Below are 69622 nucleotides of genomic sequence, written 5' to 3'. Positions count from 1 at the left end.
ATCATTAGGGTGTTGGGACCTCCAAACGTCCACAAGCTGGGTCAGGTGGAGAGCACGTCTGACCTTTTTAATGTGTTTGAACGGGATATGGGAAAATTGAGCGGAAGAATCTCTGGAAGGGTCTAGCATCATATTAAGATCTCCGAAGATGGAGAGACCTTCCTGAAAATCTCCAAATTTCGATAAAATGCGACTCAAGAATGTTGGTTGATTGTGATTTGGCGAGTAAACATTAGCAAGCATGACCTTCTGATTGCCAATATATCCCTTTAAAAAAATGGCTCTGCCCTCCGTATCTCTCCACACATATAGAAGTTGGAAGGAAAGGTGTTTGTGTAGGACAATAGCAACCCCCTTAGTTTATGAGTCAGGTGAACTTGATAGGAACACTTGGGAGAAACGACGGTCAGTAAGTTTAAATTCCTTAGAGGATTTAAAATGGGTCTCTCGTAAAAATGCAATGTGGGATCTAAATGTATGTAATGTGTGCAATAGCTTGGATCTTTGCTGCGGTTTGTTTAGGCCCCTCACATTAAGTGAGGTAATTTTAATACAATCAGGCATCGACATCGTTAAGGAAACGAGGCCAAGTGGGGCCAAAAGCATGCTGGCAGTGAGAGAACCAAAAAGAAAAACAGACTAAACCATAAGTAACGGAACAGAAACAGGTAGAGTCAAATGTGTGCCTGTGTACAGCAATCAAAGACTCTGGATGCCTAGGCATCAAATAGTGAGCCCAAGGACCTAGCGATAGGTCATGAACCAACACTTCACTTCCATAGGGAAGAGAAGCGGGTCGGCTCCGGGGAGCAAACGTGTGAATCAAAGAACCTAACAAAAAGTATCGATGAAGCGAGCCAGACAATGCACCCGGTCCAAGAAGCATGGGCCACAACGAGGGCCCACAAAACAATAGTGATGTGCATGGGCCACGCGGCCAGAGTGCCGTGAGAACAAGCGTACGAATAACATAAAAATAAAGAAAACAGTGAAATAATAACAGTGACAATACCCCCCCCTCAAGGATCGAACGGAGCGTAAGGCCACCTGCGCTAGGCGGGAGCCCGTGAGACAAAGCAGAGGCTCGGGGGGATTAGCGTACACTAGTGGGGAAAAGCAGGTATCCGACGTGGCGTAGCACCCACGGTTAGTGAGGCGATTATTACCCATTAGAGAAGGAGGCAACAAGGGAACAACCCCCAATAAGCTGCACAACGTTCAACACCCGAACCTCACCCAACCCAACCAAAACCTGCTAGAAGGATGTCAGAGTTCGGTACCCGAAATCCGCATGGAGTAGTGGAAGTCCAGAGTGCGAAGGGTATTTCAAGGCGCCGCTCTCAGAGGCGGGTCACGGGGAGTCTCGGTGAAGGCAAGGAGACAGCCGACGCTGAGATGCTGTGGGAATCCCAGGTAAAAGTAGGCCGATTACGGAAAGCCCGGACAATGTCCTCCTTAAGTGGATAGTCCTAGATACAGCATATGACATCTCTCGGTGGCTGAGATCCAGACAGTTTTTGACGTAGGGCTCTATGAACCCTATCGAAGCGAATTGGAGTTTCTGCATCCCTATTCAGGACCGTATTAAAGATGGATATGAGCATAGTAGGTAAGTCTTCGTGCGGGATCGATTCCGGGAGGCCCCGGATCCTGAGATTGTTACGTCTGCTCCTGTTGTCGAGGTCCTCAAGTGTCTTCGATAATTGTTGTATGACGAACGATTGCTCATGTAATTGCGACTTTAAGGAGTCGACCGTTTCGAAAAAACTTGAGGTTGTTCCTCTTCTAGTACCTCCACGCGTTCTACCACGTGGCGTATGTCTGCCTGGATGGCGGTAAGGCTGGAGCGGATCCCGAGTTGCCCGGTCCACAATATCCACAATATTCTTTTTAGTAGGCAACGACTTGATCCTTTCACGCCAGGAATCGTCCTTTGGGACGGGAGAAGTCTGTCTGGTGTCCAAGGTGGCCTCGTCGGCGACATCACTCTCTATACTTGCCGCGGAAGATGGCGGCCTAGTGAAGGACTCACGAGAATCCTGGTCGGCTGGGAGTTGGAAGAATGTGCGCATCGAGGTAAGTGACCCCTTTTCTTTTGACTCCGAAGGTTTCGCGGTGCCCGTAGCCTTGCCGTGTTTGCCCATGGTGGTCTTGTACGCTTGACTGAAGCTGAGTTTGGCCCGGGTGCGTCGGAGCTCCATGTTGGTTGCCGGTCGGTCATGCCCCCTTATTTTTCATTTTTTTAAAAATCTTCAATTGATTGATGAATAATGAATATTGATGACAAATTTGGATGAAATAAACCTATTTTTTTTTATTTTTTACCGGCTCGTATAAAACATTTGGAAATGTTTTTGAGAAATAGTGATTCTACTTTTCGTGGGTTTGGCTGAGCTGGCAGCAGGCGTGTAAAAAAAGTAGTAGTCAGGTGATCCCTCGGTATACTAGTCTCAAGTCAGGAGTTGAAATACGAGTTGCATGCAGCACCCGCAGCAATACCAAACATCCTTAATTTACTAATAGTGCTAAAATCTTGTCCATCTTACCTACCAAAGTAAGGCATGATTTAAGTTACAACCACTCACTGGACTCACTGAGAGGTCATGTGATGGTGACTGGGGATCCAGAGCCAAGATAGCTAGCAAGCTATTTTATGGTGAAGTGTGGAATAAAAACACCACTACCAGTATAACCACTATCACCCCTGGTGCTACCGCTACTGTAAGCACTGGCAGCAATTTCCAGAACAAAGATGGGCAGGCAGTGGCACTGTCAGATGATAGCAGCAGTTCTATTTTTGTTACAGAATAGGGAAGGTCTACTGTTGCAGCATGTTCTGCTTTTGTAGCAGGTGCCGCCTTCTGCTCTGATGGAAAAGGATATGGTCATCTTGACAATGTTGATGACAATTCAGATTATGAGTCAGATTTTGATGACAAATAACTTGTTCGTTCAATGTGTTACTCCTTCCACTCTGCAGAAGCAGCAGCGTACTTATGCCAGGGTTTCCCCTACATGAACTGGCAGCTGTTGGAGAAAAAAAACCGCAAAAAACACTATTACCACTGCTACCTCGTCTGGTAAGCAATGTCATAGTAAAGTGTGGGAACATTTTGAGACTGTGTGAGCACTGCGAGACGCAAGTTATGTCGTAAGGAAGGGTAAAGGACATTTCACTAATTTTGGAAAGAATCATCACATACGTCAACGTCACAGTTCAGCTTTGCTTCAGTGGGAAATGGAAGGCATTGGTGATGACAGCAAGCAGCTTCCAAAGCAAAGGCCTCAGCCTTCTCAAGGAGTGTGACTGATTCTCAGTTAGGGCACAGACAGCCGCTGCACTGTTGGTGGTGGTCAAGAGTGGTTAAAGAGAGGAGCTCACACCCCACAGATATGTTCCCTATGCACAATAATTTAACTATGTGTGGCTGTGATTTTATTGTGGCGTTATTAATCAGTTGGGTAATACAGAACAAGTAGCAATCCCATATATCTGAGGCATAGGCCATTTTCAATCGAAGTACCAGTTTCTTAAGTGCCAATAAATAGTAGTTTTCCAAAGGGAGTTCGCCAAGGAATTTGACAAGGTTACAAGGAAAGACAATACCCCGCTGATCATTCATCAACCGCTGCAATATAGTTTTTTAGTATTTGTTCCATTCCCTTTACACTACTATTTCTCTTCCATTACTATAATTCTTCAAGCACCTTGTCCGCAATCCTCTTGTTGCTATTTTGTTTCCTCTATTAATATAAATAGTATATCTCGTACCAGCCACCAGTACCACCATACTATATTTTTAATAACCCCCTCATTACTTTCTGCTCCCTTCTCTCATCCTAGACACCTTTCACCAGCTCTCTTCCCCACCTTCCTACATTCTCAGCAAGCAAGTCCAATTATAATCTCCCCTCAGTCTCTCATTTTGCTTTTAGGAGCTGGAAATATTGCCCCAAAACTAATTTGTGCCCCATGGCTTAAAAATTCCTTTTCATTGCCTCCTCCTTTGAACTCTCACAACATACTAACTATATGTTATAATACTCCCTAAGGTGTCTGACCTAGTCTGCATGCTACCTCCACACTAACAACGTTACTTACAATGATCGTCACACCCTGGACCTTATTTTTGCAAGCATGTGCAGAAGAAGCACTACTTGCTCTTCATAATGCTCACATTTCTAACCCTGGCACACAACACTAACTGGACACCTTCAACACTGCTGAGCTTAGCTGGAGGACGTCTTCTTCTGTGTCTGATTTCCTGCACTACAAATTCATGCTGCGTTCCTACTACTATCCTCTTACCTTTGCTAAGGAAACCTTCTCCACCTCATGTAGCCCTTCCCTGTCTCATAATCCTAAAGCCACCTTAGTACCGTATTTGCTCGATTATAAGACGACCCCCCCAAATCTGAATATTAATTTAGGAAAAAAAGAAAAAGCCTGAATATAAGACGACCCTATAGGAAAAAAGTTTTACCAGTAAATGTTAATTCATGTAAACTATTTTTTTAATAAAAGCTATGATTGAGAAAAATAATTTGGTTTTATTTCCTTCTATTTTCCAACCTGCCCCCCCCCCGTTATGCACATCTGCCCCAGAAATGCCTTATACCCCCTATATGCCACTGTGCCCCATGATATGCCTTTTAACCCTATATGCCACTGTGCCCCATGATATGCCTTTTGACCCCCTATGTGCCACTCTGCCTCCAGAAATGCCTTATACCCCTATATGCCACTCTGGCATTAAGGGGGTTAAAAGGCATATTATGGGGCAAAGTTTACTGATACGCAGCAGCCCATAACTTAGCAGTGGTTCTATTTTCCACAATACAGAACAATAGTGATAAAAGTTCAGAATTATTAGAGACAGTAGCTTGCCTCCAGAAATGCCTTATGCCCCCCATTTAACACTCCCCCGCCCCCCCAAACTTACCGGTGCTTCTGACTCCCCTGTCATGTAGCCGGGGCAGCGTGTAGATGTCTGCGCGATTCGCGTAGACAACTTATGCTGCAGCCGTAAGGAGGTGTGGCTAGCAGCGGGGGTTGTCTGCGTCCGCACCGGTGTCGGGAACTCTGATCTCTGACAGCCGGGGAAGGTCTGCGCGATGGATGCAGACAACCCCCGCTGCTACCCACACCTCCTTCCGGCTGCAGCGTAAGTTGTCTACGCGAATCGCGTAGACATCTACACGCTGCCCCGGATACACACCGGGGACTCAGAAGCACTGGTAAGTGGGGCGGAAGGGGGGGAGACAGGAGGATCCAGGTCCCCTGCAGCTGCGTATCTGGATTTTAGTCATCTCGTAGTCAGACCTATTTGAGGTCTGATTAGAAGACGACCCCGATTATAAGATGAGGGGTATTTTTCAGAGCATTTGCTCTGAAAAAAACCTTGTCTTATAATCGAGCAGATACGGTACTTTCAATTACATTTTTCGCTCTAACACAACAACACTGTCCACTACCTTACTGCCATTTTGCCCCTTGCTTCAATAATTAAATTGAGACAACTAAATATAAAATATCTGCACAGTCCACATCCTACCATTGCCCTCTTACTCTGTACCCTCCCATACACTGGACTCTCCTTCTGTTTCTACGTTAAACCAATTCTCCCTTGTCACTGAAGATAAGATGTGTGCTTTTCTTCTTTCCTCTTGTCCAACCACAGGCTCCCTCAATACCATCTCGTCTTATGCAGTCTCTCTCATCTACTCTTCTCACTACACTAGCTGGCATTTTCAATCTTTTTCTCTGTACTGGACACGTCCCAGCCTCCTTCAAGCATTCTACCATATCAAAAGCCCACACTGAGCCTGATCCACCTATCAAACTACTGTCCTCTCTCTCTCTACTTCCTCTCACACCCAAGCTTCTTAAATAAATTGTATACATCCAACTCTGTTTCTTAACTCCAACTCTTTACTTGACCCTCTTAAAGCTGGATTCTGCTCTCGACATTCTAGTGAGACCACCCTTACTAAAGTTACTAATTACCTACTGGCTGCTAAATCCAATGGCACTTACTCTATGCTAAGCCTCCTGGACCTTTCTGCTGCTTGACACTATGGACCACCCTCTTCTCCTTCACTACTCCTGGTTCACATCCTAATTTTCTGATTGAACCTTCAGCATCCCCCTTTCCAGTAACACTTCCCCTCTCGGTGTACCCCAAGGCTCAGTTCTAGAACCCTTTCTGTTCTTACTTTACACTACCTCACTTGGCAAACTAATCTCAACATTTGGCTTTCATAATTACCTGTATGCTGACACACAGCTACATTATTCTCGCCTGATCTCTCTCCCTCCCTTTTGTTTCATGTAACTGCCTTGCCTCTGTTTCTAACTGAAACAAAACTAGTCTCTGTAAAACCAAACTTCTTATCTTCCCTTTTTCTAATGCTAACATTCCTTTAACAGTTTCCATCAATGGTGTAATAATCTCTCCGTCCCCTCATGCTCACTGCCTTGTTGTCAATCCAACAGATGTATGTAGTGGTTCCCCTACTTACATCTCCTCACTCGTCTCCAAATACACTCCTACTCGTTCTCCCTAGATATCCAATTATGTCATGTGCTCTGTTTTCTAATTCTCATGCACGCTTGCAAGATTTCTCTAGAGCTATCCTCTGGAGTACCCTTTCCCTAAGCACAGGCTTTCAGAGATCTATACTGATGCACAGTCCTCCGATGGTCCTGCTGGCGACATCAAAGGGGGCGTGGCTAGGGAGGGCAGGAGGCAGAATAAGGTTGACCAACCTAACCTGCAGGGACATCATCTGAGGGGGCGGAGCTTTCGAGAGGCGCTGGATTAAAAAATCCGGAAGTGCCCTCTCTAGTTACTCCGTTGGTTGGTCTTCGTGTATCAGTATTGCTGAGTTTGTTCCTGAGATTTATGACCCTTTGCTTGTCTGACTCCTCTTCTGCCTAGCGATTTTGTACCTCTGATATTGATCCCTGGCTTGTAGGACTACCTGTTTTGTGTATCGACCTGGCTATCCTGATTGTGTTAACCCTGGAATTGCTTAGCTTGTCTGTGAATTCTGTTCGACGCTGACTTCTACACCTTGCAATCTCAACTCATATCTACTCTATCTGCTACACCTGGCCTCCTCACTGTTGGGATCATCTAAGTCCTGGTTGCTGCTCACAAGGGTCTCCTTTGGGAGCGGTTTTCCAAGTGGAAAAACTTCTGCGGCGAGTGCCGTGGTGCCAGCGGTCTTGACAGTGTGTGTGTGTTTTTTTAGCTTGGATAACCCCTCTCTCTCCAGTGCAAGAGTAACTTATGCAAGAGAGAGGGATCATCAAGTGGCTGCCATAAAGGTCAGATCACTTCTAGTGGTAAGGAGTGATCTGATTGTCATTAAGCCACTTTTAATTGGCTCTGCAGAGGTTTGAACGGCAGCAGAGCGTTAACTGATGGCAACCGACCTGGAATCACCTTTGATTTACATGCAAGTGCTGGATTTTTTTACTTAGTTACTCTTTCAATGCTGCTAGAAAAAGAAAACCTTCTTCTGTGTTCCCGTTACATCTGTGGCTGGAGGTAAGTATGGTGTGTGAATATCGGCAAGAAATCTGACGACACCAGTTCAATGAGTTGAGTAAGCAAGAGCTTCTTTAGTCAAGTGCGCACAGGGGAGAGTCCAGTTCGCAGACTTCTCTCCCCCTCCTTAATTTTCTAACAATATATAGGCAAAGAAGCGCAAACAGTTATTAGCATATTGCCTAGCCATCTGTTGGTATGTTTACTTTGATTTGCTGACACATACGGTTTAAAGAGGTCAAGAAAAAAAATAGCCGCATACCCCCCCCCCGACATGTGAAATCTTTATTTACAGAAGGTCAAGAAAGGAACAACTTGTCCTTTGTCGTGGCAGACTGATTCTTTTGCAACAAGGCACTTAGAGCAAAGAAAACACATGAAAACATACAATATGTTCACAAGATATAAGTAAACTAAGAAATGAGGTAGACAGGTGATTGTAGTGTTATCTTATCTGCTATCAGCAGAATAAGCAATGAGGTAAAGAGATCATTGTACTGACATCCAGAATCAGCAAAATTCTTCAACTTCCACACTCCCCCCTTTTTATTCTTACGGACTCACTGTAAGAATCAGTCCAGTGGAGTTATAAGTTGGCCAATTCCATGAGCCTTGCTCCTTCTCATATTGATCTTCAAACATGTCACTGTACAAAGTCTCTAGGGGAAACTCATCAAGCGGGAAGTCATCATCATATTTCTCCTCCTGTATCTGTGGCATTGCTCTTGTTGGTCCGAGACATTTTTGAATTAGTGTTTTGCAACAAACAACAATTACATAGATACATACAAAAACATACCGGTTTGCTCGAAGTGAACCGAATAGTCCGCCCAGACCGAAAGGATCCCAAGTAGTCTCCCTAGATCTAAGTCTTTCCTGAAGTTCGCTCACCTTTTCTATATCATGTTCTATGGATACACTGTTGTCTTCTATGTAAACACAACATTTATCTTTTAGAAGCGCACAAACCCCTCCCTTTGAAGCTAATATATAATCTAATACCATTCTATTCTGCAAGGCAAGCATTCTTATTTGTCTTTGTTCATCATTTAGTTTCCTTATCGCAGCAGTAGTATGATTAAGCATATCATCAAGTACATCAGCTAAAGCATTAACTTTATTATATAATAGACCCACACCCACCATAGGGAACGGAGCCGGCCTTAGGTGTTCTGGCGCCCTGTGCGGACTACTCCTCTGGCGCCCCCCCATCCCAAAAAAAGAAAGGAATAAAAACTTGTAACAAAACCCCAATCACTATATACTACGCCAAACATTGATGTGGTGTAGGCCTACCACTTCATTGTCTGGCTTAGTAGTAGGGATGCACCGAAACGAATTCTGGACTGAAACCGAAAGTGCAGCATTTACCTGGCCAAAACCTGGCCCCCACACAATAAAAAAATCTAACACTTTTATTTAAAGTAAGTAACACACCAAAATAGGACAAAACAATTAAATAACAATATTATATATATATATATATATATATACACGATTAACAGCAATCACATTCCTATCATGCCCAGGCATACCCAGATTCCAGGATGTACTCGCAGACTTGGCATGATAGGAGTATGATTGCCCTATCTACCCCTTCTCACTCCCTTCTACCCTATCTACCCCTTCTCACTCCCTTCTCCCTATCTACCCCCTTTCCCCTGTCTCACTCCCTTCTCCCTATCTACCCCCATCTAACTATCTACCCTTTCCCTCTTTGAAGTTCACTTACCTTTCAGGAGTCCTGCAGTGGGGGTGCAAGGCATCTGCCTCCCAGCTCTGCCACTGTATGGAACAGTATAGAGTGATGGGAGTTATGATGTAGTTTTAGAGCATAATTAGATCATGAAAAAGATATTGGAAATGGTACAGCATAACACCCATCACTCTCACACACTTACCAATCCACACATATACCAATCCACACGCATACCAATCCACACATATATACCAATCCACACACATACCAATCCACACGTATACACTAATCCACACATATATACCAATCCACACATATATACCAATCCACACGCATACCAATCCACACATATATACCAATCCACACACATACCAATCCACACGTATACACTAATCCACACATATATACCAATCCACACATATATACCAATCCACACACATACCAATCCACACACATACACCAATCCACACATAGACCAATCCACACATAGACCAATCCACACATACACCAATCCACACATGCACCAATCCACTCTCACGGAATGCTTTCCTACCTTTCCTCTATTCTCCTTGCAGCTCCTTTTCCTTCTCTTCGCTCCTCTTCTTCAGTTCTTCTGTCTTCTTCCGGGTCAGAGGGCACGGACAGCGGTGGGCACGGCTTCAGTGTTGTGCGCCGGGATCTGACAACAAACCCCGGCGCACAGCAGCTGTTGCCGCGTGGATCACAAGGGAGCGGCATCGGAGGTCTTTAACAGACCTCCGGCTCCCTTGAGTGATTTTAAGCCGGGTTCAAGGGAGATCCTTGAACTGGCCTGGAGTGTGGCGCCCTGTGCGGTCGCACACCCCAAAGGCCGGCCCTGATAGGGAATAAGGATCCCCAAAATTGTTCTTCCCAAAGTCCTGACTTAACATGCATCTTGGATACAGAGGAAACATCCCGATAATTTCTAACTCTACCTGCCGGTAAAGTATTATGCATTGTAACTGCGGGTACTATTCTTCCAAATAAACAACATCCTACCCAACCTAATGGCAATACTCTATAGGCCCATTTTCCACACAACCAATAAATCCCTACTTGCAGATTGTTTCCAAATGTTTGTAATGAGATGTGAGTTTTCTCACTAGATACCATCAGATTAGCAGTATAGGCGGCGGCGACCCAATCACTGGTATTTCCGTACTCTACTGATTCCCAGATATTATATCCTGTCATATTTAACAATCTGGATAGGCAACTTACTTCTTTACGGGGAGCCCCTCTAGACTCATTCCACCTCATCCATAGGGTCCCACCCGCTGGTCCTACATCCATTAATGGTATTCTCTCGGAACTAATAGGGGCACTAGTTCTACTTGTGCGGATAGTGTAGCTCCTATTAAAATTTATTCCAAAATCATCTCCTGTAAAAGGTATTCCTATCCAAGGGCTCTGCTGAGTATGCGGAATATATCCACAAACCCAACAAGGCTCCGAGACAATAGAAGCATTATACACCTTTCTCAACATTTCTACAAAGGTATTATCTTTTTCCCAAGGAGAAGCGTGCAGATCATGTTTTATTCGTGAATGTATCTTATTCTCTGCTATATTTTTTGTAGGTTCTGATCTGAACACCTGGAAAGGACTGAAAGGAAAAAAGAAAAAATAGCAAATACATTTAGTATGAAACAAGTAACGATAATATACTCAAACATTTTTGCATCTCCTGATGACCTCATTCTTCGTATATCTTCATGAGGGGCTCTTGCTAATCTCGTTTTAGGTTGGTTACCAGCTGGGATTATTGTGCCCGATGGAATGGTTAATTTAGGAGCGTGGATTGGGTTTTGGCACCAATTTAAGATGAGTGCCTTTACAGCTGTTTTAGTGATCAGTAGTACTTGGTATGGACCTTTCCACCTGGGCTGAAGAGTCTTTTTCCGTTGGAAATGCTTTACCAGCACGTAATCACCTGGTTGGATGTGATGAATTGGTTTTTCGTCCTCGGTGTTCGTGCGCACAGCAGCAACCTGGGATTTAAATTGCTCAAGAGATTTTATGAGTTTTTTACAATACATTTTAGGGCTGCAACTAACGATTATTTTCATAATCGATTAGTTGGCCGATTATTTTTTCGATTAATCGGATAAAAAAAATGAATGTAAATTTTTCATTTATTTAAAATAATTTAATAAACAAATTATATTAAATACAAACAGCATAATAAAAAAAACTTTGATAAAATGCATTTCTTGTCTTTATTTCCCAACCAGCCCCCCCAATTTATGCACGTTTGAGCCCAGGCTTGCCACGCTGCCTCCCACATATGCCACTCCACGCTGCCTCCTACATATGCCACTCCACGCTGCCTCCCACACGTCACTCCACTCTACCCCCACATATGCCACTGTGCCTGATACACCTTATACCCCGATACACCACTCCATCCTCCCCAGACATGCCACACTGCCTCCCAGACATGCCACGCTGCCCTCCCCACATATGCCACTCCACTCTACCCCCAGATATGCCACTGTGGCCCCAGATCTGCCTTATACACCACTCCGTCCTCCCCAGACATGCCACACTGCCCTCCCCACATATGCCTTATATACTGTATATGTCTTATACCCCCAGACAGGGCCGGCCCGACAATGGAGCCAACAATTTTCTTGGTTATTTGATCATAGAATTTTTCTAGTGCCAATGAAATATCTATTAGGTTGTCGGTCTGTCTCAGAGGATATGATCCCATTTAGTACTCCAGTTTAACCTTTACTGGTGGCTCATTCCAAATAAGTCCCACAGATGCACCTGGGACTGCCCATAGTCCATCTGGCACCTCATCACTGTAGCCCAAAAATCTGGAGTTACCTGTACTCTTCACAAAGGGAGAAATGTTTTGTCCTAAGGAAATAATTACTGTAATTTGGTCCCCACAAGCATGTGGGGACTGAAGACACAAACATTAACCTAAAAAATGCCCTAATTACATTAGTCGCCATTGAGCCATTAAAGAAGCTACCCTGTCAGGGTACCAGTGAATCAGGACAGAGGCAAAAAGGTACCGTTCAAAATGTTTATTAAAATAAAATAATAAGAATCCAAAGCGTAAGACAAGCTGGTGGTTGTGGATCAAGCCAAGGTCAGGAGCCAGAACGGGTAGTCACACAAGCCAAGGTAAGGAGTCCAGAAATCCACATAGTCCAAAATAAAGTAGGAGTCAGCACCAGAATAGGAGTCAGGCAGGCCGGGTCACACACAAGAATCAAACACTGGAAGTACACACTCACGAGTCTGGAACCAGCAACTGAACTAGCTGGTTAATATAGTCGCAACCTGCAGGAAGAGGAGGGGTTAACTTGCACACAAAAGTGGTAAGAGGAAGGGGGTGAGGCCTAACAAACAGAGAGCCATGAGGAGGAAATCCAGTACAGGTAGGCTGAAACCCTGACAGTCCCATAGAAGAGCAAAGTTTCAGGGGGCTCTGTCTCACTGTTGCTGGTCTGCCGAGACAGCAGCATCACTGACTGCTATAATTGCGGCAACGTGGGAACATTTTTTACCCATGTACGTCACTGGTCCACTAGGGACATTTATTCATCATAAAGTGTTTGTTTTTTACTTTCTACTGGTAGGGACAAAAAATGTATGTACCGTATTTGCTCGATTATAAGATGACCCTGATTATAAGACAACCCCCAAAATTTCAATATTAATTTAGGAAAAAAGAAAAACCCTGAATATAAGAAAAAAGTTTTACTAGTAAATATTAATCCACATGTAAACTATTTTCCATATTTAATAAAAACTATGAGTGAGAAAATGCATTTTTTGTTTTTATTCGCCAACCTGCCCCCAGATATGCCTTATATCCCCCATTATATGCCACTCTGCCCCCCAGAAATGCCTTATACCCCCCTATATGCCACTCTGCCACGAGATATGCCTTATACCCCCTATATGCCACTCTCCCTCCCGCTGCTCCTGCTGGCACTTCTATGGTGTAGCACCAGAAGGTCATATGCCCCAGAGGAAGTGCTCGCAGCAGCGGAGGTTGTCTACGTGCCTCGCACAGACCTCCACTGGCTGCCAGAGAGGAGGATCGAGGTCCCCTGCAGCGCTGCGAGGCATCTGGATCTTAGTCTTGTAGTCAGACCTCTATTTGCGGTCTGATTAGAAGACGACCTCGAGTATATGACGATGGTTACCTTGTCTTATAATTGAGCAAATATTGTATGTATGTATATATACACACTTACTGGCCACGTTATTAGATACACTTGTTCAATTGCTTGATAACACAAATAGCTAATCAACCAATCACATGGCAGCAACTTAATGCAAATGAACTTGCTGAAGTTCAAACCAAACATCAGAATGGGGAACAAAAACCAATAGTTACGCCAGCCCACACAAGGATATCCATGAATGTATAAAAATTAATTTATTGAATGTCCGTGGACAATAAAATCAAAAGGGACAACAGAACGAAAACATGAATAAAAAGGCTAAACCGCTTGACGTGTTTCGCACACACTGTGCTTAGTCATAAGGTGCCTAACAGAATGGTACACTGTGTTGAATATATAGGGTGCGTACAGATTAAAACAATTAGAAAACAGCTGTACAAATGTGGGAAGAGACTCAGGGCTGGGGATACACCCCCCTCCTAGACCCAGCATGTCAAATCACCACAGGTGCCACAGATATATTACCACATGCCTAGAATGAGAGGACATCAATATAAAACAGAAAAAATTTGCTCGATTATAAGACGACCCCCCAAAATCTGAATATTAATTTATGAAAAAAAGACGACCCCATAGGAAAAAATTTTTACTAGTAAATGTTAATTCATGTAAACTATGTGAACATTTTTTAATAAAAGCTATGATTGAGAAAAATATTTTGTTTTCATTTCCTTTTTTTTTTTTCAACCTGCCCCCCAGTTTTGCACATCTGCCCCCTGGCTTGCCACTCTGCCTCCAGAATTGCCTTATACCCCTATATGCCACTCTGGAATTTAGGGGGTTAAAAGGCATATTATGGGGCAGAGTGGCATATAGGGAGGTATAAGGTATTTCAGGAGGCAGAGTGGCGTATAGAGGGTTAAAAGGCATTTCTGGAGGCAGAGTGGCATTAAGGGGGTTAAAAGGCATTTCACAGAGCACTCTGCCTCCAGAAATGCCTTATGCCCCCCATTTAACACTCCCTCCTCCAAACTTACCGGAGCTTCTGAGTCCCCGGTGTGTAGTCTGGGCAGCGTGTAGAGCTCTACGCGATTCGCGTACACAACTTCCGCTGCAGCCGGGAGGAGGTGCGGCTAGCAGCAGGGGTTGTCTGTGTCCATCGTGCAGACCTTCCCCGGCTGTCAGAGATCACGGGGAACTCTGATCACTGACACACTACTATATTGGACACTGTTCAGATACTGGCTTCTAAGCCGGCAGCAACTGTGAAAGTTTGGGAGGCACTATTTGCACTTTTTGCCTGTATACTGATTGACTGTGGAATCGATGCGAACACCCTGCGAATACCATCACTAAGTTGGTCTGTGTTTGCGATTTTGGCCGGAACGTCCTACATACAACTGTATGTAGGACGTTCCGGCCAAAATCGCAAACACAGACCAACTTAGTGATGGTATTCGCTGGGTGTTCGCATCCAACTAACGCTGGGTGTTCGCAGACAACTAACGGATATCATCTATTACGTCAGACGCCGGTGATTGCCAGTGCGCTTGCCTGTGTGAGGGGCTACCTTCCATCCAGAGCCATATCTCCCAGTTGGAGCGTTGTACTGGAAAAGATCTGCTACCGACAAAAATCCAGTCTAACATCAGATGGTGAGCGGTACAGTGTACCATCTTTTTATGATCCGTTAAGAAAAAGAGCATCTGTTTTACTAAATAAGGCACCGGCCAGTGATTCTATAAAGACATAGTGCTTACTGCCTACCTCAAGGGATCCATACTATATTGAATACTTGAGGACATCTTTCTACAGATATTTTACCATCAGCACGATGTTTTGAAGTATTCAGTGCTGAAACATTGTTGATACATATTTATTGCAGGACAATTGTTAAAGTTTTTTTAGTTGGATACAATTTTTTTATAGGTTTTTCTTATATGGGACTTTATACTTATTAAGCCTGAACCGTGTACCAATATTGATCAGGAGTGTTATATTATTATATGTTTTATTATATATTTTTTGGTATTTCTTTTTTTCTGTTTAATTAAGCAACTGAGTCTAGCCACAAGGGCCCTGTGGTTTTTTAGACTGACAGTTGTGATTTTATTAAAAGTGGTTTTTATACGGTCACATATTTCTAGATTTTTTTTATTTCCCTAAACTGCCATTTCCAAATGTCTTTGTGGTTTACTGAGGACTGATACAATTGTTTTAATATTTTTCCATATGTTGATTCCATTTGAGGCATAGGTGGTGTTTCAGTTAACCTCGTTATCATGATCGTGAGCTGCACGGTATTGTGTTTTTTTTCAAGAGGTATAATGGTATTAATAAGACAGAAAATGGTCAGTTTTGCGAACAGAAGTTTATATCAGTATAAAGGACCTTATTGTAAAAGGTTTTTATCCCAGTTTCTAGGCTTCCTTGGATGTCAGCAATTTAAACCTTGAGCAAATAATTGAGCATTTTCTTCTTGAAAATTGAAAGCATTATTATTTGGGTTTTATTTTCAGCCTTATTAAACACACACACACATATACACACAAACACGCTAAATCAGGTTTTTTCTGGAAACTGCTTTAAATATGCTGAGGAAAATGTGTAATAAAAGGTTTGTGTTTAAAACGTAGGCCTGTGTTTTCATGTTCATAACCATTTTCCTGATATTCTTGTACAGAACATCCAACCATATCAAAGCCACTAGTGTATAAATTGTCTTTGTGTCAGTCTGTCACAGACTCCTTGGGAACATCACCATTTTCTGATAATTTTCTTTTGTTCTCATCAACGTTTTGCTTGAAAATAGTCTCCTTATAAAATTTCAGCTCATTTATGCTCTCTTTAATATCATCCAGTGCCCTGTAAAAAAACAAAAAAAGTGAGTGAAGGAAGGAAGGAAGGAGGGAAAGGGCAAGGGAGCTGTCACGTAACCAGTGTGGCTCCCCTCTGATGAGTGACACCCTGTGTGGACCACCCCTCGCCCCTCCTAAGTACACCACTGTGGAAAATTAGATTTAGGGATGAGTAAATACAAATTAAAAAATTTGTTTTGTTTACAGTATATTACTGTTAACAGTTGTTATTGCAGTTTCTGGTTTGATCTTTGTTGAAGTTTTTTTTTCTTCTTGTTTTGGTGGAAATGTTCAGCTACACTAGGCATGTGTAATTCATAAAAATAAAAAAAAGAATAAAAAAAAAGGTGGAACCGATCAGTTTTGACATTTTCCATTGCTATATAGTTCACACTAAATGATTTGTGAAATATATAAATATGGCGCCAAATAAAAATTCATTGTTAAAAGAACATTCCACTTCAATGCACATGATACCCGAGTGATCCCTTTACATTTTCATGGTGTTCCTTTTGTAAATGTATGGGGGGGGGGGGGATTCTGTAGAGTCCCCTCATTTGTATTGCCTCTCTCTCAACTTCGTTACATATAGACCAAAACAACAATCCAAATTCCACGTGTGAAGGTGTAAAACAATATATATATATAATAGTAATAATATTAATGAATACTCCCCAAGATAGCAGCCTCCAATGACACTCTTCCTCAAGATGCTCAGAAATACAATACGACAACCATGGAGCGCATATACATAGGGAGAAACAAAAAACAACACCAATAGTGTAATATGATTATAAAAATGAAAATAAAAAAGGGGTGTAAGATCCACTCACAAACTAGTTGAACAAATCAAGCTCATCAGGGTTCAGTAGGGTGGTTTGCAGAATTTTAATATCTTCTAAAATCTATAAAAACAGAAAAGACCACAAATGGTGCAGTATCTTCACAGATCTGAGGTAAGGGAAGTCTGGATACACTTACAGTTGTGTCGGGCACAGCTATATATAATAGTTTGCGAAAGCGCAAGGTGTAACAAAAGTCCCAAGTCCACTGTTAAGGATACTCTCTCAAGGTAATGTTCATTCTCAACGCGTTTCGCCAGTTATGCACTGGCTTCTTCAGGAGAAAAAAATCTATTTTTACATGTATTTGCAGTCAAACAAAATAAAAGTGTTTTATAGACTTACACTATTGGTGTTGTTTTTTGTTTCTCCCTATGGTATATGCGCTCCATGGTTGTCGTATTCAACTTCGTTACATGCAGGAGATGTGTTAAATCTCGGCTAAATACATCTCCCTGGACATGATATACTAATCTCAAATCAGTTCTAGTGCTGGCTGGCCGAACATCTGCAACAAGACTACACAAACGCTAGGCAACTGGACACTTTCAGGCATTACCAACCATAGAGTAACAGATAGCATACCTATGGGATCCTGTTTTCTTTGGTGCCAGCACATATTCTTCAGAATACCAACGCCTAAAATAAAAAGGTATTTCATAAGACAAATAAACAAAAAAGTTTTATATGATCTACAGCTGGCCTTAAAAGACAAATCTCCCCAAAGAGATAATTTAAAACCTGTGACAAAACCACCAACACTGCCCCACTGCCGTGTTAATCCATCAATGCCGCAATTGGAGCATTTTAGAGGTTAACGCATGTCTTTCGCTAAATATGGCTGGTGCGGTCTGCCTAGAGGTCTGTTAAAAAAGAAAAAATGGTTCAGCACTCAACTCCCAGACTAGAGCTTGACAAAGGCCCTGGCTGAAACGTTGCTTTTTTGTTTTGCTTTTTCTGAATAAAGTAACCTAATGATTGGAAGCTGTTTGGAGTGCTGGGATTCTTTTCTGTGTTTGTTTGCCTAGAGGTCTGGGCAGACCAGCAACAGTGAGGAAGAGCCCCAATGAGCCTTTGACCGCTCCACAGAAGTGTTCATGCAAGGTAACTCACAGGCAACATCAGGGAAGGATAGCAACCATGTAAAAAAACACAAACTTCTTAAATTTGTGTGTTTTTCCCCTACATCGAGGTATTTCAGCAGCACCTATTAAAGTGAGCTAACTTCTTTTAAACAGGCTCCAAAGCCATATTTAATATGGCACATGTTGAAGCTCCTTGGAGCAATCAGATGGGCCCCTGCTGCAGATTTCGGTGTTGCTAAATGCCTTGATTGTTTGGGAGACTCTCACAGATTGCTTTCTACACCCATTTAAAGTTATGACGTGCCAGGCATATCAATTGTCGCCAACAGGATGTTCTTCTGTGACATGCCGGTCACGTCATCTGTTGCCAAGGGGTTAATTTAGTTTTAAGTTATGCAGCTCTAATAAACCAGAATTTCCCCTCAGAAATGTACTATAATACACTGCTATTGTCCAGGAGCATGATATAAAGCTCTGTGGGATATGTCCCCGGTAGCGGTGCATATTTTTTGGCTATAGGCTTGCCTTATTCTTTTGCTTTAAGATTCAAGCTAGTAGTCTACCTCACTTATTGATATGTTCACTTAAAAAATATTTTTTGGGGGGCGTGGCCTGGCAACGGAGCTACATGGACGCGTGAGTGTGTAGCTCTGCCAACACGCGAGCATAAAACCGGCTAAAACAGCTTGAACACCGGGTTTTTACCTGCCAGCTTTCTATCTCGGCACTCCTGAGACAGGTGGGATGTCTGCCAGACACCATAAGAAGACCCCACACAAGCTACCCCATTACTTCACCAAGGATGCCCGGCACAGTGATAGGCCCCAAGATGGCGGAGAGCCTTCTTTCACGCCTCAGGCAAACGCTCCAGATGAGGACGAATTGGGCCTCGACCCTGCGGCGCCAGTGACTTCAGTGATCCTACGCAGCATGTTGGACTCCATGCAATCCTCAATGACGGATGCCATAAAGGGCATGCTCACCGATCTCAAGCAAGACCTGGCCCAGCTAGGCACGCGCACGGAGCACATGGAACACAAATTTGAAGACTTTACTTCAACCTTTAATGAACTGGTCGACCGTCACAACATGCTGGAAGACAAATATGACACATTGCTCTCCAAGCTGGCCGACTTGGAGGATCGCTCCCGTCGGAACAATCTGCAGCTTCGTGGCGTTTTGGAGGATGTACCGGATGGTGAATTAGCGGATTACGCCCGTGAGTTCTTCCTTACTCTCTTACCTGATACCCCGGTTCCAGAGCTTCGTATAGACAGGATCCATAAGATTCCAAAACTGAAATCTCTCCCGTCGACTGTGTCCAGGGATGTGATTCTGCGACTTCACTATTACTCCACCAAAGAAGCTATTATGCACCAAGCCCGCCGGCTCTCACCGTTTCCTGCACCGTACACCCAAGTTCAACTCTTTGCCGATTTATCCTCCGAGACTCTGACTCGGCGACGCTCCTTTGCTCCAATCACTTTGGCGCTCGGGTCCAACCATATTCCCTACAGATGGGGCTTCCCCACCAAGCTGCTGATTTCCCGGAATGGTGTCCTGCATGTAGCCAAGCTGCCTTTGGAGGGCCTACACCTCCTCCAGCGCTGGAATCTAGGCCAGGACGACGAGGACGTCTTGAGCCATCGAGACCCTGCTTCCGTCCCTCCTAGACCCCCTACGGCGGATGAACCTCCTAAACCCAGCCGGCAGAGGACGACGCGACAACACTACTCACGCACACACACTAAGGATCCAGAGAGGCCCTCTGCGTTGCCTTCGGCGACCCCACCGGTGTCTTCCTGAAGCCCAGCAGCGATTCCAGCGATCCTGTTTCACTCCCTCACCGTTTCGGGGAGTTTTGTCTGTGGACGCTATGCGGGTAGCCTCTCCTGACTAAGGACGGGGCGCGTCTTCCTTCTGGCGACCCGATGCCGTCCTGTTTCAGTTGCAGGGTTGGTGAGCCTGGATGGGCCGTTGCCCTCCTCATTTACTTTTATTTTTGGGGAGTTCACAGTATTTTATTTTATTTTTTTTTTTCTCATCACGGATCCTTTTGCTGCTCGTTCGTTGCAGCTTTCGCATGGTTTGATTACACACACGCACACACTTTTTCTGTTTTTCCCATACATTTTGCTCGTCGTATTTCTACCTTCCCTCACTGACCGGTAACTCGGCCTTGTGCCGGGTATTATGGTACTGCTTGTTTCGTTCCTATTTTATATGTGCGCTCCACCTCTGACAAGGGTCTTCACTGTATTTTACACTACATTGTACTTCTGTGCTGTTACGTGTTAGTGCTATGGGTTTTGCCTCGGTGTTCTGACGTCATTATGTTATAATGCGAGCGTGTCAGCAGTTCCTGGGAATTGCTGTTTTCTTGTTTTCTCCCCCTCATGGTAACACTCTCTGGTGGGTGTTCTGTTTTATGCTTTCTCTCATTGTGCGATTACTTAATACCTACAGTAATTGGTTTTCTCATATAGTCTCTGGCTGCTCATTTCTTTCTTTCCTGCCTGTCTTTCTTCCTTTTTTTTTTTTTGTCGTACGTCGGCTGTCCACATGCCGTTCAGGGTCCTCTCTCTCAATGTTAGGGGCTTAAATACGCCACAAGCGTCATATGCTATTTCATGAACTCAAATCACAGCGGGCAGACGTGGTGATGATTCAGGAAACTCACCTGTCCAAATCCAATCATCGCCTGTTAGCGTATAAATTGTATCCTTTGGAATTTCATGCTAGGGCTCCGGGCAAGACAAGGAGGGTAGCTATCCTTCTTAGTAGCAAGGTGAATTTTCAGTTACACTCTCAGACCTGTGACCCTCAGGGCCGTTTTCTGATCCTGCAAGGTTGTATTGATGGCGTCCCTTACACACTGCTGAACCTTTACGCCCCTAACACAGGGCAATTACCGTTTTTGGATAAAGTTCTTGCTAAGTTACATGATGTGCGGCATGGCAGAGTGATTGTGGGGGGAGATTTCAATTTAATTTCAGCCCCTAGTCAAGATTCCTCGGATCGTTTATCCTCCAAGTATCTGAAATCGCTGATTGCCCAAGGGTCCAAGTTTGAGCAATTGCTTCACCAACATTCCCTTTTCGATTCCTGGCGTATCCTCCACCCTATGGATAGGGATTATTCATTCTATTCCACAGTCCACTCCAGCTACTCCAGGATTGACATGCTCCTTGTTGACAAGCTTACCTTGCAGGATGTACAAGCGGCTGACATTGGACATATTACGTGGTCTGACCATGCCCCTGTGTCGATTTCCATCACCAAGGGCTTTGGAGCGGCTCCGTCAGCCAGATGGCACCTCAATGAAAGTTTACTGCACCAGGCTGATGTTCGTGCGGAGATCGCTACTGCACTCACACAGTACTTTCAGGACAATGATACCCCTGATATTTCCCCGTCCACACTATGGCTTGCTCACAAAGCAGTCATCAGAGGTCACTTAATTAAAATTGCTGCTAGATTGAAGAGACAACGTTTGCGTACCCTGACTGACCTCACTACTCGTCTTACCGCTCTGGAGCTTTCCAACAAGGCGTCATGGTCTGCTGATACGTATGCACAGCTCCGGGACGTTAAGTCGGAACTACACAAGCTCCAACTCCAGCGTACAGAATTTGCCCTCCGTCGGCTACATCTCACCTATTATATGAAGGGCAACAAGGCCGATTCCCTTCTCGCACGTCGCCTCCGGATTCAGGAATCTCAGAGTTCTCCCCATCATTTGGTTGACTCACACGGACACAAGATTTTCAATCCTAAAGAGATTGCGGATAAATTTGCGGACTATTCTGCATCGCTCTACAACCTTCCTCTACAATCTGACCTTCCTCACCCTCGCTCCGTCGACATATCTGCGTTTTTCGACTCGCTACCTATCCCTAAGCCTCCTGCCTCCCCAGTGGGATACTCTGGTTAAACCGCCTTCTACTGAGGAAATTGAAAGCACCATTGCCGGCCTCAGGGCCCATAAAGCCCCGGGACCAGATGGTTTCTCGAATACTTATTATCGGACTTTCAAAGATATTGTTGCTCCCCGCCTCGGTGCTCTCTTTTCCAATTTCATGAGTACCCAGCATTTTCCGCAGGAGATGTCTGAGGCTTCCGTGGTTACTATCCCTAAGCCTGGAAAATCCCCAACAATGTGTGCGAACTATCGGCTGATTTCTTTATTGAATACGGATACTAAATTGTATGCAAAATTGCTGGCTAACCGTTTGAATATGTTGCTCCCTTCCCTGATCAAAAACGACCAGGTCGGCTTTATTTTGGGTCGTCAACCTTCGGATAACACGAGGAGGATCATCAATATCACGCACCTAGTTAAGTCGATGGGCAAACCTTGTATCCTCTTGTCCTTGGACGCTGAAAAGGCCTTCGACCGCCTACATTGGGGGTATTTACGTCTGACGTTACAGGCCTTCTGTTTACCGGAGCCCTTTATTAATGCTGTTCATATCCTGTATGGTGTGCCCTCTGCAAGGGTTTCTTCTTCCGGATTCCTATCCAAGCTGTTCCCGATCCGCAATGGTACGAGGCAGGGTTGCCCCCTCTCTCCCCTCCTCTTCGCTCTGGAACCTCTGGCGATTGCCATTTGGCATAACCCTAACGTCAGGGGCTTCGACGTGCGGTCTACAGAAACTAAAATGTGCCTTTATGCGGACGACATCCTTCCGACGCTCACTGAACCGATGGTCTCCCTCCCAAACCTGCACGCTCTCCTGGAAGCCTTTGGTCGTCTTTCGTACTATAAAGTTAACTGGGACAAGACGCAGGCCCTCAATATTGGATACCCTGACCACTTGATTGACGTCCTCTCTAGCAATTTTGCCTACTCGTGGTGTTCCAATTTTATCACCTATTTGGGGGTCCGCATTACCAAAACCGCCGCCTCTTTATTTCGGTCGAATTACTTACCTCTGTGGTCCAAAATATGTCAAGATCTCCAACGGTGGTCAAAGCTGGAACTCTCTTGGATTGGCCGGGTTGTCTCATTCAAAATGAACTCACTCCCAAAGCTGCTGTACCTTTTTCGCACCCTTCCCATCGCAGTGCCTACCATTTTTTTTCGGACTGTCCAGATGCGTTTGTCCAAATTCATCTGGTTGAATAAACGTCCACGGCTTTCCCTTACACTTTTACAACGGCCTAAACTGCTTGGAGGTCTCTGTGTCCCTAATGTCAAGAATTACTATGTTGCTGCCCACCTAGCGCAGACAATTCTCCTTTTTTCCGACAAGTCGTCGGTGGCATGAGTGGATCAGGAATCTACACTGGCAACTCCGTACACGGTGAGAGACTTATTGTGGCTTCCTAAGGCCGGCCGACCTCCACTTCATGATTTGTTGCCTACTACTACATTGTCTCTGGCGCTGTGGGATAAACATCGTGCTACGCTCCGTTTCCCGATGGAACTACACAGCGCTGCTCCGCTATCGGCCTTGAAACCTCTTCTCCCTCATGTGGCCCTTGATTGCTGGATAGACCAGGGAATCGTTTCCATATTTCAGCTCTTCTCTCACGGACACATACAGTCATTTTTGTCTCTCCAGACTCTTTTCGCTCCATAGTCGTGATTTTTTCAAATACCTGCAAATTCGTGATGCCTTGCGTAAACACCTCAGGCACCCTTCTGCTACGTCTCCCATGACACAGATTGTTGCACTATGCCTAAAAGCGCCTCATGTCTCTCACACTATTTCCCTATGTTACTCGGCTCTGATGGGTCACAGGTCTGAGATCAAGCTCCCGTACATGCTGCAATGGGAGAAGGAGATTGGGTCCACGTATGACGTTCAGGTGTGGTATCACGCTCTCTCTGCCTTTCAGGGAGTTTCTAAGAACGTCGCGCACTTTGAAACTAATCGCAAGGTTCTGTTCCGCTGGTATTTTGTGCCCTCCAAGCTAGCTACCATGTTTCCTTCAGCCTCCTCTCTATGCTGGAGAGGTTGTGGTGAGGTTGGTACGATGTTGCACGTCTGGTGGAGCTGCCCGGTGCTCTGTCCCTTCTGGGCTGACGTCTTTACTCTTATTACTACCTTGCTTGCCATCCCCGTGGAGCAGGTGGTTGAGGTAGCTCTTTTAGACATGTTTCCCCGATCTTTACGACATACACATAGAAAACTCCTAGCACACGTGTTGAATGCAGCTAAGATCTGTATAGCCCGCAAATGGAAGGAGACTTCTCCCCCTACTATTCAAGACGTTCTGTATTCCATCACAACGACTCGCACCTATGAGTACATGGCTCACTCAGCCACCAATACCACACACATCTTCCAATCCACCTGGGAAAGTTGGGATGCATATTACACACACACACATTCTGCCCCACCCCACAGGGTCATGTCTTGGGGACTATGCGTACTCCTTGGCTTGTGAGGGCGACTACTGCCGACTAAGATTCTCCTCTTTTTTTTTTTTTTTCTCTTTCTTCTTTCCTTCACTCTCTCTCTCCCTTCTTCAGCTCTCTCTCCTTTCTTTCTCTACCCTGCCAGAGTATGTCTTATTTAGTTTGTTCATTACATTCTAAAAGAAAAATGTTTGAGATGTCCTGGTACATGTTATACATGCTGTACATTTTGTATTTCTTTGTACATTGTACCGTTGACTCCGATATCTGCTGTTCGGATGTTTTGTGACTGTACTCCATTTCTGTCAACTGTGGATGTCTCAATAAAAAATTTTCAAGTGAAAAAAAAAAATAAAATATTTTTTGTGTGGAGGTAGGGGTGTTGGATCCGTGTGTTAAGAAGGTCGGCCAAGCATCGATGGGGAGTAAGTAGTTTACTGTAAATATCCGTCATTGTCTGTGAAAGGATTCTGTGTGATTTGGTAGTTTATGCTGTGTATGCCATTTTTCGCTTGGGTTCCCCATTTAATGAAGAATCCCCCAATGGCACTTGCCTCCCATACTGTCAAAATGGATAAGTCTTATATTGTATTTTCATTAAAGTATTTATGGAGTTCTTTCTCAGTCTGCTCTGTCATACCTGTATCAGTCAAGTATGAATCGTTAGGTCTCCATGTCCATTCCTGAGCCCTATATAATGGGGAGATGATAGACATTATTACTGGGGAATGGTATATGTTTGTAGAAGGTCAGATTGGGGCAAGAAGAGGTAGTCAAGGCAAGAGTAGCTACTGTATGCGGGAGTGTAGGAGGTGAAATCTTTATTGGTCAGGTGCATCAGCAGTCTCAATTCTGCTAGTGTATTTCATCCAGCCTTTATTTGATTAGAGGGTACATGTGATGTCCCTGAGGAAGTGTCAGAGTGTGTGACAAGATCAGTTTTCCTTTATGGATATCTGTGAGGGACTTAATTAACGAGCTTGCACTGAGATGCAGCCCTCTGTTGGGGAGATAAACACTTCCAAAGGCATACAGGGCCTCGGCTATAATTTCCTATACAAAGGTACAGTATCTCAAAAAGGTGAGTACACCCCTCACATTTTTGTAAATATATTTTCATGCGACAACAAAGAAGAAATGACACTCTGCTACAATGTAAAGTAGAAAGTGTACAGCCTGCATAACTAAGTGTAAATTTGCTGCCCCCTCAAAATAACTCAACATACAGCCATTAACGTCTAAACCTTGGCAACAAAAGTGAGTACACACCTAAGTTTAAATGTCCAAATTGGGCCCAAAGGGTCAATATTTTGTGTGGCTACCATTATTTTCCAGCTTCATCCTCCAGCAACTTTATTAACTGACAATTGTACAAGGTAATTGTAAAAGAATAAAGAAAAAAAAATGATTTGGGGGTCTCTAAATAAAGATCAAAATTGCCTAGAGACCCCCAAATTAAATTATCTAAAAATAAACCAGTGTAACTGAAGAAAAAAAAAGTATTCTAGCTAAATGATCACTGTGGTAGCCAATGTTACCACAGTGATCATATAGCTATGAAAAGTCACATTCCCTTTTTAACAATGGCCGATACTAAATTTTAATCCCATGATCCCTTTGATCATGGGGTTAAATTTAGCAGATGGTAGAGGGAGGCAATTTTTGAAATCCTGATGAACTATAAATTAACTGCAATTATTATTAAAATCAGTCATTTAGCCTGTAGGTGAGTAACCATCTCATCCCTGGAGCTCCTTGCATTTTTACTGCAAAACTTATTTTTGCTGTAAAAGTGATTTTTTTTTTCTCCCTTTACTATAATTTCTAAATATTCATATATTTTGTAAATAAATTATGGCCAAGCGTCACGAGTGCCCAGGAAGCAGCTGAGTTCCTTATGAACTCAGACTCTGATTCCTTCTCAGATGATGCACTAAATATCCCTGGATTGTCATCAGTTAGTGACAGTTCCAGTGACATGGAGGAACTACCTCAGCCACAGTGTGGCCGCAGATCGTTTCAAACTGTCAGTTCCTGTGGCAGAAGGAAGGGTATAGGGGGTAACATAGTAACATAGTTCATAAGGTTGAAAAAAGACCAAAGTCCATCAAGTTCAACCTATATACATATTGTGTCCCTACTGTGTTGATCCAGAGGAAGGCAAAAAAACCCTTATGAAGCAGATGCCAATTGCCCCATACCAGGGGGAAAATTCCTTCCCGACTCCAAATATGGCAATCAGAATAAATCCCTGGATCAACGTTCTGTCCCTATTAATCTAATATCCATAACTTGTAATATTATTGCTTTCAAGAAACACGTCCAGGCTCCTTTTGAACTCTTTTATTGAGTTTACCATAACCACTTCCTCTGGCAGAGAGTTCCATAATCTCACCGCTCTTACTGTAAAGAACCCCCGTCTGTGCTGGTGTAGAAACCTTCTTTCCTCCAGCCGTAGAGGATGTCCCCTTGTTATAGATACAGTCCTGGGTATAAATAGGTCCTGGGAGTGTTCTCTGTACTGCCCCCTTATATATTTATACATAGTTATTAAGTCCCCCCTTTTTCCAAACTAAATAACCCCAATTCTGATAATCTTTCTGGGTACTGTAGTCCTCCCATTCCCCTTATTACTCTGGTTGCCCGTCTTTGAACCCTCTCCAGCTCCACTATATCTTTCTTGTACACTGGTGCCCAGTACTGTACACAGTATTCCATGTGTGGTCTGACTAGTGACTTGTACAGTGGTAGAATTATTTCCTTGTCGTGGGCATCTATGCCGCTTTTGATGCACCCCTTGATTTTATTTGCCTTAGCAGCAGCTGCCTGACACTGGTCGCTACAGGTAAATTTACTGTTAACTAAAACTCCTAAGTCCTTTTCCATGTCAGTCGTCCCCAGTGTTTTCCCATTTAATACATATTCCCAGCCTGGATTTTTCTTCCCCATGTGCATAACCTTACATTTATCTGTGTTGAATCTCATCTGCCACATCCCAGCCCAAGCCTCCAACCTATGCAGATCCATTTGTAATCGTGCACTGTCCTCTATTGTGTTAACCACGTTACAGAGCTTAGTATCGTCTGCAAAGATTGATACTTTACTATACAATCCCTCTACAAGGTCATTAATAAATATATTAAAAAGAATAGGACCCAAAACTGACCCCTGTGGTACCCCACTAGCAACAGTAACCCACTCAGAGTATGTACCATTAATAACCACCCTCTGTTTCCTATCACTGAGCCAGTTACTTACCCACATACACACATTCTCCCCCAGCCCAAGCATTCTCATTTTATGTACCAGCCTTTTATGTGGCACCGTATCAAATGCTTTGGAAAAATCAAGATATACGACATCCAGCGATTCACCCCGATCCAGTCTTGAGCTCACCTCCTCATAAAAGCTGATCAGGTTAGTTTGACAGGACCGATCCCTTGTAAACCCATGCTGATATGGAGTCATACACTTATTTTCATTGAGATACTCCAAAATAGCATCTCTTAGGAAACCCTCAAACAGTTTACACACAACAGAAGTTAAACTAACAGGCCTATAATTCCCCGGGTCACTTTTTGTCCCCTTTTTGAATATTGGCACAACATTTGCTATGCGCCAGTCCTGGGGAACAGACCCTGTCACTATAGAGTCCTTGAATATTAGAAATAGGGGTCTGTCTATTACATTACTTAACTCCCTTAGAACGCGGGGGTGAATGCCATCTGGACCTGGTGATTTGGGGGTTTGTCTTACTCTCTTTGGCAATGAGTCTGTCTCCACTTTTGCTGCTTTTATCAGATTTTTACATATTTTATTTTTTTCCCGATAGCTTTTTAGTGCTTCCTCACTGCCTTCCTGTTTTAGTAGCTTAAATGCCTTTTTTTGCCATTTATTACCCCCTTTACATTTTTATTTATCCACATTGGTTTTCTCTTGTTCCTGACTCTTTTATTCCCATACGGTATGTACCTTTCACAGTGAGAATTTAAGATATCCTTAAAAATCTCCCATTGAGTGTCTGTACTCTTGTTTTTGAGGACATTTTCCCAATTTACAGTGTTAATGGCTTCTCTTAGTTGATCAAACTTTGCCTTCCTAAAGTTCATGGTTCTTGTGGCTCCTCTAAGAGTTCCCTTATTGAAGGACAAGTTATAATGTATCACAACTGTGTCGTAACAGATGCAGTGGCCAGCACATCTTCAGGGGTGCCCCACCAATTTGTGGGAGCCAGTGGGGACAGTTTTGGAACTGCATCTGTGACAACATTCCCACATGCAGGCAGGCAAGTTTAAACTGGACCTCCCCTAATTTGGTTCAACCAGTATTGCCTCAGTTTACTGGAAATCCTGGACTCTTGGTGGGCACTGCAAGTTACGAACCCATCAACTACTTTCAGTTGAAAGTTGATGGCGGTGGAGAAGCCCTGGGAGCTTGGACTCCAGGCATTAAAATAAAAACATTTTTTTCCTTTTACAAGGGTTGGAGTTACCCTTTAATGAGCTTCCTCTACCCACAGGTCTAAATTATGTATGGATGGATATGAAAGGTGTGTGACTGATCAGTGGTAGGGATTGTAAGAGGAAAGAATGGTGTGTGCTTCTGCGAGTGAATGAAGATATGAAAGGTGTGTGAATGGTCAGTAATTAGGGTTGAAGTCTTGACATGTCATTACTGCTCACAAGGTGGGAAGTTAAATTATGGCACAGAAAGTACCTTGGCGCATTATATGAGGGGCTGCATGTGTAGTACAAACGTGGAGTGTGCAAGACACAAATGAACATGTCGGTATGATTAGAAAAACCATTTTCTAGCTTTTGTCCTAGAACTTTTGTCCTAGAATTACATGTAGCCTCATTTGAAAATACATGTAGCCTCTCATTTGAAGCTTCAAGGGGTGTAGTTTCTTGAAAGCTGGGAAGTTAAATTATGGTACATAAAGTATACATTTGCAGAAACTACACCCCTTGGCACATCATATATATTTAATATAGCAATCACACTCCTAGCAGCAATTACACTCCTATCATGCCCAGGGCATGAAAGGATTGTGACTGCTGTTAGTAATCATATGTATTTAATACAGGGCTCGACAAATCCCAGGCGCCAGGTCGACAGAATTTAGTCCTGGCGCCTAGGTGTTTGTCAGCCTGGAGTCTGAGCAGACCAGCACAGCCACTCCGAGCCCGCCCCTGAGCCTGTGATCACTCCCACGGAGTGATCCTGTAGGCTGAAAAGGCGGTTGCAGGAAAACCAGTGTGGGGACCTGACCCAACACCTCCCAGCTGCCTGATCGCTCCATGCGAGCGACAGTGCAGCGTTAACCCCTTCAATGCCGCGGGTTAAATCCCGTTTTGTAAGGGGCTTTGCTGCTGGTGGTCTGCCTGGAAGCCCAGGCAGGCCAGCAACAGCAAAAACGAGCCCCCACAAGCCCTTTGATGATTCCTGTAGGCATGGAAGCCTACAGCAGTCATCAGAGACTCCCCCTGCAATGGCTGGTCTATATACCAGCAATTGAGCTGCCAGAGGCAGCTTCAGGGACAGGGGGAGAGGGTTCTTCGGTCTCCACATGAGTGTGGAGACCAGCCCCAACCCTCCCCTGCTGCCCGATCGCTCCATGAGCCTTCAATGCCACAATTGTGTATGACACATTTGTGGCATTGCAGGGGTTAACATTTGTCCCCACAAGTCAAATGCTGTGAGTTTAGTAAGTGGGCTGATGATGATCAGATCACTCCTGACCAACTGTTAGTTTAAAAAAAATCCTGGCTCCTAACTTTTTTTGCTGGCGCCTAGATTCACAACAAATTTCATATCATGCACAAGCAGCCACAGTAGCTACAGCTAGAAGAAATTACACTTCTATCATGCCCAGGTTCCAGGATGAGTGTGATTGATGTTAGCAGTTGCTGTTAAAAATCACACTCCTATCATGCCCTGGGCATGATAGGAATGTTGTATTCATGAACCTTTATTGGAAAACTCTAGATTCTGGGAGAGGATCACACTCCTATCAAGCCCAGGTTCCAGCATGTACTGGCTGCTGTACTAGCAGCTAACATCAATCACACTCATATTATGCCCAGGTAGCCAGTGGACCCTGGGCATTATAGGAGTGTCATCCACATTTCATATACATGGTGTCATTCAATCACACTGACTACTATCATGCCCAGGCAGCCATCTCACATGCTGGAATCACTCATAAACCGACTGCCTAGGCATTATAGGAAGTCAATTGCAGTTATTAATCATATATATTTGTTATTATTTACACTTTTATGTACTTTTATGTGTACTGTATACCCCTTTATTAAACTTTACGGCAGTAATTTATTTTGTGTTTTTTATTACACAAATTGTACTTTCGGTATGAATGTATAGCTCCTGGTATACGTCACGGTCAAACAACACCCCAATATGTGTTCAGCAACAACTCCCGAGTACAGTGATGCCAACTGTCACGGAAGCCTCCGTGCCATGGGCTCCTGGAGGGGACTGAGTGCCAGCCTCCTTACTACAGACTATGGGCCCTGGTAAGGAGTGGCACGTTATCCAAATCATAAAAGACTCTAAAGACTGTGGAGCTCAGAAACAAATTTGGGGTTCCTGCATTTTGGGACTGTGATGGTTCCTAGATTCACCCTAGCCCTCAGTTAATGTTATCCAGTGACGTGAAGCCCTTTTGTGTGTTATTAATAAAAATGTATTATATTATTGCCTTATTTCCTAACCGTTTACACACAGCACACTAAGGTCTGGGAGATAATCTAATCAAGACAATGGGTATTCCTTATTTTAGTGGTGTCTGTGTCCTTTTGTATTGTTAATCCCTTTACTGCCCCTGTTGTCTCTGGGATGTAGATTAAGGGGGCAGTTTGTAACCCAGTATCTTGTTTTATGTTAATGTTATGTTAAATAAATCAGTTCTCCTCTTGTTGTACCTAAAGTCTAGTCTTGCCTGGTTATTTGGGTACTGGATAGCAATATCCCTTTACTTTGCTTGGGGATATTGCCGACGGATTGCGGTGGTTTGGCGTCCTAGCGGGAGAAGTCGTCTCTTGGCAGGGAGGGACAACCTGAGGTCCCTGGCCGGTCCGTCACACCAACCATGCAGGTGTTTCTTGGGTTGTTTGGGAGGTAAAATGGCACATTTGGGAAGTGCGCATTTTTTGACATGTTACTTTGACATATGGTCATTCTGCCACCATGTCCTATTTGGGACATCTTTGAAGCTGGTCAGTTTAATTTAACCCATCAAATCATATTTTTGAAAACTATACACCCCAGGTTATTTAAATTGTGGTATTTCAACCCTTTCCATGGACAACAGCCTTTGTCAAAATTTGTGGTGGTGTTTCCCCCCCCCCCCACATTGTAATTTACCATTACTGGTATATGTCACTGTCAAAGAACAAGCCCAGTGATACCTCCATGCATGGCTGTCCCACTAGCACCGCACCTTATAGCCAGAACCCCTTTCCTTACTCCCTTCAGACCATCCCGGGCCCTGGGCAGCACCTTCCAGCAGCGCGTCCCCGTCAGTCTTCCTCCAGCTTAATGGAGTGCACATAGCTCCATTCATTGTGCATATGCAGTATAGATTCCTGCCTCTTCGCCTTACAGGAATTAAGGGGCCATACTTAATACCTTCCTTTCCCCTCCCTATGCTGCTATTGGTTCACCAGTCACTGGAGGGATATTTAAACCCTAAGTGCACAATTGTACCTTGCCTTTAGTAGTGCCTCTGAGCCTTTACTAGCTTTCCTGTGTTTTTCATTTGTTTCCTGGTTCCTGACTTTTGCCTAATTCTGACTATGCACCAACCTATTTGCCTGCCCGACTATTCCTTGCCTGCTCCCTGTGCACTTCTGCCTTATGTTATTTTGCTCCAGTTCAGCCTGTCTTCCATTTTGTGCTTATTACTGCAAGAGGTTCCTTCACCATATCCAGCTGTGACAATGGGTTTGTCCGGTTGTTTGGGGCTAAAAGGCCACATTTGGAAAGTGCGTTTTTTTCAATTTTGGTCCGTCTGAGCCTATGCCCTATTTGGGACATCTTTGAACCCAGCCACTCCAATTTGCCCCATCAAACCATTAATTTTTAAAAAAAATTAATATTTTGCTAAGAATATGAATGTTTTACAAATGGATTTCTGTTTAGGTTCAGATTAGGTTCACAGATTAAATATAATTATCCAAAGAAACTGTATGTAGCTTATTTTGATTGATTTACTAAAAAAACAAATTTCAGAACACTTTATTCAACTTTGTCCAACTGAAAACGTTTTCCCACAGTGTACCTGCAAAGTTCTTTAACAGTGCTCACATCAATGATCCGGTAATGTAAGTGTGTCATAAACTGTGGCATGTATTTGTCCAGGAACTTCTTATCTGCGTGCACGGAGTTTCCTGCAGAAAATATTTAATATTAATAGATCTTATTAATATATATATTTAGCAACCGTCTAAATTGATTCTTAAAACAAATAATCACCTCTGTGTACAAATACTACACCTTTAAAACAGGGACAGTAAAATTCCCCCAACACCCACATGAAGAATGCAATTTAAAGTACTATTTGCATACTTTAACATGCATTCTTCCAAAGAAATAAAAAATAATACAGCACTGTGGGTAAAATGTTCAGCAGAAACCCCCCATGCATTTGCAAAACGGACCACATGAAAAATTAAAGAGGGCATGAGGCTAGCATATGTATGCATATGACGGCTAAAGTATCCTTTTTAACATGTAAGAATTAGACAGTTTTTTTTTGTACCCTTCGTGACCAAGGCTGTTGTAACACTTTTGTTGTTAGCTTTAATTTTCTTCTCTCTCGGTTAGTATACCCACACAAGTTACTGTATCTGCGCGAATATAGGCCGCACCCCCCCACACACACTTTAAAGTGGGGGTGCAGCCTATAATTGTGGTTTAGCGCAGGAATGCGCAATTCGTATCGTGCAGTTCCTACTCTCTAGCAGCCAGTGGACATCTGCGCGATGCGCATAGACAACACTTGCTGCCGGCACTTCCTTCCTTCATAACCTTCTGGTGCTCCACCATAGAAGCCCCGGCGGAAGTGCCGGCAGCGGATGTTGTCTAAGCGCATCGCATAGATGTCCACCGGCCGGCCCCGCAAGACACTAGGGAGTTTGGGGGTGCATTGGTAAGTCTAGGTGTGACATATCTAGCGAGCAGTGTGGCATATCAGGGGGGCAGATTGGCATTTATAATGGGCATAAAGCATATCTGGGGGGCAGGGGGCCTATCTGGGGAGCACAGGGGCATGTTTATAAGTAAGGGGGGACCTTAAAATGGTTTTCCAAATTTCTGTTTGTATAAAACATATGCTGACTAACTGCATACCAGATACCAAAAATGTCAAAATACATGTATTCCTGTTTTAGGTAAAATACTGTTATACCATTCCACTAATGTGTATTTTTTCTTTAAAAAAAATTTTTTCTTTAAAATAGCACCAAACTTTTAGGGTGCAGCCTATAATCGGGTGCAGCCTATATTCGAGCCAATGCGGTATATATTGTTTTTTCAGAACAAGAAGGGATTTCTTCAGATACTATTTTGATCATATCATAAATTCCTATATAAAAAAAACAGAAATTTTCTTTTCCCCAGTATAGTGGCAGTACCTGTGGGCTTGTTCTTTCCCTGGGACAAGAAGTGCTGAAAGATCAATAACGGGTTAAAAAGCCCTCCCCTTACCCTATATATAAGTTGCTCCATAGAGAAGATATCAGTTAGTAACAAGAGAGCCCAAGCCAATGCTTGCAACAAAAAAACTTTATTATACAAAAACGAGGGAGGTAAATTTGTGCTGCCACTATAGTGGGGAAAAGAGAATTTACGGGTAAATTTAAATTACTGTTTTTCCCTACGTATAGTGGCAGCACCTGTGGGATAAAACAAGATCCCTTAATGGGAGGGAATCAGGAATTAGCTGTGTGCAGGACCTGACGCCCAAACAAGGCTTCTGAGGCAGAGGAGATATCCAGCATGTAATGTTTAATAAATGTATTCCAGGAGGACCATGTGGCCACTTTGCAAATTTCCTCCGGTGACACTGCCTTTGAAGCCCAGGAAACTGACATGGATCAGACGGCTGGTTGACCCTGACTTGAGACAAAAATTCTAAGGTACAAAACCACTTTATCCTGGTGAAAAATAAGGAATTCTGCAGATGCTGAGAATGCTTGGAGTTCCCCAATCCTTCGTGCTGATGTAATGGCCACCAGAAAGGCAGTCTTAAGGGAGAGGAATTTAAAGGACACATCTTGTAGAGATTTAAATGTAGAGGAAAACAGGGTCTTAAAGGACCATAGTAAAATCCCAAGGTGGAAAAAATGATCGTCAGCGGTCTTTTAATAGTGATGGCTTCGGATAGCAGGAAATGACTGAGGGCAGAGACTTGACCCTTAAGGGTGAGGCCAAATTGGATAGCAGGAAATGACTGAGGGCAGAGACTTGACCCTTAAAGAAATAGTAAGAGCACCAGTTTAGATGGAGGAGAACCCTGGAGCCCCTGAGAATAACACCAAGTTCTTAAGTATATTTTAGCTGTGGAGCTTCTAACCGAGCTTAAGAGAAGACTGACAATGTCACCTACGAGTTGTTTGTAGTCTGGAACCATGTGTTCTGGAAGGTTACCTCCCACCTTGTCAGAATTTTATTGGCCTTTCTTGTCCAGTGGGTTTTGCTTGAAACCTTCCTTCTCTATTTTGCCTAGGAAAGGAAGGAGACTTGTCAGATGCTCTGCAATATCTATATTTGTTGTATGGATATCTCCGATTCCATCTCGGTCTCAGGTCTTGGGGAAGAGCTCTCTTAGTATCAGACATTTGTTTGATGAGATCCTCAAGTGGAGAACCGAATAACTTTCCCTTTTCAAAGGGAAGATTGCACAGTGCTGATTTAGATGACGTGTCTGCATTCCAGGACCTAAGCCATACCGCTCATCTAGCAACAGCTGAGAGACCCATATTACATACACAACTTCCTTCAATTAGGAACTTGTTGGATAACTTAAAATTCTTTAAAAAGGGTGTGTGATGTCTTTATCTGCATCTTCCAATAAATGCTCTTCCAGTTTCTGGATCCATAGACCCTGAGCTCTGGCTACGGATGCACTGAAACTCAGATCGAGTGAGGAACAAAGACATCCTCCTGAAGACAAATCTTAAGCCGAGGATGATAGAACACTCTTGCGCTTGTTAGCCGGCTTTTCCTGCAAAGATGGTTTAGCTGCATCCTTAAATGCTTGAAAGGTCTGTGCCAGGTTATCCTGAAACAAACACAAAGGATTGCATATCTTTTTGTCGTTCTTATGCCATGTTGTCTGCCCCACACTGCTGGCGTGTCTTTTTCCATCTGGGAGAGGAGCATTGCACTCAGTGCATGATAAATGTCTGGATTTACAGGTGGCTTTCCTAGCAGGAGGAGCTGTCATCTTATCTGCTTTGTCCGGAGAAGCAGGAGTTAACATTTTGCAGAAAAATATAAAAAATAATACACTTGTGGTCAGACAGGCTTGCACAGCTTAAATAGGCAGCCAAAATTAAAAATTTGGCGCCAAACAGATGATCCATTCTGGGCATACATAATAGCGCGGTCAGATCATCAGTGGAACGCAAAGCCACCTGGGGCGTGCGTTTCACTGTACTGTGCATGCTCCTCTTCCGTCCCACGGTTACTAGGCGTGAGTCTGCTCTGCTCCCACCCGGGGAGCCACTGGACTGAATCCCCCCCGGCAACAACCCGTGTGCCGCACCAGAGCTGCTCAGCCCTGCAAGGGACAAGAAAGAACGGACATCTTCTCTACGGAGAAACTTATATCTAGGGTAAGGGGGAGGGCTTTTTAACCCGTTATTAATCTTTCAGAGCTTCTTGTCCCGGGAAAGAACAAGCTCACAGGTACTGCCACTATACGTAGGGAAAATAATAAAATGGGAACAACAAGCGTTTTTTCTGAAAAATCTTTTACTCATCTACAAAGGCTAATGAGAAAAAAAACGTTGAAAAAGATTCTAATATTTGTCCAGAGTTTATAAATGCCCAATGTTTTTATGTTTATAGCATTTTGCTATTTCAAACCATTTTTTCCCCAAATCTGGTCATTCTGCCTTGTGTGTCATTTGGGACATCTTTGAAGCCAGCTAATTCAAGTTACCCCATCAAACCACATATTTTTGAAAACTAGACACAAATTTATCCACGGGTTATAGTACCAGCAAGGTATTTCAAATGCTGGTACTTTAACCCATGCATTAACCCCTTCATACCCCTATAGACGTACCGGGACGTCCAAAAAACGCCCACAAAGAAACCCCTATGGACGTACCGGTACGTCCAGCCCTTCGTGCAGCGTCAGGGAGACATCCCCTGCGGGGATATCCTGCCCTCCGATGAGGCACAGAGACGCTGCGATCCTCACAGACCTGCATAGAGATCACAGTGTGATCGGTGCAGGGGGATCGCGGGGAGGGGAGTGAGGAACCATCTCTCTCACTCCCCCTCCCGTCCTAAAACGGAAAAGCTGAAAAAAAAAAAGTTAATTCATTAAAATAATAATATAAATAATACAAAAAAAAAATATAATGTGAGCTGTGATGTCATTGTGACATCACTGGCATGTTCAGGAGGTCCCTAGGAGGACCTCTAACCATTTCTGTGTAAAAATAATATATAAAAAAAAAAAAAATTAAATAAAAAATAAAAAAAATTTATATATATATATATAAAAAAAAAATTATTAAAAAACCTTACTTCCCATTGCCCTAGCATAACATCTAGCCAGTATAACCCTTCTGCCCCCGTTCACAACCCCCAAACCCGTTAAGCCATAGGCATAAAAATTATACACCTTATAGTATGCTCCCTGGTGCTGGGAAAGTCTGGAAAATCTATATAAATTAGGTATTTCTGAAATCAGGACACCTGAATTAATAAACTTGGAGGGGATTTTCCATCACTTTACCTAAGTTTGTGAGGATTCAGAGGGAAAATGTAAAAAAAAATTAGTTTATTTTTCTAATCTTCGCTAGTTTTTACTAAATTTCTCATTCAAAATTTTCAGCTAATCATCCAAATATGGTATCAAACGAAAGCTCTATCTCTCCTTGAAAAAACAATATATAGTTTACATGGGTACACTATTCACAGGAAAAGAGAATCATCGCTAAACCGACATACCCCAAAAATGGCAAAATTGCTCTGGGCTTTGAGGTACCAAAAACCGCTGGGATTGAAGGGGTTAATTTTGCTAGCTTTTGTCAACGTTTGTGGTAGTCATTTTCACAAATTGTAATTTAGGTATTAACCCCTTCGAGACCGGGACGTACCTGGTACGGCATGATTACATGGTAGCTGCAGACCGGGATGTCCCAGGTACGTCATCTCAAAAAAACGCCCCCACGTTGCCACAATCGTGGTGATTGCGGGGGCCGTGGTGCTGCTGCTGCTGCCTGCCCAGGTGTCTGCTCAAAATACGTACAAAACGGCAATCGCGGCATTGAAGGGGTTAACGCTGCATTGACACTCTCATGAAGTGAACAGGCAGCTTCAGGCAAGCGTGGGGACCTGACACAACATTCCCCTGCTGCCTGATCGCAGCATTTTAGGGGTTAATACCCAGGGGCGTAACTAGACGCCTCAGGGCCCGGGTGCGAGAATCTGTTAAGGGCCCCGGGCCCCCCACCCCCACCCCCTCACCCCCCCAAAAAAAACCATGATTTTTACCCAACAATTTTTTTTCAACTAATTCAACAAATTCAATTTACATATTGAATCATATCTGTAAAAAAATCAAAGAAAAAGGGGCGCATGTACAAAGGGCATAATCCAGGGGTGTCCAAGTTTTTTCTGCAGTGGGCCACTTCATCAGAATTGTATACGTGCTCGGGCCGCACTCATTTTTCACTGTGACAAAAAATATGGCCTTTAATAAAATATGCAGATTAAAATAAAGTAAAATGACACAAAACCTTTACTCTTCCTCTCACTGATTTCTGGGCCTTGAAAGTTTTGCGACTACAAATTCAGGATTCCCTAGATTTATTCTAGGGATGAACTAAAATGAAAATTCTGGACCAAAACATTCAGGGTTCACTTAGCCAAAACCAAAAATGACCCCCACCTTTAAAAATAATAATAAAAACTCACATGTTTAATAAAAGTAGGTAACACACAATTGGACAAAATTTGCAATATGACTTGGCATGATAGGAGTGTGATTGCTAACAGCAATCACACTCCTATCATACCCAGGCAACCAGTAAATGCTGGTACCTAGGCATGATGGGACTGTGCTCGCTGTGATTGCTGTTAGCAATCACACTCCTATCATGCCAAGTCAGCCAATACACGCTGGTACAGGATGGCTGTAAGTGATGTGCAGACCCCATACTGCTGATAGCATCAATACACAAGGGGGGCAGCTAGCCAGGTTTCAGCATGTACTGGCTGACTTGGCATGATAGGAGTGTGATTGCTAACAGCAATCACAGTCCCATCATGCCTAGGTTCCAGCACTTACACATCCATCCAGTAAATGCTGGAACCTAGGCATTATGGGACTGTGATTGCTGTTAGCAATCACACTCCTATCATGCCAAGTCAGCCAGTACATGCTGGTACAGGGTGGCTGTAAGTGCAGACCCCATACTGCTGGCAGCATCACTACACAAGGGGGGCAGCTGGCCAGGTTTCAGCATGTACTGGCTGACTTGGCATGATAGGAGTGTGATTGCTAACAGCAATCACAGTCCCATCATGCCTAGGTTCCAGCACTTACACATCCATGCTATCACACACACACACACTCATTTATTCATATAATCATTAATTCACAGATTCATTCCCTCAATCACACACACTCATTCAAACACCCTCCCCACCCCCTTACCTGCACTGCAGCTCCCTCGATGCCGCTCACAGACTTCAGCAGGGGGCGCGGCCTCCCTCTGCCTTCTCTGCTAAAGCACAGAGGAAGTAGGATGTCACGTGAACTCCGCTTCCTCTGTGCTGTCCAGAAGACCCTCCCACAAGTAAGTAGCAGGGCTTGAGGTGCGGCTCGTGTAAGATCGGTTGCCCTGGCTGCCGATCTTACGCGGGCCGCACCTCGAGGTCTCGCGGGCCGCATGTTGGACGCCCCTGCCTTATTTAAAAAAAAAAAAAAACGTACAAAAGATTTCGGGCGGCCCCTTGGCTTGGGCCCCCCTGCCGCCGGGGCCCGGTCGCAGTCGCGACCCCGGTAGATCCGCCACTGTTAATACCCGTTTTGTACGGGGCTCTGTTGCTGTGGTTTGCCTGGAAGACCAGCAACAGCAAAAACGAGCCCCCACAAGCCCTTTCATCACTCCTACAGGAGTGATCAAAGAGACTATCCTCCCTGCAATCTCCGGTCTATGAGAGATTGTGTCCCAGCTGCCAGAGGCAGTTTCAGGGACAGAGAGAAAGGGTTATTTGGTCTCCACATGAGTGTGAAGACCAGCTCCCACCCCCTCCCTTGCTCAATTAACCCCTTCAATGCCGCAATTGTGTATGACCCCATCGCAGCAATGCAGGGGTTAATATTAGTCCCCACAAGCTTGTGGGGACTAAATATCACTCAATGCCGTGCTTCAATGGAGCATCAGCATTGAAAGAGTTAAAATAATAATAATAATAATAAAAAATAACAGCACTCACCTGAAAGTCCAGGGTGCTTCCAGGTCAAATGCTGTGAATTTCATAACAGCTGCAAAAACCAATCAAAGTGGGCTCCAATAGGAGTGATCTGATCATTACGGCAGCCCCTGGATGACCCTGCCCTACAAAGATAGAGGAGTAATCTAGGGTAATTATGAAAAAACAATTTAAGTCACTGATTATTGATCGATCTCCCTATTCAATGTCAGGGGCCTAAACTTAGAAGTAATTTGCTAAAAAATATTTTTAAAAGTTTAAAAATTGAAATGCGCATGTTCCAGTTTTGAGAAACATGACTTATCTATGCATGTAGGGTATCGCTGTACTCAGGGGGTGTTACTGAACACAAATCAAGACCTATTTTGTTTTTCCCCCACATATACTCGGAAAAATAATCATGGTGAAACCGCAAAGTGGATGTGAATTTTTTTTTCTTTTTTTTTTTGTTAGACTAAATTTGGAAGGCGTTGCATGGGACAGGTGTGGAATCAGTTGCATGGGACAGGCCAATATGCCCTTAACTAGATTCCCTGAGCCGTCTTGTTTTAGGAAATATATAGTTTTAGGGGGTTAAAATTTATTATGGGATGTCTACATGTCTGAGAAGAGACCTGGACCCAACAAACTCATCTGTGAAAATTCCATGTTTGAAAACTGAAATGCGCATGTTCCAATTTTTAACCCGCAGTGCCAAAGAGACATGCCCTAACCATGCATATGGGGTATTCCTGTACTCAGGGGGTGTTTCTAAATACAAATCACAAGTTGTTTCGGTCATTTTATGTACCCAGGAAAAGAAATACTGAAATACTCTGTTAGCATAGAATGGGTTTGTTAAAAATGAAAAAAAATTTTTACTGCAATGTTTAGGACAGACTGGCACTAAAAAGGTTAAATAAACAGTATTAAAATGCCCCAAGTAAAATACTTTGGGACGTCATCTTCCAAAACATATATACTTTTGTTGAGCAGTTTTTCTTTTTCTGGCCTCTATTGGGGCGCAACACCCAGGATACCACATTTTAAAAAAATCTTGTTTAGAAACAGTGATGCGCGTCATTTATATTTAACCCTATGCCAAAATAAATGAAAATACCAGGCATATGAGGTGTTTCCAAAACAGGACAAAATATGGAGGCTTTTTTCCCATTTGCACTGGTTATATTAAGTTTTTATAGGTGAAACTGTGAAAATATTTCCTTTTTTCCTAATTTCCCCTACATTTTTAGATATTTTTCATACTTAATGGTGGTTTATATATATACAATTATTATTTCAAAAGAAAGCCCTACTCGTGCTGAAAAAAACAATATATGATTGGTGTGGGTGCACTAATTAAGGAGAGAATTTACTGTTGAAGAAAGACATAGTAAAAACACAAAAACTGCTCTGGTCTTTTAGCGCAAACATGGCAACAAAAACCCAGTCCTGAAGGGGTTAATTTACAACTCCTGGTATATGTGACTTCAAAGCACCACCACAATATGTGTTCAGCAACTTCAGTTATACAGTTATACCACCCATGCATAGGTTTGTCGGGTTGTTTGGGGGCTGAAAGGCCACTTTTGGGAGGAGTGCATTTTTCAGTTTAGAATTTTACCATCTGGTCATCATGTCCCCCATGTTTTGTACCAGGCCAATTCAATTTACCTAGACACCCAGAGTATTTCAAATGGAGGTATTTTAACTTTCCATGGACTAATTCTACTACCAGCCTTTGTCAAAGTTTGTGGTAGTCATTGTGTTTTTGTTTCACAAAAATTGTAATACGGGTATGCATTTACTGCCCTTTATATGTCACTGTGTCACAGCCTATGTGTTCAGCAACATCTCTTGTGTACAGTGATACTACCCATGCATGGGTTTGACCTTGTGCTCCCCCACCTTCTGTTTGAGGATGCCCCACAGATGCTTAATAGGGTTTAGGTCTGGAGACATGCTTGTGGGGTCGTTATGTTGGCATACTTCTCTGCAGCACAGTTTTCGAAGGGAGGAAATTTTTCATTTATTTAAAATAATTTAATAAACAGGATGTTAAAAACAAACAGCAGAATTTGAGAAACAGCAAGTTCTACTTACCGAGAGCTTCTTTTCCCCGTCAATCCCTGGTGACACTAAGGATAGACTCCTCCTCCGTACCTGATAGGGCAGGACTCAAAACTTTAAAAGGGCCCTCCCCTCCTACTAACACCAGTGAATACCAAAGACCACACAGGCAAAGCAATCTGATGCAACAAAATTTATTGAAAAGAAGGGAGGGAACAAAAACATGTCACCAGGGATTGACAGGGAAAAGAAGCTCTCGGTAAGTAGAACTTCCTGTTTCCCTGCCATCCCAGGTGACACTAAGGATAGATTTACCAAAGAAGAAGAGTGGGCAAACTAAGGAGACAAAACAGCCTCAAGGACCTTCCGACCGAAAAGAGAGTGCTCTTGAGCCATCTGGTCGAGACGGTAATGCTGCACAAAAGCGTGGAGAGTCCGCCAAGTAGCCGCCTTGCAGATCTGGTCCGGCGAAAGACAACATCTTTCAGCCCAGGAAGTGGAGACTGCCCTAGTAGAGTGGGCACGGATCCCCACAGGAGCAGGTTGGCCGGCTGCAGAATATGCCAAGTTGATGGTTGCAACAATCCACTTAGCGATGGAAGACTTGGAGATACTGATGCCCCTGTTGGGCCCTGAAGAGGCCACGAATAAACGAGAGGACTTACGCAGGGGTAGAGTCCGTTCCAAATAGATGGTGAGGCATCTCTTCAGATCGAGAGTGTGAAGAACTTCTTCTTCAGCCGAGCCAGAAGCAGGAAAAAAGGTAGGCAACACGATCTCCTGGTTCTTGTGGAAAGCCGACTGAACCTTGGGTGCGAACTCTGGCGGCAGAGAGAGAACCACCTTATCCGGGGAAAAACGGAGAAACGGTTCCTTCATAGACAAAGCCTGGAGTTCACAAGTCCGACGAGCGGAAGTAATCGCTACTAAGAAGGTTGTCTTCAGCGATAATAGATACAGAGAAACCGACTGAAGAGGCTCAAAAGGAGGTAATGTGAGTCTTCGAAGGACGAGATTCAGGTCCCACGGAACCATCCTGGTGACCGAATGAGGACGTATCCTGACGATGGCCTTGGCAAAACGTCTGATCACAGGCAGAGATATAAGCTCGAACCCGAGGAGAGCACTGATGGCAGAAATCTGCACCCGGATCGTAGAAGGCTGAAGTCCACAGTCGAATCCTTCCTGGAGGAAATCCAGAACAGAGGCAGAGGAACAGGAAGTTGGCAAAATCCTCTTGGAACAACACCAACTGTGAAATCTCTTCCAGATCTTAATGTATCGCAGAGAGGTAACCTTCTTTCTACTCTGCAGAAGAGTCTCAGCCACACGACAAGAAAAACCTTGAGCTCTCAGCAGTCCGCGTTCAATCTCCAGGCTGTCAGGTGGAACACGGCAGGGTTTGGGTGTAGGAATGGACCCTGATGTAGAAGGTCTTTCCAAGCTGGGAGCTTCAGAGGGGGAGAGAGACCTAGAGCGATCAAGTCGGAATACCAGACTCGCTTCGGCCAGTCTGGTGCTATCAGGATCACGGAGGCGTGGTCCTTCTTGATCTTCTGTAGGACCCTGGAGATTAGGGCAAACGGAGGGAAAACGTATGCGAGACGGAAATTCCATTCCTGTGAGAAGGCATCTATTGCCAAGGGATGATCCTGAGGCCTGAGGGAAAAGAAGACCGGAATCTGAGCATTGTCTCTGGATGCCATCAGGTCGATCTCTGGCAAGCCCCACAGTTGGACGATTAGATTGAAGGCTATCGGATGCAGAGCCCACTCGCCGCTTAGCACAGGAGTTCTGCTCAGGAAATCTGCTTGAGAATTCAAAGTTCCTCTGAGGTGAACGGCGGACAGAGTCATGTGATGGGACCCTGCCCAAAAGGAAATCCTGAGCGATATACGGAGAAGCCGAGGACTTCTTGGGCCCCCTTGTCTGTTGATATAGGCTACCACTGCTTGATTGTCGGAATGAAGCAAAATGTCCTTGCCGGCGAGCAGATGCTCCCAGTGATGCAGAGCTTTTTCTACTGCAAGTAACTCCAGACAGTTCGAGGGAAGAAGTTTCGTAGCTGGAGACCAGAGACCCTGCACAAACAGGTCTTGATACGTAGCTCCCCATCCCTTGACGCTGGCGTCGGTGGTGAGAAGTACCTTGGAGACAAGAGACCATCTTCTCCCTGCGGCAAGGACGTTCTGTTGGAGCCACCAGGAGAGGGAAGCTCTGACCTGCGGAGGAAGACAGACACGCCTGTCCAGAGCCAATGGGTTGTCTTCCAGATGGTTGAGGACAAATCCCTGAAGTATTCTCATGTGGGCCAGAGCCCAGGGCACTGCATAATTTGCGGAGACCATCTTGCCCAGCAGGGACATACATAACCGTAAGGAGCTGCGGTGCGCAGAGCGAATCCTGCGTACTAGGAATCGAATCCCCTCTATTCTGGCAGTCGGAAGGAAAGCTTTCCCGGAGCAGGAATCCAGACGAAGACCCAGGAACACTAGATGTTGAGAGGGAACGGTGCAGGATTTGTCCCAGTTCAGAATCCAGCCGAGATCTTGTAATGTGTTGACCACCGGGGAAAGATGAACTCAAAGAATCTGCGCCGACCGGGCATGGATAAGCCAATCGTCCAGATAAGGAATGACTGAGATTCCCTGGACACGGAGATGGGTCGCCACGACTGCCAAAAGTTTTGTGAAGACTCTTGGTGCTGCCGACAATCCGAATGGAAGGGCTTGAAACTGGAAATGCTGGACAGTTGAACCCCGAGGAATCGCCACTCTCAGGAAACGTTGATGAGACGGATGGATGGGAACGTGGAAATATGCATCCTTTAGGTCTAATGAAGCCATGAAGTCGTTGAGGCATAAGGTGGATCTTACGGTTTCCATCCTGAACCTGATGAACTGGAGGTGACTGTTCAAAAAACGCAAGTCTATGATTAAGCGAAGACCACCCGGTCTCTTGGGGACCAGAAAAAACGGAGAATAAACCCCTTGGCCCAATTCTGGCCAGGGGACAGGAACCAGGACTCTGAGGTCTGACAACTGCTGAATGGTGGATAACAGGACCGCCTTGCCTGGTCTGGAGGAAGGTGGGAGATCAAAAAACGGTCTGAAGGTCTGGTCCGAAATTGAAGTTGATAGTCGTGCGATACAATGGCTCTCACCCAGGGGTCTCGGGTGAGTGAGAACCAACTGTCGGTGAAAAAACGGAGCCTTCCTCCCACCGGAATAGAGGAGGCGTCATGCAGCGTTCTTGGGGTCTTGAAACGCTTTGGGGAAGGCGATCCTGTCAAATCTCCCCCTTCCACGAGGGAATTTGCCTCGAAAGTTTTGTTCTCTAGACGAGGGGTTGAATCTAGAACTATGGCCTCTAGATTGTCCCGGGAAAAAAGGCCGAAAGGACTGCCGTCTTTTCGAAGGAGGCTTTCGTTGAGGCATCCAATGCTTGTCCCCTGTGGTCTTCTCCAAAAGGGACTTCAGCTCTTCCCCAAATAAAGGCTTGCCCTTAAAAGGGATATTAAGAAGCTTGTTCTTAGAGGCATTATCCGCCTTAAGCCACAAGGCTCTTCTAGCTGCCACCGAAAGCGCCGAAGCTCTGGCCGTCATTCTGATGTTTTCAATTGAGGCATCACAGAGAAAATCCACGGCCAATCTCACGGCAGCAACATTCTTGAGGATAGTCTCCCTGGAGGTTTTGGCAGCAATATCCTCCTCGATCTGGGAGAGCCAAATTTTGACAGCTCTGGAAACTGAGGCAGAAGCAATTCCAGGTTTAAAGGTCGCAGCTGAAGCCTCGAAAGATTTCTTAACTGCAGTTTCGGCTTTCTTTTCCATATGGTCAGAAAAATGAGAGCCATCCTCAAGCGGCAGAGTAGTTTTCCTGGAGACCTTCATAACAGCAGTATCCACCAGCGGGGTAGCACAAAAATCAGCAAAGTTCTCATCAAAGGGAAACATGCGTTTAACCCGTCTGGACAGGTTAACCCTCCTTTCCGGGTGGTTCCATTCCTGCTTGATAATGTCAGAAAGCGCAGGATGAACAGGAAACGAGGCAGACTGCTTGGAGAAGCTGGCACCAAAGAAAGAGTCATTTTTCTGGGTGGAGGCCTCCTCCAAATGCATAGCTGACCTCACAGCAGAAATTAAAGTCTCAATTTCCTCCACCGGGAACAAAAAATAACTTTCCTCCCGGATCTCTCCTTCCTCTGAGGAACCTTCCTCTACCTCAGGATAATCAAACTCAGAGTCTGAGAACAAAGGCTGACGCCCCAGGAGAGCAGGGTCTTGTACCGTGGGAAGGTGATGATAGGCAGGAACAGGAACCGTCTGACGGAAGGCAGAGAAGGTAGACAGCATCTCCTCTTTAAGCCAGACCAAAAATTCCCTACCCCCAGACGGCTCAGAATCCGCTACAGATCTCAGGCAAGCGGAGCAGAGTTTCTTCCTTGAATCCTGCAAAGCCTTGTGACACCCGGAGCATTGGGCATGTTTAGACTTCATAACAGCTTTCTTAGGCTTGTCCTCAACAGAGGGCGGCTCAGAATTATCAGGGGCCGACATGATGAAAGATGCAACAGCACCTGACCAAAAGAAAACAGCAGGAACACACACAGCATCCAAATCACTTACCTTCTATATATACAGTGAAAAGGAGCTGAAATTAGGCTGGAATCTGCAACAGCAGAGAGTTTGGCGCCAAAATTTTAAATTCTGACCAAAACGAGGCTTGGAACGCACAACCAGAAGTGCAGAAGCCCGAACCGGAAGACATCAGAAGCCATATTGGCCGAAGCCAGTAAGCCGCAACAGCGGCATCTGGCCGCTGAATAGCCAGACCGGCAGGCGTCCCCGGCTATAGGAGGTGCCGGCAACCCGCCGGCATCTCCGTAAACACGGCCGGTGGAGCTGCTGCGCTAACCGCCAGGACGGCGGCCACGATCACCGCCGGTGCAGCCGAACACCGCCGGGACGACGGCGCCACCGCAGCCGCGAACACCGCCGCAACCGGGACAAGCATTGGGCGACGCAGCACCAGCCATCAGGCTGAGGTGCAAGGTATCCCCCAGGAATGGGGGCTTAGCCCGGGGAAACGGCTCAACCTAGAGCCTAGAAAAATAATAAAAGGTAGACGAGTCCCCTACCTGGTAGGGCAGGAAAAAAACACTGGTGTTAGTAGGAGGGGAGGGCCCTTTTAAAGTTTTGAGTCCTGCCCTATCAGGTACGGAGGAGGAGTCTATCCTTAGTGTCACCTGGGATGGCAGGGAAAAATGCCTTTCTTGTTTTTATTTCCCAAACTGCCCCCCCAGTTATGCACATTTGAGCCCAGGCTTGGCACACTGCCTCCCAGATATGCCTTATACCCCCAGCTATGCCACATAAACCCTGTATGCCTTATGCCCCCCTGATATGCCTTATATCCCCCATATGCCAGTGCCCTCTGATATGCCTTATACCCCAGATATGCCACTCTGCCCACAAATATGCCTTTTACCCCAGATATGCCTTATAGCCCCAGATATGCCTCTCTGCCCCCCTGATGTACCTTATAACCCCCTATATGCCACTGTGCCCCCCTGATATGCCTTAATCCCCCAAATATGCCCCCCCCGTGCTACAGACTCCTTGGTGTGTAGTGGGGGCAGCCGGTGAACGTCTGCACCATGCGCGTAGACAACCTCTGCTAACGGCCGGCACTTTCGCTGGAGCTTCTATGACTATGAGAACCGGAAGGTCATGTGACGCCGGTGCTCCATCACAGAAGCCCCAGCGGAAGTGCTGGCAGTAGTAGAGGATGTCTGTGTGCATCACACAGACACCCACCAGCTGCCAGAGAGGAAGATCCCGGTCCCCTGCAGCGCAGCAGGGGATCCTCCTCTCTGGCAGCCGGTGAACGTTGCGCAACACGCGCAGACACGCTCCCACCGTTCTAGCAGATACTTCCGCAGGGGCTTCTATGGTGGAGCACCGGAAGGTCACGTCACGCTGGTGCTCCATCATAGAAGCTCTGGCGGAAGTGGAGGACAGTAGCGGAGGATGTCTGCACGCATCGCACAGACGCCCGCCAGCTGTCAGAGAGGAGGATTTGGGTCCCCTGCAGCGCGGCAGGGGATCTGGATCTTAGTCTTATTATAAGATATATCTTATAGCGTTATTATATTTTCCTGAGCATTTGCTCCGGAAAAAAACTAGGGATGCACAGAAATGAAAAATCTTGACCGAAACCGAAAATTCAGGATTCACTTGGCTGACCGAACCAAAACCGAAATCTGAGCGACTTGTTCAGGAAGCACCTCACCCAAAGTTTGTCGTTTTAATATTGTGAACCACTGACCAAAAAAGGTCAGTTAACGACCAATAATGTGCCTGAAAAGCCATGGCATTAAATGAGCTTAGAAAGCAATCTTCATTCAATCGGTGGTGCTGCAGTGCTTCAATATTGATGAAATACAGGTCAATGTAGGTCAATGGAGCACAGCTTACTAATCACACAGTGTGATTAGTAAAACATAATTTAAAAAAAGTTTTAAAAAATGCAGTAACATTTAAAAAGAATTCCTCAGTGAAACCATCTAGTTCCAACAAAAAAAAGGTTATATTACTAAAATTGGCTCTGTATCCTGAAAAGAGTTAAAATATCAGCATTTGAAATAGCCTGGGGTGTCTACCTTTATGAGGTAAATTTAATTGGCTAGATGTATATGATGTAAGATGTAAAATGTAAAGATGTATGTCCAAATAGGACATGGGCACAGGTTGCGGCATGGCCACATGACAAATTTAAACAATCTATAATTTATGCGCGTATCCCAAAAGTGAAATTTTAGTCTTCAAAAGACCTGACAAACCTAGGTATTGCTGGGTGGTATCACTTTACTCAAGATGTTGCTGAATACAGAATACAGACAGGAGCTGTAAATTCTGTCAGATATTTTATCACAGAAAACATGTATTTCTATATTCTGTGATTTTACACAAAATGGAGTTAGAGCCATTTTATTTTATTTAATCATATAGTGATTATTTCTTTTTTGTCCTTGTTCCCTCTATAATTGAGAACAAAGGAGTATTCATGTATAATGATGTTTCAGTGTATATATGATACAATTAATGTTATCTTCCATGAGAAAGTTAAGGAGTAGACACTGCATATCTTTAGAAATGTAACTTGGAATGGGGGATACATGGGAAGACTACCAAGACCTGAGTTACTATCTAGGAAGTAACATTTGGCGATTAGGGTGACCAAGGATAAATTCCAAACACATATGTAATGGTTTTAAGTTAATTCTTAGACAAGAGCGTCTCTCACAGGTAAATTAAGAAATTACAATGGTGTAAATATGAGTAGAAATTCTAATTATAATGGGTAAAACCCACCGTTATGATTGGAGAATTCCAATCAAAAGGTGGAGGCTACGATAATGAGCCCCGTCTTTAAAAGCTTATGTCTTTAATAAAAAAGGGAGGGGGAAAAAAAAAAAAAATTCTGGCACCATATTTCACTCTTAGAGTTACTTGGAGTCCTAACCTATATAATTTGTAGAACGTTATATTCTTGCCCACTTAATTTCTTGACAATGAATCTGGATTAATTTCCACAAGGACCAGTTGGACAACAGCAACAAGTGGTGGGAAATATCATTGTTTTATTATTCTGAATAGAGATGAATTTTGTCTTCTTCGTATAGAATTCCCTGTTTCTGGGAAATAGTATATTACATTATTGTATATGACGGCTTGTGAGACTGCAGCTTATAACCCGTGATAATAACAATAATGAAAAGGTATTTTTACCTATAGACGAAGTTTGACATTATTTGCATCTATTAGGAACTTCACTAATACTCTTAGACACAAACAAATTATTTTTAATTTGTCATATTAGTTAAACTAATATTAGAGAGATAGTGATATTTTATTACTGCCCTGATTATTATCAATTTTTGGTTGCTGAGTGGACTGGAAATTGTGTGTTTAAAATGACTCATAAAAACAATTCATATTGATAACTATCGATAATATACTGTATTTGAATTGATTCATTTTTTACATGTTTTAAGAATTTAGCGTTTTATATCATGCACTGTGTGACTCATATATATATTTTATAAATTGTGTTTACAATAAATAATATTTTTATTGACTATCGTGGCGATATCTATCTAATTTGAATTATAATTTTCGGCGATCTGAAAGAATTTAGGATCGGAGATAAAATATAGGGTATCTCCTTAAATTAATATTGTGGATGTGGTACTACAATATTTGGTAGCGTCGTTATTTTGTGTGTGTGACGAAATATTGGTTTTGCCTATTTTGTCTCATTAATATCCCTAACAATTCATACCTACATGTATGAAGAGAAAAAAAAAATAACTACCAAAATTTGACAAAGGCTGGTGGTAGGATAAGTGCATGGAAATAGTTAAAATACTAGGATTTGAAATACCCTTGGGTGTCTAGTTTTAAAAAATAAATGGTTTGATGGGAATACGTTGAATTGGTCTTCAAAGATGTCAAACAGGACATGGGCACAGAATGAACAGATTTGGAAAAAAAATGGTTTGGGAATATAAATATGCTACTTGTACTTACTGCCGTCTAACTTGAAAAAAAAAAAGAAAAACTCAGGAAAAATATAATCTATTGAGCAGGTTTTTTCATTAGCTTCTGAAGATGAGTAAAAGTTTCAAATCAAATTCATAAAAAGTGTTTATTTTGTTCACATGTAAAAAAACAGAGAACAAAATTGTAATTAAAGAAAGCCCTTCTTCCTATTTAAAACAATATATAACTTGTGTACACTAAATGAAAAAAGAAGAAAATGTAAGCAAAACACAAGCACTGCAAAAATGTAAATACAGCCTCAGCTACGAAAGGTAGAAAAAATAAAAAATAAAAGACAGTTTGGCCTTAAATGTGTTAAGTTAGTACAAAATATATCTAAACATTCCCTGTTTTCTCTTTTTTTTTTTTTTTTTTTTTTTAAACACAACTTTGATGATGAGACAGTTCCTTAAACCCTGCTATTTGCATTCATTAATATTAATAATGTTCCAAGTGTTAACCTTTGGAGGAACGAGTATTTTCACTGGGAATCCTGCATCACAAACTGGCAATAGGCAAAGAGCATACTTTAGAAAGAACATGACGTAACTAATCAGAATACAAGTGAGTATGTCTTTAAACACTTTCGGTTTTTGTATATTTATGCATTAACAAGCTAACCCAAAACACATACCTGCTAGAGGGCAGAGCCCAGGTGGAGTATGCAATCTAATGAAAGACAGAAACTCATACTCTGCTTGCTGTAATGTCAAGTGGCTTTGACGTACTGCATGGGTAAGTCCAGACTAAGAAAGAAGAATATATTTATTAGTTCATATATATGTTTAACTATAACCATTATAAGACACAAAATAAAATGTATTATTCATAAAAAATATGAAAGCGTATATAAATCCTTACCTTTCCATGGTGTTCTTTGCACCAATCAGACATACCATCTAGTAATTCATCTGGTTGGTGGATTATGAGATTAGGGCCCTGGCAAAAAAAAAAACCATACGTAAACAAAAGCTTTAAACCAGAAGTTACTGCATTTAAAATACGAGCATAATGTCACATATTCAAGCACATTCTAATAAGAAAAAAAGCGCTTACTTCAGAGATAATGTTCAAATCAGAGTCTGTAATCAGGCAAGCCATTTCAATTATTTGATCCTTTTCAATGTCCAGGCCTGTCATCTACAAGATAAATTTAAGATCTCATGATGATAGAATATACAAAAGGGTTATAATGCACACTTGATATAATCCCACAAAGTATATTTGTCTACAACTATGACACACATTTGGGGCCATCAAGTATTAAACCACTTTAATACATGGAAAAAAAAATAAAAATTTCAGAACTTGTGTAATGCCTTTGATTAACCCTTTCTTATTTATCCCCTGCTAATTTTGTATGTTTGCCCACTGACAAAAACATCATCAGTCATTTTAATGGTAGGTTTATTTGAACAGTGAGAGACATAACAAAAAATCCAGAATAACGCATTTAAAATAAATGAATTTCCATTTTACTCAGTGAAATAAGTATTTGTATACAGGTAACGAGTTGAGATTAGGAGCACTCTCTTAAAGGGACCTTATGAATAACCCATTTGAATACAAGTTCCTGAAACTCAATTCATGTCGCAGAATGCTAAATCTATATCTATCTATCTATCTATCTATATATATATATCTATATATATATATACATATACATACACATACACACACACACACACACATCCCAGAAAAGCTGGCATTTGTATGTAAGTGAGGAAAAATACAGGGAGATTTTCAAAAATATTAAGGTGAATCCCTTTTGACATCATTAGGATTCTCTCTAGTTTAAAGGGATCCCTGGTGTCAAGAGATCTTTCAAAATGGGAAATGCATGTGCTTTGTGCTTGTAAATGTAGGTGATAAAAAGTTGATAGTCGGCTCACCACAAATAGATCCAAATCCTACTTATATGAGGTATTTACAAACCCAAGCGAAATTAATGAATACATTAATTTATTTATACCACTGTGTTTATAATAAAAAAAAAAAGATCGTTACATAAGACATACGTCCATCAAGTTTCCCATATCTGTTAATTTCTTGCTATTGATCCAAAAGAAGGCAAACAACCCAGTTGTGACTAGGGAAAAAAATTCCCTCTGACCTGAGAATGGCAGTCAGATCTCTCCTTGGATCAAGAAGCTGTTTCCTCGTAATTTAACAATTATATCCCTGAATATTATGTTTTTGCAAATATTCACCCAGTTGTTTAAATACTGTACAGACTCTGATAAAACTACCTCTACAGGCAGAGAATTCCACATCCTTATTGTCCTTACTGTAAAAAACCCTTTCCTTTGCCTTAGACAAAATCTAATTTCTACCAGTCTAAATGCGTGACTACATGTCCGATGCATAATCCTATTTATGAATAGATTTCCACACAATGGTTTGTGTTGGCCCTGAATATATTTATATAACACTATCATATCCCCTCTGAGGTGCCGTTTTTCTAAACTAAACTAAACAGATTGAAATTAATTGACCTTTCATAACTAAAGTGTTCCATTGCTTTCATGACTTTCAACGGCTATTGCAAGGTCATTTATAAATATGTTGAATAAAATTGGTCCCAGAACAGAACCCTGAGGGACACCACTTACCACTTTTGTCCTGCTTGAAAATGTACCATTTATAACAACTCTCTGTTCTCTATCACTAAGCCAATGTTCAACCTGTTATGGTTCATTTGTGCACAGTAATGCTGGAACAGGAAAGGTTCCCAAACCCCAAATTGGTAACACAGAGTTGGAAGCATACAGTTGACTAAAATACCTGTATATACTGTAGCATTAAGATTATCCTTCACTGGATCCCAGTGGCCTAGCCCAAACCCTTCCAGAAGTGACTCATCACTCCAGAGATCATTTCCACTGCTTGAGTCCGGTGGAGGCGTGATGATGTACACCACTCCAGCGGACACTTGGCATTGAAAATAAAGTTTGTCCGCTTGTGACTATACTCATTACTTTTTACATTTTCAAACGAGAGAAAAAAGTTACAGCTAAACACGAGCACCGCAAAAATGAGAAAACAGCCTTGGTCACAAACGGTACAAAAAGAAAAAATAGCCTGGTTCTTAAGAGGTTAATAATGCTATAAAGTGCCTCATGGCGCTGAAAGAATGCTCCATCCTGAGATACATTCATGGCCAATTTCACTGCTGCAATAAAGATGTTGATTGCGTCTGCAGGAAACAAAAAGGAACATTCCGTTATCTCACCTTCTTCCGAGAACAAAAACTTTGGATCCTGAAATCCTTTGAATCAGATTAGACCAAGGCAAATTGAGAGGAATCCACAAATACAGGGATTCAAACCAGCAACCTTGTGGATTCTAGGGTAATAACCTTAGTAAACTTGTTTCTTCTGCCTTTTTTTGGCCATGTTATTCCTGTGTGCACGACACAACTGCCCCTCATTGGGGCAATCCAGACCTTGCTTGTGAGTTCATCCCATTGGTAACCTTTTTGAGATATGAAGGTTTGACCTTTGGCTTTGGCCTGTGATTGGTACTGTACAGTGGTTTTTGTCTGGCAGCTTCCTCCTGGCTACGGAGAGCGAGCCCCTACAACAGCATCCTGTCTTTGGACTGATCAACTTGTGAGCGTGACCCCTTCAAGTGCCAAGCTCCTGCCGTGTCCCCAGCCAGTATCACAAGCCTGTATCCTGCCTTTACAAAGCTCCTCACCCCAAGTTTATATCATGCTTGTGCCCAGATTACCTACCTATAGATTGTGCCCAAAAGGAAGACCAGGGCTAAAGCAGAGAGGAGCCCTGAACTGGATCTGTCAGTTTTTCCTTCGGCCATGTTCTAAATCCAAGCCTGCTCCTGCATCGAGACTCCTACCTGATTCATCACCCAACTAAGGTACAAATCTGATTGGGCGATTGTGATCGCTCTTCCAGTCCAATTCATTTAGGAGGATTAGACCTTGTTTTGTGTTGATGGTTTCTTCATTTTTGTTCCAGTTAAGGGTAAGGAGGAGGGTTACCCGTTTTCATGTATAGTTGAAATGTCCCTAACGTATACAGACCTTGAGGTTCCATTCGCAACAAAAAAAGCTTTAAAAAGCAAATTTAGTTTATTATTTACTGAATAAGCTGTACTTATATATACACTGCCCTGCATGTTCTCAGTGTAACCAAATAATTTACTCCACTTCAGTTTTTCTGAAAAACTCAAAACAGGGCTAAGAAGCAGGCATTCTGGCAAAACTGGCCAGTCCAACCAGGGGCTATATGGCCCCACGCTGCACTTAACCTAGAGGGCTTTGCTAGTCCATAGAGATCCAACCTAGAGTACATAAAACAAAAAAATATGAAGTTGGTCCCCCAATGCAGTAGTAACAGCTTGCACTCTTCTGAAACGGCTTTCTGCAAGGTTTTGGAGTGTGTCGAGATTTTTACCCATTTATCCAGTGGAGCATTTATGAGAAAGCCTGGCTCGCAATCTCCATTGCAGTTTATCCCAAAAGTATTAGATGGGGCTGAAGTCAGGGCTCTGTGTAGGCCAGTCAAGCTCATCCACATCAAACCCATCCAACCATACCTTTATGGACCTTCCTTCAAGTACCACTATAGGTACAAAAGTACCGGGACACTCCTTAATTATTGTCAGCATACCAAGACATCTTGGGCAAAGCTATCCTTCCAATTTTGTGAGAAAAGTTTGAGGAAGACCCTTTTCAATTCCAGCATCACTGTACCCCAGTGCACAAAGCAAGGTCCAGCAGACCCTGCACTTAATGTGTAAAAGAAATTCTAAGAAATTTGCAAAAACAGATTTATTTATTTTTTAAACACAACTAAGACTTGATTTTTTTTTTAAAGATGTTTTTATGGTATCAAATGAAAGCCCTCTTTTTTTCAGAAAAAGGATGCATGATTTATGTGGGTACAAACAAGGAAAAGGAGAATCTTAGAAAGTGTGGTATGTGAGGTATTAAAAAAATCCCAGTAGCTGATTACAGGTCTGATATTTGGAGCGCTATATCTTTAAATTTCCACAGTGAAATCACACCATATTGTAAGATATTATAGAGGGGGGGTGACACTACTGCACTTTTAATATATTGGTCCAATGTGGGATTTTTGTAATATATACAGAAATATTAGAAAACGCCATTTGCTGGCAATGGTCTGATATTAACCTTTCATTTGTTTAATAAGATTATATAAATTTGTAAGTAAATATATATACACACACACTGTGTTTGCACGATTATAGACAAGGGTTTTTTCAGAGCAAATTATATTCAAGGTCGTCTTCTAATCATACCTCAAATAGAGGTATTTATGATCCCACGCAGCGCTGCAGAGGACCTGGATCTTGTTCTCTGGCAGCCTCTGCTGCTGCCGGCACTTCTATGACGGAGTGCCAGCATCATATGACCTTCTGGTGCTCCACCATAAAAGCTCCAGCGGTAGTGCCGGCAGCAGCGGAAGTTGTCTGTGTGCATCCCGCAGCCGGTGAACTTTTGCGGGATGCGCACAGACAACCTCCGCTGCTGCCGGCAGCTCCACCAGGGGCTTCTATGGTGGCGCACCGGAAGGTCATGTGATCCCGGCACTCAGGCATAGAAGCCCCGGGCGGAAGTACTGTCCTCCAGCAGTGGAGGTCTACATCGCACAGACCTACACCGGCTGCCCAACTAGACACCAGGGAGTCTGAACACGGGTCACAAGTAAAGGGATGCAATGGTATGTCGGGGGGAAGGGGGGTTCAATGGTTTTCTGGAGGCAGATTTTTTTTTTTTTTGCCACAACTAAGATTTTGATTATTTTTAAAGATGTTTCTATGGTATCAAATGAAAGCCCTATTTGTTCAAAAGAAGGACAGGGGGTTAAAAGGCATATCAGGGAGGCAGAGTGGCATGTAGGGGGTATAAGGCATACCTGGGGGGATGCATGGCAGGGAGGCAGAGTGTCATATATGGGTGTGTAAGGCATACCAGGGAGGCAGAGTGGCATATAGGAGGGTATAAGGCATATCTGGGGGGCAGATGTGCACAACTGGGGGCAGGTTGGCAAATAAAAAAAAATTTCAATCATAGTTTTTATTAAATATGAAAAAAATAGTTTACATGTGAATTAATATTTAATAGTAAAACTTTTTTCCTATGGTGTAGTCTTATAATCAGGCTCTCTTTTTTTCCTAAAGTAATATTCAAATTTGGGGGGGGGGGGTTGTCTTATAATCGAGCAAATATGATATATATATTTGTGAGAACTCTGCGTAATTCAGTCGTTACATCTTTATTATCACATTTGCAGTTCTTATACAAGTAATGCTCATCTGAAACAAAAAGCCTCTGGTCAAGCCATGACTGATTTGAAACTGTCTGATAGCATGACTTCATGACTTGATAAAGGGAGGACTCCCGAAAGCTCGTCTATTATTTTAAATACTGTTAGTCCAATAAAAAAGGTATTACAAGATTCTGCAACATTCTGGTTTTTTGCATTCTTATACACTGGACTAATACGGCTACCCCAAACTACATGACTTCAGTTAAAACACAAGGATGTAAGCAGTAATATAGTTGGCATTGACAAAAACCTAGCTGTACTTCAATTCAGTAAACTTTTTCTGCAGCCATGGAGACTGACCTTGATTTCAGTCGTAATATTGTGCTTGATTTCCCCTTTTTGTTTTAAATGGAATTTCTGCTTTAAACCGTATCATTTAATAAGGTTCTCACTTTTTCTGGTACTTAACGCCCACTATATTTTTCTATGTTGCACTGCAATAAAAAGCATTTCTGACCAGACGTCGCATATATATACTGCTGTAATACGTTGGAAGTATCCTAATATATCAAATTGTAAAAATAACAGTGGGTTTACAAAAACTACCAATCAACAAGTTAGCGGGGCGACCAAGACGTCGTTTAATAAAGTCACACTGCCATTAAATCTTAAAATGACACCTGAATCGCCATCACGGGAATAAAACAAACTATTTGCAATCTAAATGTAACTCAGATTTGGCTCTTTTTCGTAAAGCAAATAATATATACTTCTCATTTGTAAAATACATCCCTTGAGAACACAATTTCGTAGTCTTGACCCTCACCTCAAGGTCTACCCACACCATGCGTTGGCCCTTGCTGTTTGCCATCCTCCAGCGTCTGCACAGTTTGATAGCAGGGAAAAAAGAGCGGGAAGTGGGAATCTGAAACAGTGAACCAAAAGTACGCAAAACCGAACGCGAAAACAGCATTGCCATGTATGTCTTCACCAAGACAACGACGCAATTGTTGCACGTTACAGTATTCAGTGCGTTCCAAGCCTCATTTGCGGTATTAGCGGATATTTGAAGATCCGTTCTTATATTTATTCAGATTGTTTACGTATGAACTTACTTTTCGGAAATCCATGCTCTTAAGGCAATTGGGATGTAATTCTATGCAAAATCACTTGACCCCGCCTCTTTCAAAAAAACCAAGCATGTCGGGTAGCGTGTAGCCGTCAATAGTTTGAACGGGTCGTTGTAGGGCTCAATCCACAACTAAGCGAATACGTGGGAGAGAACGAAGGATACCTCAATGCTTGTACACGGTGCACGCATTAATAGTTTTACGAGTAGGTATTCCTCTGTTGCCGTCCCTAGAAGCATCATTAAAGAAAACACAGTTTGCTCGGATGAAAAACCAGTTGAAAAAAATGACCACAGAAGAGCAGCTGTATAGAGTCATAATTATATAGGTTCATGAATAACATTTGGTTGTAATAATAGTCCTATAGAAGACGTAATATCCAAAGTCCTGGAAATCAGAAATATTGGAGGATTAAAGTGCCAGTATAACGTCACAGGCAGTTTTACTAATTATATATAATCTTACATTTATATAATTTACATTTCAAGAGTCAGTTTTTTTGTGCTATCTTGTTCCTCTTCTCATATATAATATATATGTGTGTATATATATATATATATATATATATATATATAAAGTTTCCACACTTTTATATATGCATTCACTGGCCACTTTATTAGGTACACCTTGCTAATTCATGTGTTGGATCCCCTTTTGCCTGCAGAACTGCCTTTCATTCTTTGAGGCATACTGTCTACAAGCTGCTGGAAACATTCCTTGGAGATTTTGGTCCATATGGACATTATGGCAATTCGTAGTTGCTGCAGATTTGTTGGCTGCACATCCATGTTGCAAACCTTCCGTTCCACCACCTCCCAAAGATACTTTATTGGACTGAGATCTGGTGATGGTAAAGGCCATTGGAGTACAGTGAACTCATGGTCATGTTCAAGAAACCTGTTTGAGATGATGTGAGCTTTGTGACTTGGTGCATAATCCTGCTGGAAGTAGCCATCAGAAGATGGGTACACTGTGGTCAAAAAGTGAGGGGCATGGTCAGCAATTAATTTTTTTTTCAATTCAGATCACTTGTAAGTGACAAGTTTAGGCCACTGACATTGATCAGGGAAGCCAATAAATAATCAGTGACTTAAAATGTCACGGACAAGTGATCAGGTAATAATTATGTATTTTTTGTATTAATACTTTCTTTTCTACAATTACCCTAGATGACTCCTCTCTCTTTCTAAGGCAGGGTCATCCAGGGGCTGCCATAATGATCAGATCACTCCTATCATCATCAGCCGACTTACTAAACTCACAGCATTCGACCTGGAAGCACCCTGGACTTTCAGGTCAGTGCTGATGCTCCATTTGAAACAAACCAAACAAGAAATCTAAACACATAGCAGTGAGACATACCTTTATACTGCAGACTGAGACAAACATAACGGGTGGGGCACACCTATGAATTAAACAGAGCTGAAGCAAAGAGGAGAACTAGAAACAAGGAATGGAAAAACAGAACAGAGCATAAGGAAATCCAGAAATGGATTGAAGCAAAACAGAGACATTGAAGCAAGATTGAGATATGCAGGAGTCATCAAAGGGCTTGTGGGGGCTCGTTTTTGCTGTTGCTGGTCTGCCTGGCAGGTCTTCCAGCAGCAGAGCCCCGTACAAAACGTGAATTAACCCCTAAAATGCCCATAAAATACACATTGCGGCATTGAAGGGTAAACGCTGAACTTTCGCTCTCGTGGAGCGATCAGGCAGCAGGGGAATGTTGTGTCAGGTCCCCACACTTGTGTGGGGACCTAATCAACACTCAACCCCCTTTCCTGAAGCTGCCTGTGGCAGCTGAAAACACTATTGCTGGTTTTCCTGCAATCGCGTTTTCAGCCTACAGAATCACTCCGTGGGATTGATCACAGGCTCGGAGTGGCTGTGCTGGTCTTCCCAGACACCTGGGCAAACAGCAGCGCCCCCCGCGATCACCACGATTGTGGCGATGGGGTGTTTTTAGGGGATGACGTACCTGGTATGTCCCGGTCTGACGGTTACATGTGACCAGGAAGTACCAGGTACATCCTGGTACGGAAGGGGTTAATTAACTTTCTACACGGACAATTTCAATTAACTTAAACACATAGGAACCCTTTAAACGAGCATAGAAGGAGGTTCGTCTACATAACCGAAGAAGTATTATACGAAGAGCGTTGTACATGTTGACGTAGGAGGAAGAACGCACACGTTCGGACTTTCAGCTACGACCACCTCCAACTCTGGATCTATGCTTGGGGTTCCATTTGCTATCACGAAGGAGTGTGAAGCCTGCCGTGGAGAGAAAAGTTTATACGGGAGGCGGAAGACCCTCCCGCTCGTTCATATACGCGATTATATGGGCTTACAATTTTAATATTTTTCTTGACGTATTACACTATTTTATTATTTATATTAACATGTCTGTGCCTGGGATACCATGTGGGTCTTTTTGAGGCTACATCCTGTCGGCAGGGGCGGGCTGGGCAGGGGGGCAATTGCCCCCAGGCCACCCTGAATCTACATTAAATGGCCGCGCGGCCGCCCATTTAAGTGGCCGATTCGGCCACACCAGGGCCGTCTTTAATGCCCGCAGCACCCGCGGTGGGCCGGCCGAACTGGCCGGCACACCGAGATGCCATTGCAGCCGATTTGGCTGCGAGTCTTAAAGCGGCGGTAAGACACGCTGGCCGCTTTAAAATCATTACACTGCCGCACAGTGTCCTGTTCGATGTGACTCCGCCCCCTTGAGAGACACGTCACATTGTCAATGTGATGGGCCACTCAAGGGGGCGGAGTCACACGGAACAGCTCCTCGTGACAGCTAGAGGAGCATGCTGGAGGACAGCAGCAGTGAAGGATGACAGCAAAAACGTAAGTATTAAAAAGAATAAAAAAATTGTTGGGGTAATAGGCAGAAGGGGAGCCATATTCAAAGGGGGGTCTGCATGGGTCAACAATTAAATACAAAATGGGGGTGGCTAGGGGGTATAAGTACACAACAGGGTGGTGGGGGCACCACATAAATCAATACACAAAGGTGGGGGTGGGTGGCTGGGTTCAATATACATGGGTCATTAACAATGCAAAGGGGGGCATCAATACACAAGGGAGGGGGCTGGCTGGGGACATACACATAAATCAATACACAAGGGTGTTGGGACATAATGTACAAAGGGGGCTGGCTGGGTGCACCAAAGGGGGGGGCTGGCTGGGGCATCAATACACAAGGGGGAAAAACAAACAAACAGCAAACCAGTGTGGAAAGCATTTTGGACGTGGGTGTCAGTGTGGCAGAGCCTGTCCTGGTGTGTGTGTGTTTGGATATCGGTGTGGCAGAGCCTGTCCTGGTGTCTGTGTGTTTGGCTGTCTGTGTGTCAGGGCCTGTTGTGTGTGTGTGTGTGTGTGTGTGTCTGGGTGTCGGTGTGGCAGAGCCTGTCCTGTTGTGTGTGTGTTTGGGTGTCGGTGTGCAGAGCCTGTCCTGGTGTGTGTTTGGGTATTGATGTGGCAGAGCCTGTCCTGGCACCTGTGTGTTTGGCTGTCTGTGTGTCAGGGCCTGTTCTGGTGTGTGTGTGTCTGGGTGTCGGTGTGGCAGAGCCTGTCCTGCTGTGTGTGTGTCGGTGTGGCAGAGCCTGTCCTGGTATCTGTGTGGCAGAGCCTGTCCTGGTGTGTGTGTTTGGGTGTCGGTGTGGCAGAGCCTGTACTGGTGTCAGGGCGGGCTGTTTGGGGACAAAATTGGCTCCCGCTGGGCTGTTTGGGGACAAAGTTGGCTCACTCTGGACTGTAATGTTATCTTGATGCTTATCATTTTTGTTACAAAGATTAGCTGTTTTTTAATGTATTAAACATATTTTTTTTTACTCCCAGTCCCATCACATTACATCAATATGCGTTAGAAAATCAGGAAAAGATGGGCATGGATGGTGTGCTGATTCGGTGGCACAACGGGCCACTTGACTAGACTTGCCCCCAAGGCCTTAGGCTGCCAGCCCTCCCCTGTCTGTCGGTATTATACATTTTGCGGTCACCTATGTATGGTTTTTGATTCTTAAGATTAAAAAGTGGGGTTTTGTTTTAAGGTGAAACCACAGCATTTTTTACGAAGCCATTTTATTGGAAACGTTTCCTTTTATTTGTATATTTATATTTTGCACACTACTCATTTCATATTTATAATCATACATTTGCCTAAACTAGAACACCTTACTTGCTACTGTCACTAAAAGCAGGAAAAGCATTCTACAGACTGGATTATCACCTTGAATTCCTTTCCTACAGCTTTGGTAATAAGTAATGCTGTTTCATTACCAGTTGTGGCCGACAGAGGTGCACCCTTTCTTCTTTTTACGCGTTGGCCCTGGAGCCTTTGCAGTTACTACCAGGAACAGCACAGACATTGTCCACCAAAGGGAATGAAATCAAACTTTTTTTGCAGATGACACATAATGTAAGGTAATATGACCCTGCGGCTAAACGCGAGGCTGCTCACAGTCAGAGAGAAAGCTGCGGTTGAACTAAGTGGGTGAGTGATGGAGTATGCATGCCAAGTGGATGTGTGTATGAGCATGGATGTATATGTGTGTGTGAGCATAGATTTGTATGGGTAAACGTGTCAGCAAGGATGCATATGTGTGTGTGAGAGGGCGCATGAGTGTGCAAGTGTGTATGTGAGTTACCCGGGAGGGGGGCAAAAGGCCCAATATAGGACCCGGGAGGTCAGGACAAAGAAAGAAGTCAAAAGAACAAAAAGAGGTGAAGCAGAGCTGCAGGAAAGGAGACAGTGGAGCCGCTTTCAAAATGTCTGCATTTGCAAAAATATGTATTTTTTGCATGATCCCTTGAAGAATTTCTAAAGCATTGATTTCTAATTGGAAAAAAGATGTTAGGTATTGTATACATTTAAGTAAGAGGAGCAGAATTTCTGATAAGCTGTTAAGGCTGCTGACACTTAAAGGAGGGCTGGGACATCCTGATTGGTATTATTACAGGTGTCAATTATATCCCAAGCTGTCCAGCTACAATCTGAGTGGGCGTATAAGGAGAATATTTTGGTGGCCCTATTCAGATTAGACCAGTTCCTCTGGATCCCAAAACGCTTAAGGAAGCCAGTATGCTTGCTCTTAGACGCTGAAGTGACAACATTAGAGTTGTGGGATAGAGAAGCTTCACAGACTGGAAAATGTGCAAAAAACATTTTTTTTTCAGTTTTTACTAATTTGTTTTAGGCTAGGTTTCCACTTGGGTTTTTGTCCTGCGTTTTTTTTTTTGATGAAAAACACCAAGAAAACTGCCACTGCATTTTCCTGCGTTTTGGCGTTTTTTTCTGGAGTTTTTTCTGGCGTTTTAGCCTTTCTGTGGAAATTGCTTTTTTTGACCTTAGGTAGTTTTTCCAGCCTTTACAAGTTAGCAGTTTCACCCAGCTAAAAGGGATTAGGATAAATGGCAAGTATCTGCCCCCGATGTCATTTACTTGGTAGACCCCTTTGTCTCTTTTCTGTGGTTTGTAAGGCATGCTTTATTCCGAATGTCTGCTCCTCTAGGAAGATTGGCCCCAAATGATGGTGCAAATTGTTTGCTGTTGCTTTTGGCACGCAGGATCCAGTTGATGCGTCGGGTATGTTTGTTTGTAATGGCATGTTTGTTCCAAATGGTGTAAAATTCAATATGAACCAGTCCAGGACTTTGTTTTGTGTGAAACTGTTTGTTTTCAGCCTATTTCTCGTAGGACACACAGATACTGGGTCCATCCTCTGCATTGTAACTGTGGAAAAAACGCCATAAAAAACACCAAGGCAATAAACCCACATGGCTTTTTCATGGTGTTTTTTCTCTCCCATAGACTTCTATTGGAGAAAAACGCCAAGATTTCCTTGAAAAAAACGCCAGAGTGTCAACATGCTGCGATTTTGAAAAACTGCCACAGAGCCCAAAAAAGCAGAAAAACGCCAAAGAGGACTGAAAAAACGCCAGACAGAAAAACGCCAAGTGGAAATGGCATTTTGCGATTTCCTATTGAAAAACAGCTAACATCTGGCTGCTGCGTTTTTCCACTAAAAAAACGCCAGGTGGCGCTATTGGTGTTTTTATGGGCGTTTTTAGCATAAAAAAACCAAGTGGAAACCTAGCCTTAGGGCAATAAATTTAGTTTTTGGCCCTTTTGTATCAATCAAAATGCTGTGTATTTTTTGGCCCGTGTTTAGACTGGAAGAAAGGAGATTTAGTCTAAAGCAAGTAAGAAATGATGAGGGAATCTCTGCCTGCAGAGGTAGATTTATCAGAGTCTGTACAGATGTTTAAACAGCAACTGAATGAATACTTGCAAAAACATATTTTTCAGGGATATAATTTTTAAATTATGGGGAAATAGCTTCTTGATCCAAGAAGAGATCTGATTTCCCCCCTAGTTTGTTGCAAAATTGGAAAGAGCTACAAACTGGATTTGTTTTACTTCTTTTGGAACAACAGCAATTAACAGATGTGGAAAAGGCTGAACTTGATGGACGCATGTCTTGTTTCAGCCCATGTAACTATGTAGCCCTGCTGCGAACCTTCACTTTAATAGTGACTTATCTTTTTCCTTTGGCCCACAAAGTCTATATCATAAGATGTTGTTTGGTTGAACTCACTACTGTAGCGTTATTCTTACTAGCATGCCAGTAAACTGGTTTTAATTGCTGCAATTGAGGTAAATTTTGTTTTTAAGCACAACACAGAACATTTTATCCACAATAGAAACTTAGAGTTGTCTTTTTTGCTAACTGTTGCATTAACATATATTACCACATTGTTGTAAAATGGTTCAGTAATCTCTGAAAGTGGTAAATTAATGGATGCAAGGTATACATAGCACCTATTAGACATTCTTATAGTGGATTATATCATCCAGATGGTGCTATAATACTTCTGTGCACCTGAACCAAAGGTATTTAACAGAGGATGAAGCCCACTTTCCCACATACTCAAAGGTATGCCTTAATTGATCTGCATGTTCAGCATTGAGAAAAGAGATGCATGTTCTGGTGGGTTTTCAAAGGTGACTGTTTTTTTTGTTGTTGAGAGAGCAAGGATGAACTTGCCTCCAGGGATCAAACACTAAAACATCAAATAAAAATGATAAAATTTTATAGAAATGTGCATAATTAAAACAATGTTAACATTTTATAACATGCAAAGCAATAATTGTCAAGGCAATGCAAATTATACATTTGTATAGGCATTAATTTACACTAGGCACCAGATGTCAAATTCTGACACATATCTGCTGACTGTTTTCTGCTTTGTTCTCTCTTAAGGGGAAATTCAAGGTTGATGTATCCAGCCTATTATTATTTTTTTGCATAAACCAGTAATTGTAGTTAGTAGTACTGGCCTACAGGGAGTTCCATGCGTATATATATTTCTGTTTCTGTGTGTAATTATATCAAGAGAGAGAGTGCACAGCAAGATCATTCACCAGTGATTAGTAGAATTATAGGTTGTTTCAAATTGACCATTAGTCAATTATTTTTTTTAAACACATAAAATGTAAATTATAATATTCTACGTGATATTTATAATACAACCATTAGTTGTTTGAGGGAAGGTTTAAGATCTCAAATATATTCGCCAACATTCTTGAGCATACATCTAAATGACACAGTTCAGTACAATGTTCTTTGTTTTAATATCATCAATAGCACATTTCCACAATTTCCCTGCTGCTGGGTACAGTGTATTAAAATCAACTACCAGCTGCGTATTGAACACTTCACCGTTGGATAGATTCATCAGAGATGGAGATATGATTCTGGGAGCTGTAATGGCATTGCATAACTTTCCTTTTCCAAACAAGATAGATTTTAAAGAAAAACCCACCCCTCATTTGTGTTATGGGTAAGCATGCTGAATAATTATTACATTTTATGATGCATGAAAATGTATTCAAATATGCATTATTTCCATGTATAACAATGTTGTTGCTTAAGTCAAGACCAGAGTCTTCTGCAAGGCAGTTCATTTCTGAATTCTGATGAGTCCCTTTTTTACTATAAAAAGTAAATGAAAACATCTACTTAAAACATCAGGTTTTTTATTATTAAAACGGGATCTGTTTCTATGTGTACACTTGTGAAATAATTGTTTATACTTATTGCAAAATCTTGTTTATGGAAGCTACAGATTAAAAAAAAAAACTTCCTTGGTCTTTTGCGTCGTGTACATATTGTAGGTATAATTATGCATGCAAAAGTGCATATTTATGTAGCAAGTATTACCAAGAAGCGAATAAGAAAGGCTTAGAAGTAATTTCTGTAATATACTTAAAAATGCAGAAACAGAAAAGCAAAAGATGTACAATGAGCAATAAACAAAGTAAATGCTCATTTGCTTCTTGCACCTGTCCTTCTGTGCCTTTATACATAGCGTATCACTTCAAATAGGAATATCAACATACATTCCAACATCACTATTTTCACCTACCCTATACTCTTTTACACCTAACATGTTAGTGTATATGTAACTACATAAAAGTAATAGGATCACACTTCTTACCTGCAAAATATGCAATCAGTTATTATTAACTTACCCAGTGATAGAATACACACATTAATCATAAAACATTAATAACAATGAAGGTGTCTTATTTAACATATACCCACAGCAAAATAACAGTTTTTCCAAAGTAATTTATTGGCCCAACGTAGAAAAAGACGTAAAGTTGTATATGCATTTGGTACACTGAGTCATATTCTGAAGACTCCACATCCATGTAAGTAATATTAGAATGCAGAGAATTCTAATCCTAGAATAACCAAATGATACAATTTAGCTTTTTTTAATTTAATTGTCTTGATAATATATTTATTATGTGATTGGAAAGAGCAAACCGTAATAGAAAAAAGTCTAATTTTATTTATGAATTATCTCAACAGTGCTCAAATAAATCCAACATCAATAAAATGCCATTTTGGGGCAATAATTCAACCGATGGACAGAACATTTGCATTACTGGGACATACCTGTCTCCCACCATTCTTATACCCCTCTTTCTTACAAATACTATTTTTCCCTTCCATTTTCCCCAGATCTTCATCCTTGTGATCTCATTTACCTTCAGTTGAAAAAGACTATAATAAAAGAGCTACAGAATAAACTTTTATATGATGTGATGTGTTTTACGTCACAATTCCAGAGGTTTTTTTTTTTTTTACATTTTTTCTAATTAATATACATAGTCAGATTAGATACTGCTTATATATATTTAACCTATAATAAAAGCAGGCAAAAAATGCATTTCAGCTACATGGATGTGATATAGTTAGTGCAGCTGAAGGAAAATCACACACAAATATTTTACACATATATACTCATACACACAAACATTCACACTTCTGAACAACGCATGATCCTCTGAGGTAGAATGTTAAGGTTCATAGGCTGGCATGTAATTGTGTGTGAGAGCTTTAGTGGGTCAGATGGGTGCCTAGTTGGTCCATTGGGTCCTTTTCCTGCCGCAGGGGTATTTTTAAAGCCTTAGAAATAATCCATTTCTAATCTGAAAACAGAGAGGGTTTCTCACGTTGTCATGTGACAGGATCAGTAAGAAGCTGCTTTTGTTGTCCTGTGTTCGTAAGCCTAGAAGCTGCATGACTCTGCTTGTAAGGAAAAAGCAAGGCTTAGCGTTACTGTGTTAGGATCTCCTATCATGGGATCAAAAAAAACACAACAGAACATAAACATAACTCTGGGTAGAGGAAAGAGGGCCATAGGGCACACAGTATACCAAGGGCACAGGAACACAAGAGCTAATATGAACAAGGAATGCAAATATAGCTGATGGCATACTGGCTACTAGGAATGTGAGCACAGTGTGAAGTCGGAGGTCTAATATTCCAAAAACTTCAGTATGGCTCAAACAGGTAGCCCAGATTCAATGCACCTGGTTGAAACAGGGTTCAAGTCCCAAGTCCAAGTGTGTCCATGTGCACACACCTATATGAGCTTGTTGGGCATTTCATTCCAGATATTTAGTAGAACACCGCCCCCCCTCCCCTTGCAGCTAAATAATAGCTTTCACTATTCTAGGACAGTTTTCCAGAATATTTGGAGTGTGTCTGTGTGATTTTTGTGCCCATTCAGCCAATGGTCAAGCACTAATGGCTTGACTCAGGAGGCTGTGCAGGTCACTTTAGTTCCTCCACACCAGTGTTGTAAAACCATGCCTTTATGGACCTTGCTTTGTACACAGGGGCATATTCATGCTGGAACAGGAAGGGAGCCTCCCCCAAACTGTTGTCACAAAGCTTGAAGTATACAGTAATGCTGTAGCATTAATACCGTATTTGCTCAAGGTTTGACAAAGTTTTTTTAAGAGCAACGTCACAGTAAGACGTTCTACAGAGTGGATTGATTGAGAGAAATGTTACTACAGCCCTATGCTAGATTGGGGCATATATTGCCCTCTCTTCATGACACAGCATAGTCAGGATGGGCAGCTAGGCTTGTAGAGATTGTGACAGCCCATGCTTATGGTTTAGAGTTTGGGGCTGGGTCCACTCATGGGTAGAAGAAGTTCTAATACTCAATGGTGGATGCGAGGGCATGGTGCTGCACTCACATGGTGGTACAAGTGGCAAAAAAATGAATGAAAAAGTCAGTGCAGAGTATCTAATTTTATGTAATGTGCTGATATATGCAAGAGCCTCTTATTTTATGTATAATGAATAAATGCTGTGCATATTAATACCCGTATTTTGTGTCTGAGTAGTTAGGTACATAAATGTACAAAGTGAGTTTTGGGGGGTATGACCTTAAGGCAGAAGGGAAGTGGAGCATTCCACTAGTCAATACATGTAGTAAGGTTTCTGCCCTTAAATACACATTTAAAGGATGGCTCTTTGGGACATATTCACAGGATCTTATCCGTATATATGACTACACTTACCTACTTTTACAGTATCCATGGTGCTCCTTGCTGTTGGCTATGATGACACTAATAGAACGCTCAGGCACCAACAACAAGAAACACCAACAAAGGGCAATTAGGAAGTGCTGCTTGAATGCTGCAATGTCTGCAATCTGTCAGAAACGGGGTCAACTTGAGGCAGTGGCTTCGCTACAGGGGGGCAATTGCCCCCCCTAGGTTAATCCTTGCCCCCCCTGTTGCCAGTGGCGTCGCTACAGGGGGGCAAGGGGGGGGCAATTGCCCCCCCTAGGTTAATCCTTGCCCCCCCTGTTGCCCCCCCTGCTAAATTTGGATCCCGTCTTTCTTTCTTTTTTTTTATTTATTTTTTTAACGGGGAGGAGAGAGAGGGTGTGGCCTGAGTAAGATCGG

At 43.0% G+C, this 69622-nt stretch overlaps 1 protein-coding gene across 1 annotated transcript; it reads right to left on the bottom strand.

Moving 5' to 3' along the window:
* Positions 1-16159: 16159 nt before the first annotated feature.
* Positions 16160-58073, bottom strand: LOC149298090 (oligoribonuclease, mitochondrial-like). Its single transcript, XM_089487978.1, has 7 exons — positions 58029-58073; positions 51999-52082; positions 51804-51881; positions 51577-51688; positions 32885-32993; positions 17716-17769; positions 16160-16295 (listed from the first exon to the last, which is right to left on the bottom strand). Exons 1-7 carry the CDS (start codon positions 58071-58073, stop codon positions 16160-16162), a joined length of 618 nt encoding a protein of 205 aa, XP_089344104.1.
* Positions 58074-69622: the final 11549 nt, after the last annotated feature.

The sequence above is a fragment of the Sceloporus occidentalis genome, unplaced genomic scaffold (genome assembly GCF_023333645.1).
Source record: "Sceloporus occidentalis isolate IW3139 unplaced genomic scaffold, rSceOcc1.0.p SCAF_35, whole genome shotgun sequence".
In the NCBI taxonomy this organism is placed as follows: domain Eukaryota; kingdom Metazoa; phylum Chordata; class Lepidosauria; order Squamata; family Phrynosomatidae; genus Sceloporus; species Sceloporus occidentalis.
This window is presented reverse-complemented; position numbering and strand designations above follow the sequence as displayed.

Bases quoted from the DNA above. Each gene is read 5' to 3' on its own strand.
- LOC149298090 (XM_089487978.1), bottom strand. From the start codon at position 58,073: ATGGCAAACAGCAAGGGCCAACGCATGGTGTGGGTAGACCTTGAG. The intron at 52,083-58,028 runs GTGAGGGTCAAG...TTTATCTTGTAG, and splicing joins TGGTGTGGGTAGACCTTGAG to ATGACAGGCCTGGACATTGA. The intron at 16,296-17,715 runs GTATGCTATCTG...GTTTTTTTACAG, and splicing joins AAGAAAACAGGATCCCATAG to GGCACTGGATGATATTAAAG.